This window comes from Notechis scutatus, chromosome 1 (genome assembly GCF_049901735.1).
Source record: "Notechis scutatus isolate UNSWTSFEM ecotype Mainland chromosome 1, rNotScu1.2, whole genome shotgun sequence".
In the NCBI taxonomy this organism is placed as follows: domain Eukaryota; kingdom Metazoa; phylum Chordata; class Lepidosauria; order Squamata; family Elapidae; genus Notechis; species Notechis scutatus.
In genome coordinates, this window is record NC_142009.1 from 46,608,240 (window position 1) to 46,680,328 (window position 72,089).

Here is a 72,089-nt window from a genome sequence, read left to right on the forward strand (position 1 = left end):
TACATGGAAATCCATATCTCCAGCCCAGCATATGAGTTCCTACTGCCTATGGCAGACAACTCTTTCACTCATCTGCTTAATGACCTGCACAGCTGCTTAATCACACCACAACTTGGAGAACTGGGGTTGCTGTTGTTAAGTAAAGCAGTTATGTGGTTGCTTAATGACCACTTTCCTCAAACAATTGAAATTCTAGTCCCAATTGTGGTTGTGCATTGAAGACTACCCATATAGGAGTAATGACAGTTGATGATGTTGGCAAGGCCTGAAGGTGTTGGAGATGCTCAATCATTTGTTTTTTGAGGAAGTAGCAGTGTTTGGTGGTGATAGATTTATTGATTTTTCCAAAAACACCAATAGTTTCATAAAAGTGCTACATGATATTCAGGCCTGCTCTAGGCAAACTTGATTTCTGACTGCATCCACACAATTATTTTGCTACACATAATGCATTATTTAGATATCTTAATGTGTTCAGGTAGTCCTTGATTTACAACCATAATTGAGCCTGGAATTATGGTCTTCAGAGTGTGGTTGTCATTAAGTGGGTGACTGCTTGAGCTTGGAACCTTTTTTGTAATGGTTGTTTCGTAGACGCTATGGTCATTAAGCAAATGCAGTGGCAAATGAGGTGGTTGGTAGGCAAACCCATTTTCCTCAGTGGGCATTTTTAGTCAAAAACCAGTGAAAAACACTAAAAATCACAGTCACAAGACTGAGATGCTGCAAACAGCCCTAAATGCAAGCCAGTTTAAACAGCCAAAATGCAATTATATGATTGGGGAGGGGGGACCGATGTAGCCGCTGGAGCTTTGAAATCTGGTCATAAGTCGCTCTGGAGAGGTCCACTGTAACTTTGAATGGTTGCTAAGCAACCAGTCATTAATCAAGGATTACCTGTACTTGTATCAATATTCGGGGTGAATTGGTTGACTCTAAAAGAATCCACCTACATTAATACTTGTTGCTGAAAATGCCCTTTCATAATGACAGGCTGAAAGAAATAGTGGTAAGATTTTCAAAACTCAGATACTCTATGGATAATCATCCAATTTTTTTCTTAAATTTTTTTTTTAATAATTTTCTCTATAACGTGCTGTTTGAGGAGACATTTATGAACATTTCTTCATGGATAAAGTATTTATTTGGCTACTAAAATTGAATGGATCCAAAATCTACCAAAAGAGTAACAATGAAGTATTCTTTCTCAAATGTTGACCATAGACATCTTCAGATTGCTTGAGAGACATTGGTGTTCTGAAGTACATAGCTTAACCATGTCTATCCTTTGTTATTATTTTAACTATTTCTGTAACAATTGTAAAATGAACACACAAGGTCATTTTAATTCTAGGATTTCACTGGGGGAAAATTCATTATTCAATATGGGTTTAATTTTTCCATTGACATGTTCAACCTAAAATTGGAATCTAGCTATGAGATCTTGTTTAAAAAACAATTAGGTGTATTAAAATTAAAATTAAACCACATAAGTATTTCTGCTCTGGAATAATGAATATGAAATACTGAAAACATATTGGTTCTTAAACGCAACTATTGTAAAAAGATTCACTAACAGTAACTTGCAGTTTGATAAGCAGTTTTAAAGTTAGTGCCTCTGCATCTGTGAATTACTGCAATTCTCATGGCTTGTGTTCGCCTGGTAGCTGTCCGCGGAGAATGAATCGGTGACAGCACGTAGCAAGCGAGCTGCAGATAAATGCGCGGAAATATCCCAAAAGCGAACGGTCCCAAAAGACTTGTGCTCCAGGTGAGGCTCGAACTCACAACCTCGGCATTGCTCTGCTGTGTACTGCTGTATAAGTACCGCGCGCTAACCGATTGCGCCACTGGAGCCCTGACATCAACTCTTCCCGAACGCTTTATCAAGGACTCAACCGCAGCGGACGCCATTTCAACGCGCTTTCTTTCTTTTTCGTTTCTGCCCGTTTCTCTCTTTACTCTAAATTTCCAGGCCACAAGAAATCCCGCACCAGAGGCGCAGAAGCAACGAGTTCCATTTCTTGCCAGCCGACTAGCCTTCTCTCTCCCCTTCCTCAACCGTCGCTTTGTTTTAGCGGAGACGACTGTTACTAGGCCCTGGCGCGGCCGTGACGCTGCGAGACTCCATTGCAACGGGGCGGGGGGGGGGGGGAATGGGGCCTGTAATTGACCACTATCTTCCCGGTAGGAGAAGAGCAGGACGCGAAGCAGACCCTAAAGACGTGCCGGCCGATGGGACGGGCACTGAAGAAAAGCCTGAGTAGAAGCTCAAGGGGACTTGTGTCTTTTGGGGGGAATGGGTGGAAGTCGTGGTCGAGAAGGGCAAGGGGGATAAAAAATTCCGCTGAGGAATGAGAAGAATTGGGGTTCTCCCCATCTGGCCGGCACGGAATACCTAGAGGGGCGCTGTCTTTTGCTCATGATCGGCATCGACTGCTCTCGATCCAGCATCTTTGGGTTGGTGCGTTAGGATCGTTCCCTGGTCTGAGTTTGAGCGGTCGTAGCCGCTCAAAGAAGCGGAGCAAAGGAAACGAGACTGAACTGTCTCTCAGATTAGAAATTTCTTTCAGTTGGAAAATAACAACGGAAACTTTTGTCCCTCAAGATGCCCAAGAAATTAAAAAGTGTATCTATGGTTCACCCCATGTGTATCTCCTTATATCTTTTAACAATATAAAACATAATATAGGCATATTTGGCAGAAAAGCGAGTATTGATAATTCAAACTGTTAATAGGGTATATCATCTTCTTCAGATCCATAATTCAGCTTTTAAAAGCACACAGCAAAAGGGGAGGCTTCCTTTGCTTACAGACATTCAAGCCCAAACAGTTGCCAAAAAAGTTTACCAAGGAAGTTTACCAAACCCTTTAATTTTGAGAGGGTTACTGAAGCACTTATGCTGATAATCTCTAGTGCAGTCAGCCTTATTACTGTGAAATGATGCCATTTACTACTAACTCAGAGCAAACTGCTCTATGAATTGCAGTTTTACACTCAAAATTTACTGTATAAACAAAAACACTAAATTCTTAAAGCTTGATCTAAAAGCAAAGTCAGCAAAGACCAGACACTGCTGCTATAAGAGCCAGGGAGCAAGTAATTGAAATCAGATATTGTCAATAATCAGTGGGGAAATAGAAAAAATCAAATTAATTCTATTTTAGAATCATCTTGGTCTTATTAGGTGGATGTGGGACCGACCACCTGGGAGAATCAGATAGACCAGAAAAGTAGGGGGGGGGGATCCTAGAAACAAAAGGAAATATGCTTCCATAATACTGCCAAATATTGCATTGATTTAGTCACTTGGAGTCAAGGTTGGTTTGAGAATAACTTTTATTTTGTTATATGTGTATTTATTGCTGAAGCATTAACACTTTGCTTTTTTACAACTCTCCAAGGTTTCCCAAGAGATATAGGCCAAAAATAAGTATGGGAGGAATTAGTAACTGTTTCATATGCATAATGTACCTGTCATCTTTTCATGGTGAAATGCCATCTTGGTCTCCTGTCTGCCTCTTCATAGAAAACAATCTATAATTTTTTTTCCTATGGATGATAGTTTATCTCTTCTATAAACTTGCTTTACCTGTCATATTTGAGTAAGCTTATAACAAAAAAGTGTAACTGCAGTATGTTCTGCAACTCAAACCCATCTATTTAACAATCACATCAGTCAAAACAATAACAAACAATAACTTTTGGATCTTTCTGCTATTTGGATTCATTAATTTAATTGTAAGGAGAAGGAATAAGGGAGTGAAGTAACCAGGAGTGACAGGAAAAGGATAGTAGATGCAATATGGGGAGACACTTGTCTATGCTGTACAACAGTGGTGTCAAACTCACGTCGTCACGGCAGCATCACATGACATATTGGGACTTTCCCCCCCTTTCCTAAATCGTGCAGGGACGGGACCAGCATGTGACACATCTAGCCCACGGGCCGCGAGTTTGGTGGGCCCTGCTCTACAAACTATTTCTTCTGCATTTGCAATCAAATGTGACTTTGCAGTGTCAACCAAAGTGACCATGAAACCTCAAAGCAAGAGGCTTGCTCGGTTGTAATGAAAACTTCTGGGTACATTCTAGGATGATAGAGGATCCATCATAACAAATCAAACTATAATGATAATCATTTTTAGTAGCTCCCAATAATTTTATTCTGTGTTACTTATTTAATTTTGTTTTAACAATCCAAGTTAGTGGCAATTACTGTAAATGTTTCCATAATCATGTTCTGTAAATGTTTCTATAATCATGTTCTGTAAAGTCACCTGTAATATTTTATAAAGCAAGATTTCTTTACTTACATAAAATCTAAATTTTATTGGTATGCTTTTTTTATCAGAAAATATATATTATACACACATGCACACAAGTTCTAGAAAGCTATATTTGATAGAAATAAAAATTGATTTTAAAAACATTTTATCTTGAAATGTCATGTTATACATAGGCCAGATATTAATAATGTAATTATGTGTGAGAGTGAATAGACAACATAAAAATAATTCACCCTACCAATGCATTCTCTTTATTAAAATTGAACAAATTTCTGTGCGGAAGATAGCTTAGACATACGGTACTTTTTCATGTGTGAGTTGATCATTGGCTAAACTGGAGAATGCCCTTCAGCTAAGTAATCTTTGGATCTTAAACTCATCAGCTGAGGGGAGTGCACTGTCATACACCCAATTCATTCCAATTATACAGAGACACTCATTTGCAATAGCATATAAAACAGTTGCCAGACCTAGTAAGTTCGTGTAAGTTGGAGCATATTGCTATCAAGTCATGGAGGACACACTTGTGAATGTAAAGAAATGGGTAGAAGAAAACAAAGATGCTTTTCTGCCGCCAGTATGCAATAAGCTTATGTAAGTGAAGGATACTATTATTACTACTACTACTACTAATCTTTCAAAGATTTGTACAAGTCAAGGATAAAGTTGTTTCTGACAAAGCTTTGGTCTCTTTTTCTAAGCTAGCCTAATGGTTGCTTTATATTTGGAATTTTATCAATAAATAAATGATAACTCTGGATTCTAATTTAAACAAAAATCCATAGCAACCATTCTAGATCTAGAAGTACTGTTTTAATCTAGAAGCTATTGGCATTTCTCATATCAAAATAGTCTATAGATTGTACAAGTTTATAAGTAAAGTATGCATGCATCTAGACTTACACATTTAGATATGATGATGCAAAAGTTATTCTTAATTGAGGTTCTAGAGCAAAATTGCCCTTACATAAAGAATCCTGACAATTCTTTAGCTCCAAATCTAAGTTTTCTGTAACTCTTTTCCAACTATTTGTTAGAAAAGTTATAATCTAGAATGGGGTATGAAGAAGATGATAAGGGGGTATTTGAAAGATAAAAAACAAATAGGACATATCTGGAAGCAAAAGCCTTGAGTTACAAGCTTCTCCTGCTAAAACTTACATTTTGTCTTCTTTTTTTCTATTCTTGCACAGCTTACGTATTTATTTTAAACAATAACAAAGAGAGTGTCCTGTATAAAAATCTAATTCATGTACTCATCAATCTGTTACATTTATTGTCATATTAACAGTTAAATCAGTTTATTTATTGGGAGAAAAAGTAGGAAATTAAATTAGTATATATTGTCTAAAGATCTAATCAAACAATAATACTTCCAGGACAAATTAATATGCAAAACAACTGTTTTTAAGGGAATCACTAAAGCAACCACACACACATACCTCTTATGTTGCAACTTTGTATTCTGATCATAAGCATGTATCATTTCCTAAAAAGATATATAATATAGGTTCCAACAAACAAAACAATATTTTTTGCTGAATTAAAGTTAATTAATTAATTAACTTATAGAGGTTGCCCTAAGCATTTGTGCACTACAGATCCTTACCCTTGAGTTGACAGTAACTGCTGTTTGGTTTGGACAACACAGTTAACTAGTTAATCAAAAACAGACACATAAGCTGCCCAAGTCCATACAATTATGCCAAAAAAGTTAGTGGCACAAAAAATGCATAAACCAGAAGAAGCATAGGAATGTTATAGCAAAAATATGGATATTTTGCATTCTAACTGAATGAGCTTCCAATGGGAATTCAATCTAGGTTGAATTTTGCTTGTAGAGTGCATGATTATCTCATTATCTTCACTTGCCTGCTTCTGTTCTCTCAATAAGGATAATACCCCATTAATGCTCAATAGACTAATACAAAAGGAACAAAATATGGTAGGTAAACTTGAAGATGTCTTTCTCCCCAAGAAACTTAAAAGCAAAGAATCACATATTGCAAGTATTGTTTTTTTCCAATTGTCCATGAAAAGAAACTTCAGGATGGAACTTACTTCTGATTTGAATGGAGCAATGCACCATTAGTAAAAAAAAACAAAAAAAAAAAAACCTCACATTCTTCACTTTTCTGCACAGTTTTTAAATACTTGAATCTTTTTATGCCTTAATTTTTCAGTGTTTTTATGTGATTGCTGCTGTCTATGGTTATTAACATTAAAGCAAAATACATTCACTGTTATGTGCCACTTTTTTCTTTGCTATGACAAAGAGACAGCAATGCGTATGAAATATTTAAAAAGTTGATGCTTAAAAAATACTGTTCTGCAGGCATCACCGACAGCTCAATATAATGTTTGTTGGTGGACCAAACCAACGGAAAGATTACCATATTGAAGAAGGAGAAGAGGTAATGAAGTGGTTTGGATTTATCTCTTGGTTGTGCATAATTTTTAAAGCTTAATGTTCTTCCCTATAAGATTAGAAAAAGCTTTTCTTTTTCATTAGAAAAATATAAATTAAAAAGTTCTACAGTATGAACTACACAGCTTGAATGTGGCTAAAATAATTCCAAATATTTCACATTAAAGAAACAGTAAGCAAATTATTTACTCTCAACTTCATAATGGAAATTTTATCTGGCTTGGTCTGAAAGATTTGAGAGACAAAGAAAATGAGAGTAGTAGATGACTATTAATCAATGAGGTTTTTTGTTACAAAAAAGTTCAAGATACCATATAGTATGCTTTCCTGTCTTATCAAAACCATTGTGAGATAGGTAGAATAAAATACTGTACTGCTTAATTCTAAGTAACTGGGGAATTTTAAAGATTTTATGTCCCTGATTTTAAGCATATTTTTTCCCATTACAGAAGCAGTAGCCTATACCGTTTTTGTTTTATATAAATTTGTTACAGTAGACATGTTAGTAGATCGTGGTAGTTTACAGAATCAAACAATAATGAACTCCTTTAAAGACTGGATTTTCTTGTTTTTTTCCCCTGAGGCAAGAGAAAATTCTGGAGAGCTTTCACTGGGAAATATATTCTTTCATCAATCTCTTCAATTTACTTGGGCGCCATGTTCAAAATGTTCAGTTCAGCAGAGCCATTCTTCAAATAATTCAGATTTTTTTTAAAAATCATTTGCAGTTTTGTGTTTTTGCTCTTTTGCATGTTATTCTTTTCATTGCTTTTGTAATCCTATTTCCCCATAATCCCACATGCTGCCAACAGCTTCACATTATTTATGATCTCTTGTAGCAGCTCAGTCAGACAGTTTATAGCTCAACAATTTTGGGGGATAAAGAAAAGAATGCAATCTCTCTCTAATTCTGACAAAGAAGTTCCTATTATCTCATGTACATGTCCTTTCTAAATATGTACTTAAAATGTTTACTTTATCATTAGTCATACAGTGTCTGACAGAAAGTGTATGAAATATAAAATGGGATTAAAATTAGTTAAATGATTAGTTAAAATGCATATCATATAAATACCCATAATATCCCATGATTTGCATAAAATAACATAATGGCAGCCATAATTTGCATTGTATTCATCAGGAGCTCTCAGCTGCTAAGATGTCTTAAAAGGCTTAGGCCTTCAGAACATGTTTGGCTTCAGGGACAGAAGCCACAAAGGGAAAGAGATAAAGAGACAAAGCTTAAAAAGTACATGTAGAACTCGAAGACTGTCTTTACACCCTTTCCCATCTTGAATCATGATGTAGAGTAACCAAGATTGATCCTTTGTCCCTCCAGGTTTCTTTTGATATTGTGATAAAAATTCGATTCTTACTATGTTACAGAGCACCTGATTATGACATCGAACATGTAAACAAGCTAAATACATTACTAACATGGGCTGCATCCTGCCCATACCCTTTTATCTTTCTTGGTGATTTCAATCTACCTCATATTGACTGGACCCTAAATGATTGTACAACTGAAATCATACACACAACCTTCTACAATGCTATTACAAATCTGGGACTGGAACAACTAGTAACCAACAACACTAGACTAAACAACTGCCTCGATCTCATCTTCTGCAATAGTTTGAATTTAATTTACGGAATACAAACTAAAGAACCCTTTTCCAGTAGTGACCACAATATGATTGACTTTTGTCTCAACATATGTCCACACAAAAATCACCACAATGATGTAATCCCCAATTGTAACTTCAAAAAGGCAACTATGATCTTATAGACAACGATCTCTCATCCCTGGATTGGCAATCTCTATTCACTGGATGCAATACTGTTGAAGACCATTACAACATATTTTTACTTGAAGTCAAAAGAGTCATCAAACTATATGTACCAACAACAACTCCCAAAACAAAACAAAAAAGCAGATTACCCATATCAATAAGGAAACTTCAATCCAAAAAGAGATCACTCTGGAGGAAAAACAAATCTGGTCACGTTGCCAATTTCAAAAACCGATACAAAAATTTATGCCACCAGATAAAGACCGAATGCATCACATTGAACAAGAGGAAAACCTTCTAAGCACCAATTCCACCGTGCTTTTTACAATTTTGTAAACAACAAACTAAAAGACTCAAGGTCCATCCCTCCTTGATAGGACCTGATGGTAAAGACTGCTGCTGACGACACCATTAAAGCCAACATCTTTAACACATTCTTCGGCTCAGTATTTGTAAACAGCAATGGATCATGCCCAGTATTTCCTAGCCGTACCACAGATAACAATAATGATCTAATACATATCGATTTCACAGAAGAGAATGTTGAAAAATCACTACGCAATCTAAAACCATCTCTATCTATTGGACCGGATGGAATATGTGCCTACTTCTTAAGAAAGCTATCCACTGCCATAGCCAAACCTCTAAGCATAATCTTTGAAAAATCTTTCAGGACCAGCTCCTTGCCTAACCTATGGTCACAAGCCACAGTCATCCCATCTTCAAAAAGGGAGACCCAAGCCTAGTTGAAAATTACAGGCCAATCTCCTTATGCTGCGTCACCTGTAAAGTCATGGAATCAATTATTAACCAATCCATCATCCTCCACTTAGAGACAAATAACCTACTCTCCAATAAACAATTTGGTTTCAGAAAAAAACTATCCTGTAATCTACAACTCTTACACTGCAAAAACATATGGACGACACAACTCGACCAGGGCAAAGCAATAGATGCAATCTACATAGACTTCTGTAAAGCCTTTGATTCAGTGGTACATGATAAACTACTCCTAAAAATTGAATCCTATGGTATCTCTGGACAACTGAATAACTGGATAGAAGCATTCCTGTCAAACAGACAACAAATGGTCAAAATCGGGAGCGTCCTATCAAATCCAGTACCTGTTAATAGTGGTGTCCCCAAGGCAGTGTTCTAGGACCAACTCTCTTCATACTCTACATAAGCGACCTCTGTGATCATATTAAGAGCAATTGCGTTCTCTTCGCTGATGATGTAAAGCTGTTCAATACCACAGACAATACTGCTACCCTACAAAAGATCTTGACTATGTATCAGAATGGTCAAACAAATGGCAACTTCAAATCTCAACAAATAAATGCTCTGTCTTACATATTGGCAAAAAAAATCAGAAAATAAAATACAAGCTGAATAGTCAAGAACTTGTTGATGACCCAAGCTCTGTAAAGGACCTTGGAATACTCACCTCTAATGATCTAAGTGCTAGAGCCCACTGCAACTACATAGCCAAAAAGGCATTAAGAGTTGTTAACCTAATCCTACGTAGCTTTTTCTCTGGTAATATCACACTACTAACCAGAGCATACAAAACATTTGCTAGACCAATACTCGAATACAGTTCATCAGTCTGGAACCCACATTACGTATCTGATATTAGCACAATTGAGAAAGTCCAGAAATATTTCACAAGAAGAGTTCTCCACTCCTCTACTCGTTGTAGAATACCTTATGCCACCAGACTTGAAATTCTAGAACTAGAAAACCTTGAATTACGCCGTCTTCGGTCTGATTTAAGCATGGTATATAAAATCATACATTGCAATATCCTACCTGTCAATGAATACTTCAGCTTCAACCATAACAACACAAGAGCACACAATAGATACAAACTCAAAGTTAACCGCACCAAACTTGATTGCAGGAAATACGACTTCAACAATAGAGTGGTCAATGTCTGGAATACTCTACCCGACTCTGTAGTTTCTTCCCCAAACCCCAAAAACTTTAACCTTAGACTGTCTACTATTGACCTCACCCTTTCCTAAGAGGTCTGTAGGGGCGTGCATAAAGCGCACCAACGTGCCTACCGTCCCTGTCCTATTGTTTCTCTTATTCTTTTATTTTTCTTATATGTACCCATTTCATGTATTCACAACTATGTATACACTTATACTTATTATCTTGTAAACAATTGGCAAATCAAATAATAAATAAATAAATAAATAAATCAGCATAATTGCTAGCTCAATCTTTTTCTTATGACTAATTCTAAAAATCTATATTGGAATTCTGTGTATGTATAAAGTTCAGTCATATCCTCCATTCAGTATGCTGTAATACAGTCTCCATTATGTTTGAAGTGCGGATATGAGGTCCATGTTTACTACTTCTAAATGAAGATGATGTGGGATGGCAAGTCTTGTTATTTTTTTTTTTATACTGATACTGGTAGTACTATAATGATTGATTCCAATTCGTGCTAGTTTTAAAAAGCTATTCTGATTAAATATGAAGTGTTGTCAAGGAACATCATTTAAAAGTAACCTTTTATTTACAGAATGCTGATATATGAGCTAGATGACAGAAAATTAGCTAAAATATTCTATAGATCTCCCTAGCAATTCTATTTCTATCAAAAGAAAGAAAGTCAGATGTCTGGCTTTAATTATTTAATTATTAATTATTTAATAATAATGTCAGTTTAATTATTCTACTGGTAATAATATAGATTTCAATGGCAGCTTAAAACATGAATGTGTTTCTGGAAGAAGCTTTGGGTATGTAGATTCCATTATTTGATGACTCTAGAAATGGTTGACACAGGTAGAATTCTTTAGCATGTTCAATATCTTGTTTCAGATTAAAGTCAAGAAGGGCACTTGGGCTATTGTCACAAATAAGCAAATAATGCTTTAGGAATTATTACTTTTCTGGTATTGCTTCATCAATGTAAATAATAAAACAGCATGAAGTTAGATGCTTGGAGGTAATGCATAGGTGCAAAATCATGACTAGTGACATGAGAGGCAAAGAACTATGAAACTTATTCTTAAAAGGAAGCAAATTGCTGCTTTTGGCCAGGAGAACTGTCCTGTTTGCATTTGTTCCTTCCTTCACCAATATTGTCGTCCCTCTTCAGTTGCTGGGCAGCAATTGATAACAGTATTCTCTTGCAGACTGCTTCATCTGATTTGCAGTCAAAAGTGATTCCTTAAATCAAATTGTCATTAGGCACAGAATAAAAGGAAGCAGCTCATCATACATTGTATGCAAAGTCTTTTCTGGCTGCTGTTTCTTAACCCATTGGCATCAATGAGTATCTATTTCATGTTAAAAAAAATAACAAAACAAATAGATAATAGGTAAAGCCACCAGTAATATTTAGATTTGCTTGTTTTAGAATAGAGAATTCAGAGAAAAGCAGAAATGAAAACTATTGCTTATATATCTTGCTCATATGCTTATTATGAAAATCTGAATCGCTATTATAGAATAAGTAGAGTTGGATTAGACCATCTTTCACATCTTTGGTGTGACTCAGTTACATTATATTCCATCTCACCAATTAGTGAGATGGGAATTATGAAATACTGTGTATAAACCAACACATCTGCAGGAGTCCAAATTGGGAAAAGTTTATATGTAGATAGTCCTCAACTTATAACTGTTAATTTAACAATGGTTCACAGTTATGATGGCCAGAAAAGTGACTTATGACCCATCCTTGAAGTTATGATTATTGCTCCAGTCCAGTGCACCACTTCCATAGTCATATGTTTGCAATTTGGGTATTTGGCAACCAGCTCACATTTACTACAGTTGCAGAAACTTAAGGTCACAATTCATTACCTTCTCAGGTGATTTCCATCAAGTAAAGTCAATTGGAGAAGGAAGATTCATTTAATCACCATAGTAAAAATTGTCTTAAAGTTGGGTCCAGGCACATGATTACTCAGCAACTGCATATCTTAGCAACCAAAATTTCAGTTCCAGTTGTGCTCATCAGTCAAGAACTACCTGTACAAAAGATAAACTGTACACAGATCCAGCAGGTGACTGATACATTCATCATATGCCTGTACATTAAGCACATATTTATCCAGAAATTTCCCGTCATTAAAGATTAAACTAAAATAATGTTATTTTTATTTGTGTCAGACAGATTATTACAGAGGTTGGATTGCCAAAAGTCTGTGGTAGCATTTCTTATTCATTATTGCACATTCTTAATAATTGAAGCTACTTATTTCAATAGCTGAAGCTCAGCAAAATGCTTGCCAAATCAGATTTAGTAACTCAATATGTTATCCTGGCTAGCCATATGGTTAGTTATTTTTTAAGCGATAAACAATAAACAGAAACAAGCATTTAGCATTTCTAAAACATGATTTGCCTGCAATTTTCTGTGTGTCCCATAGATGTCAGTATATTTCTTTCTATTCCTTGAATTCTTTAAAAATATAAATCAGTGCAATAATGAAATTTAAGACTAAAATTGAATGTTAAATTAAACATTTACAACAAAGACAGAACGTTACACAAGGATTTAAGAAGTATAAAGGACATAAACATCTAGGCTAATTAAATTTCATCACAAATAGGTCAATCCTCATGAAATCTTCATAAGCAGAAAAAAAATAGATTGGTTAAGTTCAAAGTATGTTTACTTTTTCTAAAGCGGATATGAGAAGCCAACTCTTACAATTACAGCACTTCTATATAACAAAATGACCAGAATTCTGATCTTGTACACAGCCATTTTATTTATTTATTTATTTATTCATTCACTATTTTTATTGCTTAGATTTTTATCTCACCTTTATTATTCTTTATAATTAGGTCACGATAGCAAACTTACCTAATATTACTCCCTCCTCCTATTTTCCCCACAACAATGACCCTATATATAGAGTGAGAGAGAGTGACTGGACCAAAGACATCCAGCTGGCTTTCATGCCTAAAGCAGAACTACAATTCAGTCTCCTGATTTCTAGGCCAACACTTTAACAGTAGTCTTCCCCCACCCCAGCTGATCTACCTTTTTAAGATTTCTATGTTTTCAAACTCCTCCATCTAATTCCCCGTTTTGAATGACTTACCAATCTATACAATTCATCTACATGTCTAATCTTTCACCATTTATCTATAACTTGCTCATTCACTCTGTTTTCTCTATCAAACTATCTTCAAATCATACAATCTATGTAACATTTGACATAGTTTAGGTTTTTTTATTTACAACACAGCATCCAAAAGTACAGGTGTATTGATTTCTCCAACTAATACACACCTCATGTCAAGCATTCCTGATTATCCGTAAATGCTCTCAACATCCAACCTAAGCAAGAAGAGATAACCATCCCCACATGGTTCCTTCTACTTTGATTTAGGAACTGATAGTCCAGATTTTAGCTTTTTTCAGTGGTTTTGGTTTAAAATGAGAGTCTGGAATATTACACTGACACATCTATAGTTTGACCCTTTTCAAATTTCTCCAGGAAATCTGGAACAAAAATTAGCAGCAGTTGGCATTCAATAATAGCTGTATTCACATATCCATTAATGTTGCATCTATTCATTTTTCCACTCATCCTAGAAGAAATCATAAATATATTCATAAAGAAGTATTTTTATTAAGTCCTCTATCTTATGATATAAGGCCAATATTCAATTATCAGTAAAATTAAAATATACAATAAAGTATAAAACAACAGAAAATCACCAACTACAGCAATAAAAAGTACCAAATAACACACCTCAACAAATTTAAGAGGAACCATTTTAAAATATTCATGCCAACAGGTTTATACTATATAATAACATTTTAAAACACTGCCACCAGACATACCCATTTTAGGTTGTTGTACAATTGGGTGACCATAAGAAAAAAAAATCCTCTTTCCTTGTAATCCATGTAATTCATTCTTCCTTTATGGACCAGTTTTCCTCCAGTTATCTCTGTGTTAATGTTACATTTTCCTCTAAATTTGTTGTTTAATTGTCTATTTTGATTAAATGAGTTTTTTTTACTATAATTAATTTGTAGTTTCAAACAAACATTCAAAAAAAATGTATTGACAATGATTGAAAGGTTAGCATTTTCCTGAATTTATGTACAGTATAATTGAATTTGAATTACAATTATTAATTCCTGTGGTCTTGTTGCAACAGAAATATAAAGAATATGACTAAAACACAGCAGTAAATTACACTGTGGAGTTCTATGACTTGAAAGGCAATCTTCTTGAAAGTAAAATATATGGACTTATAATGTGTACAGTATTATTTATAATAAAAATAAGACAAAACATTCACTACCAAACATAAAGGAAGATTGAGCATTGTTTCTTAAATGAAATGAATTTGCACTACAAATTTACCTAGAGTTTGACAATTTGACATAAAATGAAAGATATGCCAGGTCAGTTTTCAGTTTGGAAACATTTTAAACGTATTTTTTGGGGAGAGGAGGAAAATGTATTTACATTGCAAATTTGAAACTCGGTCCAAAAACCTCATCCTTAAGAATAAACAGGAATTTCAGTCTTACCATCTTCTTTTCCCAAATTAAACTGATTATTCGAAACAGTGATTCAGCTATACATAAAACAGATTAAAACACAAAAAAGCATTAGCATAGATATATTCTAGTTTATTATATTATAATCAGCTTTTCATTCATCATGGCATCTCCCTCCTGAAGATATAGAAGAACTATGAAACTTATTCTTAAAAGGAATTGTTTGAGTAGAACAATTTGGTTATTGGCCCTGCCTCCCTTTCTATGCATCAGTGAAGTTGTGTTCCTGGCTCCACTTCAGCTGGTTATAAATAAATACAATCTCAATAATTTACTCAGTGGACAAAGTAAACATGCATGCAAAGGTTATATTGGACTACTATAAATAATTTCATATATCAGCTTTGTTTGGGTATTTTCCCACGTCATTATAGTTGTGCTTTTAAAGTTGTAGCAACGTTTCGGCAGAATCCCATCTGCCATCATCAGGCTTCTGTGTAGTGTTCGTCTGTGAGTCAGACTTTCACAGCCGTTTCTGTTTTAAATTTGGTGCTAGCCTCCTGCTGTACCAGAATGTTTTTTTTCTTCATCCTGATTGGTTGGGAGTCTTGGTCTGTGTTTATTGGTCTTGGAGTTTGCTGTGTTCTGCTTGATTGGTGTTTCTAACATCTTCTGTCTGTTTTGTAGCTTTTTTTGTCTTGATTGGCTGGCAACATTGTGTTTCCTGTATTGGAGGCTTTTAGTGCGGCTTGGCTCCAAGTAAATAGACGGCTATCATTTATTAGGAAGCTAGGTTTCACCTGGGTGCCTGGTTGGGGTGTGTTTGAGCTGGAGGTATCGGGGGGGGGTTTCTGTTTGTGCCCAGGTGTTTGCCTGGCTTGTGGTGTGGATATTTTTTTGTTTGTGAGTGCAGGCTTCCAAATACTTGACTGGTGGAATCATCTCTTCTATTCATGCTTTCAGGTCTTTTTTCAATCTCTATGGCTTCTCTGATAATTCTGTGGCTGGGGTTTTCTATAGTGGCTAGGGTTTTGGTGCCATTGAAGTCGATGCTATGACCTGTGGCTTTCATGTGTTGGACTAGTGAGGAAGTGTGTTCCAGCTTTTTTACTGCATTTTTGTGTTCATCCAGGCGGGTACTCATTCTTCTATTGGTCTGTCCAATGTATGTGGCAGGGCATGATGCACAGGGAACTTCATATATGTCTTGGTTTTCCAGGTCAATTTTATCTTTGGGGTTTCTTAGGATGGCTGCTATTTTTCTGTCTGTTTTGAAGGCAGTCTTGATGTGATGCCTGTATAGTATCTTACTGATTTTGTCTGTAGTAACTCTTATGTAGGGCAGGACAGCTGTTCCATAGGTCTGTTCATCTTCTAGGTCTCCATTATGTCTCAGTGTGTTTTTGTGGATCAAGCCAGTGATTTTGCTTTTGTGGAAGCCATTGGCTGTCAATACTTTAGTCAGGGTGCATAGTTCAGTCTTTATGTGTGTCTTGTCTGCCAGGTGTTTGGTTCTGGCAATTAGTGTTTTGGCCACGGAGTTTTTTCTGTGCTGGGTGGTGGTGAGATTGGGCATTGAGGTAGTGGTTGGTGTGTGTTTAAAATACCTGTGAAAATTTAAGAATATATATATATATATATTTCTTAAGTTTTCGCGGGTACTTACATGTATGGCATTCAGCTTTGTTCGGGTATTTTCCCACGTCATAGCAGTTGTGCTTTTAAAGTTGTAGCGACGTTTCAGCAGAATCTCATCTGCCATCATCAGGCTTCTGTATAGTGTTCATCTGTGAGTCAGGCTTTTACAGTGGTTTCAGATTTGAATTTGGGGAAGCCTATTGTTGTGCCAGAATGGTTTTTTCTTCATCCTGATTGGTTGAGAGTCTTGGTCTGTGTTTATTGGTCTTGGAGTTGCTGTGTTCTGCTTGATTGGTGTTTCTAATATCTTCTGTCTGTTTTTTTTTGGCTCTTTTTGTATCTTGATTGGCTGGCAACATTGTGTTACTTTATTGGAGGCCTTTAGTGCAGCTTGGCTCCGGGTAAATGGACGGCTATCATTAGTTAGGAAGCTAGGTTTCATCTGGGTGCCTGGTTGGGGTGTGTTTGAGCTGGAGGTATGAGGGGGGATCTGTTTGTGCCCACGTGTTTGCCTGGCTTGTGGTGTGGAGATTTTTTTGTTTGTGAGTGCAGGCTTCCAAATGATTGACAGTCTGGTGGAATCATCTCTCAACCAATCAGGATGAAGAAAAAACCATTCTGGCACAACATTAGGCTGCCCCAAATTCAAATCTGAAACCACTGTAAAAGCCTGACTCACAGATGAACACTATACAGAAGTCTGATGATGGCAGATGAGATTCTGCTGAAACGTCGCTACAACTTTAAAAGCACAACTGCTATGACATGGGAAAATACCCGAACAAAGCTGAATGCCATACATACATACATATACATATACATATACATATACATATACATATACATATACATATACATATACATATACATATATATTCATTCATAGATTTTCACGGGTACAGGTATGTAGGTCTCAGTGTGTTTGGGTCTTTTCCTGTGTAAGATTAAAAATATCTTGACAACATTTCAGCGAGGTCCCACTCGCCATCCTCAGGCTGGTGTTTTCTGCTTTGTGCCAGTGCAAGCAGTGTGTGATTGGAGCTGCCGTCTCTCTATAAATACTGGGGGGGCTGGTGTGCTGAGCTGGTTGGCTGTGCTGCTGCCTCTTGATTGGTTGATGGAGTTGATGTTGGTATAATGGGCTGTGTGATGGCCTTGTGTGTTTTGTTGTGGAGATATCCTGGATCTTGTGCTGTAATCTCTTGGGTCGTTGGTTTTGTAGTGATCTTTTTTCCATTAGCCTCCTGTGTTTTAATGGCTTGGGTAATGGATTGTGTGATGGCCTTGCGAGTTCTTTTGTTGTGGTATCCTGGATCCTGCATTGTGATCTCCTGGGTCGTTTGTGTTTTGATCTCTTTTCCATTAGCCTCCTGTGTTGTAACAGCTTGGGTAATGGGTTGTATGAAGACCTTGTGAGTTTTATTGCTGTGGTATCCTTGGTCTTGTGCTGTGATTTCCTGGGTCGTTTGCTGTGTTGCAACTTCTTGAGTTCTTGTGGTGTAATTTCTTGAGTTTTCTGATGTGATATCCTGAGTGGGTGGCTGTGATGTAGCATTCTGGGTTTTGGTCTGGCTTCAAGTTTGGGGTCTGGGTCTGTGTTCTTGGTGTGTGTCAGCTTGTTTGGTTTTGGGTTCGGGGGGTGCGACAGCTGGCGAAGCAGCCGTGGTCTGGTTTCTGGACGGTGGTTGTCCTTCATTTATAGGTTGGGTTTGGGCCTGGGTCTGATGAGTGGGATTGGCGACCCAGGAGATCACAACGCATACATACATATACATATACATATACATATACATATACATATACATATACATATACACATACACATACACACACACATACACACATATATATTCATCGAACACAATACAAAAGCCTGATGATGGCAGATGAGATTCTGCTGAAACGTTGCTACAACTTTAAAAGCACTACTACTATGGCGTGGGAAAATACCCGGACAAAGCTGAAGGCCATACATGTAAGTACCGCGAAAACTTAAGAATACATATATATATATATATATATATATATATATATATATATATATATATATATATATATATATATATATATATATATATATATATATATATTACAAATCTTATATGTTTCATTTTGCATGAAGACAAAAATTTAAAAAATAAAAGTTTTTCCTGATTCCATATATTTATAGAATAACATGTACATTATGTGCTACTTTACTTATCTGATCCCATAACCCCCAGTTTCCCATTGGATCATCCTCATGTTGGAAAAAAAATAGAATTGAACTCTACATAGATATTCTGAGGGAAGACCCATCTTGCAATTGCTTCCAGAATCTCACTTAGACTATATAAACTTGGACTATATAAACTTGGACTATATAAAAGGCTGCACATTTTGCTAAAGAAGTTTGATAGAGCATGCACTGTTAAAAATGATTCCCATATCACTATGTCACAACAAACAACTTGAGAAAAGCTCGAAGTGGGCTTGCTGTGATATTATATAGAATACAATATAGAACAATAAGGTGAGCCAGTGTCATAGTATAAATGACATTTCCAGGAGCTATAAAATTTGCTCTAGCCAAAAGAACCCCAGAAATGTCTGTTCATGAACTTAGGCTACAATGTATTAAAACATTGACATGTTTTTAATCTAACTTTTTTTCTCTTTCCTATACAGTTGTTTTACCAGCTGCAGGGAGACATGTGCCTGAAGATAATAGAAAATGGAAAACACAAGGATATCCACATTAAAGAAGGAGAGGTAGATAGGTTTGTGCATAAACTAGCAAGCAAATATCAGGCTGTAATTCTAGTATATTTCTCTGTTTTGGTATATATTATTTTCATATAATAATTTATTTAATAATTACATGAGACAGTTCAGTAGATTTTCCACTTCCCATTTTGGTAGCACATCATGCAAAAAAAAATAATCAAAAACCTGAAAAATGTTAGTCTATATTATTACTGTTGTTATCATTATTGTGATATCATGATATACATCATGATATAATTTTAATTAGCTATTATAAGAATTATTTCACAAGTGCTATTACAAAGATAACAGAAGAGCTGAAAGTAGTAAAACTAAAATCAGTACTTAGACCATTCAGAATCATTATATAAACCCTGAGGAGATATTTTCAAGAAAAAAAATGTTTTCAATAAAAGATTGGACAAGTATTTGTTCAGGATGTTATATGGTCTCCTACCTTGGATAGCGGTTCTACCAGAAGGCTTCCATCTTCTAGCCCTATGATTCTTTAATTCTGACTCTGAAGGTGGGCAAAGTCTTTCATCTCAACATTGATAGAAGAAAAGAACTAAAATGTAAACCCCTGGTGAAAACATATATATGTCTAATGTATGTTCTTCAGTAGGCAGATCTCCTGTATAAACATATGTGTGAAATTTATCTAGCCATGTTATGTCTGTGAAACTTCTCCCATAAGAAAGTTCAGAACACAGGTTCAGTGTCTGGAGATCTGGCAGATTTGGGAGAGGCTGGGAGAAGAATGAAATGGAGAATAAACTTAAATAATCAAGAAATAGTAGGCAAGCCCATTGGCAACAAAACCCATAAAAAGCAATTTAGCATTTCAAATTATTCAGAGACTCTGTCCCATGAGCTCACTATAAAAGAGAGTGGGGAGTCCCTTTTATGGTTTCCAAGTTTCTGTATTTTACTTTTCCAGGTTTCTGTTTCTGTATTTACTCCAGGCAATCTTTAAAGAAATCTGTGTAGTTTTTCTTCTTTGATCTCATCCAACTGCTTGATGGGAGAGTTGAGATTTATTGCCATGTGAACTCTTTCATCAGGTATCCTTCATTCTGTACCTGTGGGTTTAATTGCTTTTTCCTATGTAAATAATTTAGACATGCTGTCTTCTGTCCATTATCACAGTTTTCCAGGTGCTTATAGATCTCATTATGATTTGATCTACAGCTTCCTAATTATTGATGTCATTCTAATATAATTCTAGGTCCCCAGATTCTCATCCCACTCTTCTTTGATTATATTTTCTGTCCTCCAATCCTCTGGACTTCATCAGTTGCAAATATAATATATAAGGTTCCTCCAGCCCATCAATTAATTCCCATAATATTCTTAGATACACTTCTTTTGAATATATCCATGGAAGCTCCCCCCCACCATTCTTAGTGTATTCTGACCTTTTGTTTTCCATATGCCTCCTCTACAATGCTGGGTTACCCTTTATGTATACTTTCATGGTGACCCAACTCTTTCTGTCCTACATTTTCCTTTTTTATTTTCACATCTTCACTAAACATTTAGAGTTTATTTGTTGGCTTAAATTTTCTTCCATTTTCTTTTTTTATTGGATTTTTTACAATAGTTTAACAAGCATTTCATTTGAATTAATGCTAGATGTTGGATAGTTTATTAGATTACTTTACAGGAGCATTTCTGCTTTTCTAAAGGTACAGGTCTTATCTGAGGTTGTTACTTCAGAGATTTAGTCTTCTGAAGGACTAAAATACTGAGTCTCCTCAGTATTAATTTTAAAGCCTTCTCAAGCAGTGGCATTTTACTAGTACTTATGAACTACAACTAATTTCATGCCAATAACCTGTCAATTACACAATTCAATATGGTCCCAGAAACCCACTATTATCATTTTCAAGGCCTGCAGTATTATCTTCTTTCCCTTCTTCTTCCATGTACAACAGGATGAATGTGAATAACGGTTGAGTAGCCATGGTGTTAATTTTTAATTCTTTGGCAATATCATTCACCCCACTTGGATTTGTAGGAAGGAATAAGTCTTCAAATTGTTCTGTCATGATTGTAAACCATATACCAGATACCTTTAAAAAGCTTATTGAATTTTTTTATAAAAAAAGAGCAACTTTTACCCAAAATCAGGCAAAGTGCACAGGCAGATTGAGTTGCTCACAGAATCACAGATTCATTCAGAGATCTGTGATTCTGCCATCGGCTACCTGAGTCTGTCACATAAAATTTGCTTGCAAGCAAACTCACAAAAATAACTCACAACACACCATGTATGTAAATATTGATTTTTTTATATATAAAAAAGAGCAACTTTTACCCCAAATAAGGCAAAACAGGCAGGAAGATTGAGTTGCTACAGAATCACAGATTCACTTAGAGATCTATGATTCTGCCATTGGCTACCTGCACTGAATAATAGAAGCTTCAGTCCTAAGGAAGTTTCGGCTCTGCTTAAAAGCAGAGCCGAAGATCTAAAGATTAGCTAGAAAGCAAGAAATCCAAGGTTTCCTGCTTTCTAGCTAATCTAAATTTCCAGGCACAGCAGAACAGCTGATGGTCGGAAAACAAAAAAAGGAAAAATAGCAACTTAGCAGGCAAGTTTGCCAGGTAAGGAGTGAGTGGGCAGGGAGGGTTCCCAGGGGCCATGTGGGCAGCACAGCCTTGTGTTCCCATGCAGCCTAGATTAATTGCTTTGGAGGGTGCTTTGGGGGTGCCATTTCTCTGCAGACCACCAAAAATTTCTCATGGACCACCAGTGGGCCGCGGCCCATTGATTGGCGACCACTGTGCTATGGTGATGCCACATGGTTATAATAGTCTGTTGTTGGTTTAAAAGATGATTTTTATGTATGGCAGTGTTATCCTTTTCATAGCTTGTGTCAGTTGAATTATGACTGGTTGAGTGGTCAGGCACTTAAAATTGTATGGATATCCATTTTGTTGGAACACATTATATAGATGCTTTGTTTCCATTTGTTCAGGGCTGCTGCAGTTTTTATGGCCCTCTAAATGGTGTTCTTACACAGCTTCTCTTGTGGGAGGTTGTGTTGTTACTTTGATAATGGAGCACTTGGTGGTATGGGTAATTTTTTGATGAACTTGTGTTTCTAATTTGCCATCACTGCCTCCACTGATGAGGATATCTAGGAAAGGGAGTGTATTATTGTTTTCTTCTTCCCTTGGGAGAAAATAGTTTCTCTACTTCCCCAGAAGCTCAAAGCCAATATTGTCTGCAATATAATTTCCTGAGTTCCCAGTTGGCAGAATATATTTTATGTCTTTTGTTCTTAATTATTACTCTTTGACAACTCTTTGATTATTTTTCTTATGTAGAGTTGGTTCTACTGTTAGCTTTTGCTGCAGTGTCTCTTTTGCTTGCCCTAATAAATTTTTTACTTTCTCATAAAGTACACCTTGACCATTCTCTCTTCCAATTCTCAGTTTTTTCTTCAAGCATTGCTACAAGTTTGTAGCTTTTGTAATATATGTCAGGTTATTGTCATGAACGAACACAAACATGTCAAAAGCACTGCAAGTCACAATTATAGAGCCATGTTCTGTTTATCATCACTTCTGTTTCTTAAGGCATTGTCATTAGAAAAGCATTTATTTCTTCTTGTTCCTTTCCTAGGCCCTCAGATTAAGCTAATGTCCATTTTCCTCTTAGAAGGAAACGTTGATAGACATTCAACTCTTGTGCTAAAAACCTAAAAACTTAGCTCACTTGCTAAGTGTTCTTTTTCATAACTACCTTATATTCTTCCTACATTCTATGTACAAGGTCTGCTTGCTCAGCAGGAAGCAGTCTTTCAGTCCCTACACAGTGGGCAATCAACAGCATCTGAACACACTTCTTTGAGCCAGCAATTATTCAAGAGGTGAACTGTTCATTCTGCACAGCTGAGCGTGTAAGTCTCACAGAAAGTATGTTTCTTCTGTCTCATCCTATTAAGCCTTTCAGGCTAGACCATAACTAGGAAACAAAAATCATGAATGCTAATACTGTTTTTATTATAATATTACAACTGATTTGAATGTATTTCCCCCTCCCTTTACCTTCACAAGAATTAGGGAGGAGGGTCTTGTCTGCTCTAGACTTGGATTTCTTTTATCTGACTGTTATCTTGGTAGGGGTTCTTCCTGCTGTTCCTTGAGGTTGTTCTTTCTTCACTTTACATTTCCTCCTATTGCTGAACTTCTATTCAATCACTCAAGGCATTCAAGGAAAAGTAGAATGGGAGAACAAAGACCAACTGAGATGACAGAGAAGATATAACCAAATCTCCTGCTGTTGCTACATGTTTCAACTTTAATTTTGTTCTTAGATGTTTCTTTTACCAGCCAGGATTCCACATTCTCCACAAAGGTATGCAAACTCTGTGGGACTGGTAATTGAAAGGAGAAGATTAGAAACAGAAACTGATGGACTGAGGTGAGATATCATTTTATTATAAATCTGATTTCATCATTATAAGCCACTCTGACAGGTGCTAGAGTTGAAAAATAATCTAAAATCTTTATTCCCACTAATAAATTATATGAGAATGCTCTTGCTTCTCTATAGAGTCTTGGGTCACTAGAACCAAACTTTATGTATTGCATATTTAATTCAACAGAAGAATTAAGCATAGAAACTCTGCTTGGTCACTTATGCCCTGCTGATCTTCTGTTTGGTCTTGGACTATTACAATATGCACTATATGGAGCTATCTTTGAAAAACATCTGGAAGCTTGTAGCTGCATGAGCAATCTTGGGTACCCAAAGAATGGCATATGTAATACCATTGCTGTGTGAGCAGCGTTGGGTGCCAGTTTGCTTCTGGGTCAAATTCAAGGTGTTGGTTATGATTTTTTTAAAAAACCTTACATGCCCTGGGACCCAGCTACCTATACTGTCTAATCCCACCCCCCATCACCTCAGCCTGTCTCTCCAGGTCAGGCAGGGAAGGTATGTTGCAGACCCTGTTAGTTGAAGAATTATGACTGGTGGGGTCCAGGAAAACATTTTTACTATTTAGGGGCAATCTACTGTTGCCCCTGCCTTTTGGGTATTCTCCCCAAATGTTCAAGGTAGCTGTCTAATGTCATGACATTTCAAAAATATCCCTGGCTCTGCCATCTTGCTTGTGGTTCCCAGAACAACATGCAGTTGTGGAGTTGGTTAGCCCTCTGAAAGCCCTTCCCTTTTAATTAGCCTTTAATGTCACATTTCTTTACCCTGCTTTAAATTTTCAGTTTAAATTTATAGTCAGTTGTTATGTTCTTAACATTTTAACATGCTTTTAACATTTTATTTATTCATCCCAGAATCCAAGGAGATAAGCAGTTTCTAAGTATGATGAATAAATTAAAATAAATAAAGAAGTTCTGTATGTAGTCAGAGCTCTGAAAACTATAATGTATTAGTGGATCTGGGTCCAGTGTTGTATGCAATTGAATGGAACATATTTGGATGTTTGGAGTTTATTCTCTTTCTCAAACTACAAGCATTTAGACTTTGATGGGCATTACAGGGCTTAAAATATCCAGAAATCCAGTACTGAAGAAAATGGCATAGTTCTCTCTGTGTGTAGTTTTTATCAATGCTGAGTTAAAGGAAGATATATGTGGTGGCACAAAATATCATCTAATCAAGTGCATTTGATTTTAATGCTGCTGGAGGGAGTAGGATTCATAATCCTCTCCCATCTGTCACTTCCTTGGAGGAAATTATAGCACTTCCTATCATGAGGAAAAACATTCATTCTTGAGATCATGGATTTGCTGCCATATAATTATAGTTATCTAATGAATTAAACTTAATCTAATTTAGGGCGCTGGAGACTAAAAAATTTGAAGAACAGTTGCAGGAATTGGGTATGGCTAGTCTAATAAAAAGAACAACTAGGGGTGTCGTGATACCATGTTTCTCCAATACGGCCTCCACCAATAGGAAGGCCCAGCATGATTTCTAGGCATGAGGTGAAATTAAGCCCCTCCCCCAAAATTTAGGCCTATTCAAACCATGCTTTTCCCTGCCATTTCTCACATCGTTTGTTAGAACTACATGAGGTGAAGAAAAATGGGCAGGGGAAGGGTGGGGGGGATGGGGAGAAAACTTGCCTTTAGGAGTGCCCTGCAGGTAGCCTAGGCTAGAATACCCTGATAGCCGATAGAAGCTCCCTGAAGGCAGAGTCCCCAGCCGCTTCAGGGTGTGGCGTGGCTACCCGTGTCCCCTCGCCTTTAGGGCAGTCTCTTTCAGGCAATGGAAGCTCCCCAAATGCAGTCACCAGCTACTTCAATCAGCTGGTAGAAGCGGCCTCGCAGCGAGGGAGTGTGTGTGTGCCACGCCTCGCCCGAAGCAGCTGGGGACTCTGCCTTCAAGGGAGCTTTGATCGGCTAGTAGAAGCGGCCTCGGGCGAGCGCACACACACACACTCCCTCGCCGCGAGGCCGCTTTATTGGCAGACGAAAGTTCCCTTGAAGGCAGAGTCCCCAGCCGCTTCAGGGCGAGGCGTGGCTGCCCATGTCCCCCGCCTTTAGGCAGTCTCTTTCGGGCAATGGAAACTCCCAAATGCAGTCACCAGGCACTTGATCGGCCAGTAGAAGCAGCCTCGGGGCCAGTGCACACACACACTCCCTTCGCCACGAGGCCACTTTTTTCGGCAGACGAAAGCTCCCTTGAAGGCAAAGTCACCAGCCGCTTCAGGGCGAGTGTGGCACACACACACTCCTCGCTGCAAGGCCGCTTCACCGCCAATTGAAGTAGCTGGTGACTGCATTTGGGGAGCTTCCATCACCTGAAAGAGACTGCCTAATGGCAAGGGGACACGGTCAGCCATGCCTTGCCCCGAAGTGGCTGGGGACTCTGCCTTCAAGGGAGCTTTCGTCTGCCGAAAGAAGCGGCCTCGTGGCGAGGGGAGTGTGTGTGTGTGCGCGCGCTCGCCCGAGGCCGCTTCTACTGGCCGATCAAAGTGGCTGGTGACTGCATTTGGGGAGCTTTCATTGCCCGAAAGAGACTGCCTAAAGACGAGGGGACACAGGCAGCCACACCATGCCCTGAAGCAGCTGGGGACTCTGCCTTCGGGGAGCTTTCGTCAGCTGATAGAAGCGGCCTCACGGCGAGGTACGTGCGTATGGGCCGCTCTAGGTGGGGGAGGAAATTAAGTCACCCCCGAAAAGATGGCCTACCCAGATTTTCAGGGGTCAAAAAAAAAAAAAAAGGCCCGGCCTTATTTTGTGAGAAACACGGTTGCAGTGTTCCAACATTTGAGGAGCCCCCACTAAGAAGGTGGGGGTCAAGCTCTTCTCCAAAGCACCTGAAGACAGGACAAGAACCAATGGATGGAAACTAACTAAGGAGAGGAGCAACCTAGAACTAAGGAGAAATTTCCTGACAGTAAGAACAATCAACCAGTGGAATGGCTTGCCTTCAGAAGTGGTAGATACTCCATCACTGCAAGTTTTCAAGAAGAGACTGGATAGCTATTTGTCAAAACTGATATAGAATCCCCTGCTTGAGTAGGGGATTGGACTAGAAGACTTCTAAGTCCATTCCAAGTCTGTTATTCTGTCACAAACTTCTGTTCTGTTAATTTCATTTGATATTATATAGCCAGTTTTTCCATCCTTTCAGGTTTGTCTGAATTAACTTCAAAGCATTATACACTTACGTTTTTCATGTTCATGACAAAATATATTATTTTTAAGAACAAATTGTCTCTTTTCTATATTAAAAATATTGTATATTTATTAAGAAATCTACATGATTTATATTCTTTTTTTCTCAGATATTATATTGGAGAATCAACAGATGTCCTTTTTGAAAGATGGTTTTACTGTGAGGATCTTGGTATACAACTGATTCCAATAATTCAAGAGTAAGTCTTCGGCAGGTTGAGCTTGATTCCTGGGACTTTCCGGGAAGATCTGTGTGGGTTTCTTGGCCACGACAAAAAGGGTTGGCCATTATTTTCTTCCTCCCAGGATGTTTCCTGAAATTTCTTTGAAATTTCTGGTGTTCAAATTCTAATCAGGTTCCTCCTTGTATAAACTTTTTGAGATCATTTCATTATACAGATTAACAATTGGGCTTGATTTACAGCATTGCTACAGTATGTACTGGAACTACTGTTATAAAAATACTGGCATTTGTTTTAAAGTAGTTTGTTGTTTCAGGTTTATTAGAAGGAGGGAGGTAAAGTTTTATTTCTCAATGATTTTGTCTAATTGTGCTCTGTATGGCCATAGTAATGTGTGTGAACCATTTATTTTGTTGCTAATTGTTCAATTAGGAATACATACAGTATATTCATACAGTTTGTTTTTCTGTGTGCCTCATTTTAAGTCCAAAGCCACATTAATAAAATACCTGATATAATATAATATAATAACAGTATCAATTCTTTGAGAAATGTTCCTTAGATGGTCTACATGGCACCAGAAATATTCTAGAAGGTGGTATCCATAATCTTGGAAGAATCCTACATTTTGTCAAAATGCAATAAACTTAATATAGAGCATCTTGGAAATGAGTATAACAAACATCCATAAAGCTTGTATATAAATAGCTATATCCTGTGGTAATTTTATCAATCAAAGGGATTCCACCGTTAGTTCAGGGGTTTCTCTCTATACAATCCTAAGTGAGAGAAGATGGATTTTACAACTGTTAACCTTTTTTATTTCAGATTTTTCAGTTCAATGGAGTATCAAACTGGAAAACCCAATCCAGGTGATATAAGATGACTTTGGAACTAAAATAATTTTTCATCCAGCAAACAATAATAATTTTAAAGCTTAACTAATTGTATTTTTCTTGCATTTTTATCATTTGCTTTCTTTTAATATTTCTCTAAATGGAATTAATATTGCATGGGGAAAGTAGCCTTTTTTCTCTATACAGTAATGAAATATGTGCCAGAGAAAGGGAGAATGATTATTTTCCAAGCTAAACTCAGCAGGCAGATTGAGATCTTCAGTTGTCCCAAGCCACAGTCATCATTATGTCTGAGTCCCAAACAGCAGGGGAATCCTTCATGCTCCATACAATTGCAAAAAAAAGTGATTATACCATTCCTGCAAAATTCTACTTTGATTTCTCTATCCATCACCAGAGAAAATGGGCTTTGTTTTTATCCTCTTTCTATACCTTCCCTTTTTAACCAATCTATTTAATGTCAGCTTAAAAGAATGGTGGTTTCTCTTCCCTTTAGGCCCTTAAAGATCTGTAAGGTCCTCTTTGGATAGCTATTTTTGGGAATGCTATAAAGATGGTTTTGTACATTGGGTATGAAGTAACTTGGCTCATTGGTGGGCAGAGGATAAGCTGGGAACTTCTGGTTGACTTCTGAGTGATTTGAAATAGGCTGGCAAAGATTTAATTCTAAAATCATTAATGAGGGGAAAATCAAGGGACATCCTCCTATTAAAGTAGGAAGGCTACTACTATAGCCATAACCATAACCTAGCATAGCCATAACCTGCATACTCTTCCACTGTTTCTCCATTGCCACTTGTGCCTGGTTCCTTCCAGATGTATTTGTACCTATTTAGCGACAGCAGTCTTCTCACACTTCTCACACTCAGCATTGCACTTTGTCCAAGGACCACCTTAGAGAGAGAGAGATTTGGCCTGAAGGTAAACAGATAGTGCAAGGTCTCCTGAGCTTATCAAGAATGTATCAATTGAAGTATAGCCTTAGAGTCACAATATTGTTCTACTCTCCTAGCATGTCTCCTTCATAACCTTATGAACACTTGGACAGGTGACTATATTATGAACTGGATAGGTGTCAGTGTGGTGCTAATGTATCCCCAGACACTTCTCTTTCTGTTGGAAGACTTTCTGCCCTACCTGACTATAAAAATTTCTATCTACTGCTTTGCTTGAAAGTGTTACTACTTCTGATTCCTCACAACCTCAACAAAGAACAAAGGTACAAATGTGTACTGTAATTTTAGCAGGCATCGTATTAACATGCTTCTCTTTTAGCCAGTTGCTATTGTGAGAACACTCACAGCATATTCTCAGTGTTTCATATGATTCTAGCAGCCTTGGCAGTTTAAGAAAATCTGGATTCATTTTGGGAACTGGAAAATTTTGGGAAGAGTTGTAGTGGAGAAGAGCATGCTTGGCTTCTGAAGATATCCAATTTTCCATAGCATCTTGAGCAAGTGTACTGCTGCCTTTTTGACAATTTATATAGTGAAAATATGAGTGCCGTTTAGCATTAAAAAATAGAAATCGCAGAAGTTATAGACAGAATAACAGAGCTGGAGGGGACCTTTGAAGTCTAATCAACCCCCTGCTTGATCAGGAGATCCTATACTATTCTGGGCAAATGGTTGTCCAATCTCTTCCTGAAAGTCTCTAGTGAAGCACCTACAATTTCTGGATGCAAGCTGTTCCGCGGATTAATTGTTCTCACTGTCAGGAAATTTCTCCTTAATTCTATGATGGATCTCTCTTTAATAATACTTTTTGTCCTGCTTTAAATGTTTTGGGTAATAGATTGAGCCTCTGTGACACCCCTCAAGTATTGGAAGACTGCTATTACATTACCCTTAGTCCTTCTCTTTGTTAGACTAGATATACCTAGTTCTTATAACCATTCATCATACAGTTGAGCCTCCAGACCCCTAATATCTCATATGAAAATATTTAGCATCCCAGATTAGAACTTCTACTTTTGTATTTTCACTGTAAATTATTTTAGATTGTGAATGTGTTGTGATTTCTTCCCCAGAATTAATCATTTTATTACAAAATGCAAATAATACATTGTAGAATACAAATAAAGCTGAGTACATAAAATGAATTTTGTAGGGTATAATACTCCTCCAAAGGCTTTTGCAGAGTTCCCACCAAGCCCACCACTGGAATAAATAAAAACTCAAAATAGTAAAATAATAAAAATGAGAGAGTATACCCAGCAACAGATTATTGATCTTTATGAGATATGCATTGTAATGTGAATCATAATTCTTTGTCCTAACTTCCAAATATAAACTTGTTTTTTATTTACTTCCATCAGTTTTCAGTCACCAACCTCCTTCATTTAAAATATTGTATAAGAAGTTATCATAGGAAAAATAAGTTGCAGCAATTAGGCAGTGTTATTACACTATAATAGCAGAAACTTCACAATAGGCTGAAAACAAATGCAATATCATTCCCCCGTCTCCACCCCACCCAGCCAATTATACTACTGAAATTAGAAGCGGATGTTGTTAATGAACATTTGGGATACCACTGAGATACTCAATATTTTTCTGCATCATGTCTGGGCCGTTATTGAAAAAGCATCCCAAGGACATATTATGAAAGCATTCCCATGGTTTTTGAGGAGTAAAAAGTGGGTGGGAATTGGGATTTTATCTATGCTCTAACAGAACGTTGCAATTAATTTCACTAGGCATCTGAAAATTTCAGAAGAGAATTTAAAGCACCCAATGATTTTTCAGACAGTTTTGAGTACAAACAGAAGGTATATTACATTTACAAGGGTGATAACCAATTCTGTTCCACATAGAGAAATGAGCCTCCAAAATGTTCTTGAGTAGTGTGTGGGAATTGGACTGTATTATGCAGCATGATAATTTAAAATATTTGAAAGGGGGAGTTCCACAACAAAGTAAATATTAGATTAATGGATGGGACATCTGTTATAAATATAAAAGACACAAGAGAGTGGACAGGTTTCTCTACTCATAAAACAGTTAAAAGCTAATACTCATTTACATTGGTTGGGGCTCAGCTCTGTTCTAAATTGGTACATAAATTTCCTGAAAATGTAAAATTGGCTTTCACAAGTTGTTATGAATCGGCTCCAACACACAATTGATAACAGCACTCCCCAAGTAACTATAAACAATAGAAATAATAGAAATAAGATTCACTATGTTTAACATTAACCATACATAACAAATCACACTGAATCATCTATTGTTGCTTTTTAAATGCACTTTAGCCATAAAAGAAAACCAGCTTGTGTACAGCAGTATTTAGAGCAACAAGTTTTGGAAAATAATATTTAATTTTTCAACTCATTCTGTTTCCCAGAGCTGTGCTATATAATAACAGAGTCACACACTTGGAAAATCATGGAATGTTAGAATTGGAAGGAAATGTGGAGATTGTCTAGACCAGCTCCCTGTCCCATGATGGAACCCACTATTACTGCATTCCCAAAAGAGCTCTGTTTAAATAGGCTGTTTATATAGGCTGAGAGAAGAAGGGACTACCAAAGACAATTTGCTACATTGCTGAACTGCTTTTATTAGGAAATTCTTTTTGCTGTCAAGTTGAAGTTGAAATCTGCTTTCCTGTAATGTATACATATTTCTTTCATTCTGGAAAAACACTACACAATTCTGTCAGATCTGTGTATCTGCCATTCTTCAATGGAAGAAGAGGAGGGGGTTGATACAAGTAATCCTTTTTTACGTATTGAATCTGTATAACTTGCACATGATATACAACTGGGGACTGGAGCCCAGATACCTGGAAACTTGTCACCTCTTGGAGAGATAGCAAGAGGAGAAGGGGCCATAAAAATTCCAGCTTCAAAAGAAACCCTGGGAAGCTCTTTTCAACTATGTTCCCAGAAAAAAAGGGGGTGGGGGAAATTAACATGTTACTTCTTTGTATTGATGAAATCCACACCGGACTAAGGGGAGGGTTCTAACTCCCTTTATCTAAGCCACATGCCAGGAGGCATATTAGACCCTACTTTGAATATCACCTGGATATCTTCCTTTTCAATAAAGAATTCCTTTTGAAATACCCAGTGTTCAAAAGTTCATTCTTATCATTTGAAAGGGAAAGAGTCTGGGTCTTACACAATTCTATTCTGTTGTGTATTCAACCCCCTGAGATAGATAGATAGATAGATAGATAGATAGATAGATAGATAGATAGATAGATAGATAGATAGATAGATCATATGTGTGTGTGTTTTGTATACACACACACACACACACACACACACAAAATGAAGGGGAACCCACCACCTCTCATTCTAGATACTTTAAAACTACTTTCAAGGAGGAGTCCTTGGTGCTCTCCGAGCTGGATTGTTTTCTTGCAACATTTCATTACCCAATGAATTTTTACCTAGTTTGGTTAATGAAACATCTCAGCTCAGAGAGCACCAAGGACCCTTCATTTCAACCCTGAGCTACAAATATTCTCCTTTATTTGTACTACTTTCAGTGTTACAATTTTCTCTTAATAGGTTTGAATCATAGAAAAAAAAAACTACAATATAGAACACTGTTTTTTCAATATCTTTGTTCTCTTCTCTCTTTGTTTTTTATTTGTTTGTAGGTGAAATCTTAAGAGCAATTCCTTTTCCACTAAATGATGTTACAGTCATGGATCCTTTTTCTTTGCAAGATTGGCTGAATGATTGCCAAGAAAATATAGCTCTGAAACAAACCTTGAGTCTTTTTGGAGACAACTTTGAAACAGAGGTTAAAAAACAATTTTTAATTCTGAACTAGAATGATCAAATAAGATTCTCTTATAACTGAAGAAAGTATATCCTGTTGAGAGATTTATTTTGACCAAGACATTTTGCTTCTCTTTCCCACCCTCCCTGCCCCCCGCTCCAAAATCTAGGTGCATAGTATCTACAATTAGTAAATATTACCTGTAGATTTTGGTTTCCAGAAGAATATTTTTTCCTCCCATCACACTTCACATTATGTCTCCTTATGCCTAATTAAAGTATAAATACTAATCCTTATCTGCAATCTAACCTCCAGGCTCACCTGCTGACCCTCCTCTTCCATTGGCTTATTAACAGGTAGACCAGACCAGGGATGAAATTCAAATTTTTTCCCTACCTGCTCTGCTGGCATGGCTTTGGGCGTGGCTGGTATAATAGTAATAGCAACCAGGGGCTATTTTTTTACCTATTCAAATGAGCTGGGGCAAGGTGGTTGAATTTCACCCCAGGACCAGACAGGAAATATGGCTCTATAAGATAATTCAACTTTATTGTAAAGCTACATTAACAGAACCTTGAAAGTCACCATCACCTTTACAGCCTGATAATTTAGGGAATGTCCCTCCAGGACCTTTTGCTCCACCCACTATGAAGTTGTGGCTATGCTGTAGTAGTGGGATTCAAAAAAAAATTATTACTGGTTCTGTGGGCGTGGCATGGCTTGGTGGATGTGGCTTGGTGGGCGTGGCAGGGGAAGGATACTGCAAAATCTCCATTCCCTTCCCACTCCTGGGGGAAGGTTATCACAGGTTCTCCGAATTACTCAAAATTTCTGCTACCGGTTCTCCAAAACTGGTTAGAACCTGCTGAATACCACCTCTGCTACACTGCCTCTTATCTGTGGGCAGCCTCTCTTTGCCTGGTTTTTCAAAGTCAATCTCACATACCATTACATCTATATAAAGATAGAAACAGGTAAATTTATCTACTGTTGATTTGTTAATTCCCTAATCCCAATAACAAAAAGACTCTCGAGAAAAATAGACTATTCTACTGCACTGAAAACAGTCAGAAATCACTGCTTTTTTCTTTTTCTTTTTACCTTGTATCTCTCTCCCCTTCTTGACTTTTCCCCTTTACTTTCTGACCTTTATTTCTATTGTATTTTTTATTACAATAAACTCTAACAAAAAATAAAACAAGAAAAATAAAGAAAAGGTCAAGTACACAGATTAGAATTTGAAATCTGAAACAGCTCAATCTTCAGCTTCTTATTGAGTGCAAGCAGGGGTGATGCCAGTCTGAACACTGCAAAGAGACCCCAGATGCTTCAGCCCCCTGACTTCTTTCCTACCTACAAGGAGTAGTTTTTACTAGGTAACCTGATAGGTTGGTGTAGTCTGGATAGGTTGGAGCAGGTAGATCTGTAGATGTACAGGTGTCAAGCCATAAGCCATAAAATATTTTGTAGATCATAACCAGCACTTTAAATTTTCCTCAGAAACTAATCAGTAACTAGTACATTGGCAATCTTATGATATATTGCAGTTTTCCCAGGAATTAGTGCCAATTTGCATACTGGCCACTGCATTTGAGCTCAGTGATGTTTCTGAGTGTTCTTTAAAGGTAGCCCAAGGAAAAGCACATTGTAGTAGTCTAAATGTGTTGTTGTATTGAGATGTGCTTGTATCTGGTAAAAAAAAAAAAACTATGTACTGCACTAACCAAAGCTGAGAAAGATCTCTCTAATCACAACTTATACCCATGCCAGCAGCAGCTATGTATTAAGAAGGATGCCCAGACTGTAAACTTGTTCCTTCAGAATAGTGTTTGCCAGCAATGACACTATTTCAATAGAAAGCTTGCTAGGGAGTAGTCTTCATCTGTTCTGCCTCATCCAGATCCTGAGAGCCTCAAGGCACTGGATAAAACATCAGTTTGATATTTTGGTCCTTCTATTAAATTGTGTCCAATTATCTGGGACTGCCTAGACAAGTCCCTTTAGTTTTCTTGGCAAGACTTTTCGGAAGTGGTTTGCCATTGCCTATTTCCTAGGGCTAAGATAAAGTGACTGCCATGATCATCCAACCAGCTTTGTGCCAATGTGGGATTAGAACTAATGGCCTTAACCTTTACACAAAGCTTGCTTGCTAGTCTGGATGATACTACATCACAAATATGTTTGTATTATTGTACTTGCTGTTAAAACTTAGCTAGGGGCTGAAAGGTCAATAAAATAAAATTTGATTTCAATATTTTTTAAAAACTAGGAGAAAGGAGTTTTACAGCCATTGGAGTAAAGTCAAAATAAAATATATAGATCTGTTATCTGGCCACAGTTTTGGTTTGAAAAAAAAATCTGAATGTAAAATAATTTTAGTTTGAAAGAATTGAAACATAGTTTCTCTTAGGGAAAGATATAATTTCAATGGAGTTGTTGCGTGATTTAGATCTCCAACTCCTAACACATCATTTAGTGCTGTATTTGGTACGTTTTCCTCTTAATTTCTGTTTGTACTAAAAACAGTACCAGATGTTACTTCAGATCCACCAAAGAGCAAGTTACAGTATGTTCTTTCTTAGTTCTCCAACGATGTTCCTGGAAATTTTCCATTGTGCCAGGGCCACCTGTGCTGAAAACCTCCTTGTTGCAGCGAGATGAATTAAGGAAATGAAACAATGGAAAATATCCAATGATTACAACAACCTCTTGAAGGGGGAGCAGTGTCTTTAAACAAATCTGAAGCCATATTTTGGGATTTCCAAACTTAAAACTGTCTAAATCAAGATCTCCTATTCTGAACAAACTCTCTCAGCTAATAAAGTTCTGAAGATCAGTTGGGGATATTTTGCATAATATCAGGTCTTGTGCCATGAACTGGGTGCTATTTTCATCCTCCATGCACAACAGGAGTGATAATACTCCTCACAGTAAGTGTGGTTACTGGGAAATGAAATAGTGTGAAAACCTTTATTGCAAAAACAAATGCTGCGAAAGCTAATCCTTTGAATCTTTGAAAGGAGGAAATTTTGGATATAATAGGTTCATAAACCAAGAATAGTCAAGAATAATTGTGTATTAGCTGAACTTAGAGAAGTGTGTCACAAGAGTATATGAACTATTTCTTTTTAATTTCTGCTATATGATAAGAGAGTTTCTTATTTCTAAGAATATTATATATATCAGCTGTATAATGAACAAGTGTAATGTTCATTCTCTCATATGTATAATGCTATTCCATTAAAATAAAGTAGATACATTAATAAAGTAGATACACTAACCGTAACCTTAAAATAAAAAGAACATATTTTCTTGGTTGTCTCTTAGGCTGTAATATTTGGACCAGGAACAACTGAAGAGAGAGGAAAGAATGCAGATATATGGATATGGCAGATGGTATATATTCTTTATTTCTTACTTGCTATGTATAGTATTGTATTAAAAAAAAACCAAACAAACCTCCAGAACCAACACATGCATTGTTCTTATTGATCTTTCCCTTATATTACAAAGTAATGGAGGATCACTACAAAACATAATAATGCATACCCCTTCCACATACCCTAATTTTGAATGAGGCCCTTAAACCCAGAAAAGTCACACTTATTTGCCTAAGGCAAAAAGTCTCTATAATAGTAAAAGTAATAATAACAATGGACGGATGGACGGATGGATGGAGGCAGTAGCTAAAAACTTGGCAAAAGAATGCAGATGGAGGAGTTTTCTAGAAAAGTTACTGCAAAAATTAAATCCATCCATGAATAATTGCATTTGACTCAAGATAGTAGCTTTCTAATCTAAAGTACTTGAGTTCCCCTGCTTGATGGTCACTTTGGAATCTGAACCAGAAACTTACAAATGGCTGAAAGACTCTTTGAGAAACCACAATGATGAAAAATAGGAAACCTGAAGGCTGACTGCATTGAATGTGCAATCAGTTTTCTCCTTTTGAAAGAACGCAATTACCTTGCAAAAAGTAGGAAAAAGAGAAAGTAGCCAGACACAAACTGTATCTCTCTGAATGCTTGGCTTGAGCATCTACTGCTAATGATCTTCCTTGCCTTCAGGTATAGTTGTCTTCAGGCCAGACTTCTTTTAGTTCTTGCAGAAGTGAATTAGCTTGACAGGACACCTCTGATGAAATAGAGATGGCCTTTTTCCACACTAATGGTTCCCTCTTAGTAATGTCTGCGCCTTAGTAATGTCTGCACCACCACCTGTGGGTTTAGAGAACTATTCTTTTAGTTCTGAAAAACTTTTCAAATATCAGATGAGAAATGTAGAAAAGGAAATGGGGGGGGGGTTAATCCCTTCTATTTTCAGGCAGACCAACCAGTTTGTGTACTGCAAATTTAGTTTATCAGTGAGTCACCTGGGTCGATTGTTTTTGCTCATTCTTCCTCCGTGCCAGTTAATAAACATATCTTTTTTGCTAACTTTATTATGGAGCTAGGAAGGTTGTACTTAATCCTTTGAAATTGTTTTTTTTTTTTTTCAAATTTAAAAATTATGAGAGCATCCTAAAGGGGAAGGGGGGTATTTAATGTTGTAGCTGACTGACAGAAATATACTAACAAATTTCCTAGCAATTTTTCCCAACTTTTTATCCACATTATTGTAAGCAGTAGACATTGGGAAAGAGTGAGAATGTGTCTATGTTGCCAAAGCAACCAGCTTAATTGTGTATCTACAATTAGCTTACATTGATGGAGTAGAGCAAAGATAAAAACGAGACAGGCAAGATTTATACAGATAAACTGGTGAATTTTAAATTTACATTTTAAATTAAATCTCCATTTCCATTTTAAATCCAGAAAGAATTAAAAGTCTCCCTCTTTTCCATTTTAGGAAGGTGCATCTTTTGTTACTATTGATAGAAAAATCCTGACTTTAAGGGCTGGCGACAGCCTTCTTGTCCCAATGCAAACTAAGTAAGTAAAATATTTTATCTATCTGTTGTTGCCCACATTTGACTAATGCATTTTTATACTCTCAGGTATGCCTGCATCATTGTACTTTCTATTTTCTATTAATGTAAGCTTAAAATAAACAGATCTTCAGGTGCAGCTTACATGTTTCTAATATATAAGGTTCTGCAGATTATGACTCTATCCAGTGTAGCAGCAGTTTTGGCAGGAACTTCAACAATCATCCTAGTTGAGACCTTCAGCCAGGGATGGGATTCAAATTTTTTAACAACTGGTTCTGTGGGTGTGGCTAGGTTGGCGTGGCCAGGTGGGCATAGCCAGGTGAGCATGGCCAAGTGACTGGCTGGGTGTGACTTCTTCTTTTTTTCAGCCCCTTGCCAGTTTTTTTGGCCTCCTGGGCCTCAGGGAAGCCTCCTAGGAGGCCAAAAAAATGGGCTCAGGAAGGCAAAAAATGGAGCGGGTGTGTGTGTGTGCAGCATCCCTCCATGCTCCATTTTTGGGCCTTCTAGGCCTCAGGGAAGCCTCCTGGGGGGCTGTTTTTTTTCTCCCAGAAGGCTTCCCTGGGGCCCAGGAAGGCAAAAAATGGAGCACAGGGGGAGCAGCTTCCCCCGCTATACCCCGGCTACTCTCCCCCAGTACCCCTTTTTGCTTTCTGGGCCTCAGGGAAGGCTCCTGTGTGAAGCAGTAAGACAGTGAGCACAGCTGATCATTGGAACAGCTGGTCATCAGGAGGGAAAAAAAGAAAAGAAATATCTTAAGAGTGACTGGGTGGGGGAGAACACAGTCAGCTATGTCGGACATGCACACATACATGATAAGGACTGACTGGGCAGGAAAGAGAGGGGTGGGCGGAGAGGGATGGGGCCAGTCAGGGGCATGATTTGCCAGTTCTCTGAACTGCACAGAATCATAACCGGTTCTATAGAACCGGTCCGAACTGGTAGAATTCCACCCCTGCCTTCAGCACAGTAATGTTCTCCAAGGCCATAATCCTCTGTCTCAGCATAAGCAAGGCTATTGTACCTCCATGCTAACTAAAGCATCCCCCTTACCTGAACAATGTGAAGTCAAAGACAATCTCTTTTGTTTCATCTGCTTTCCTTCCCTTAACTTGTCGTACCAGTTGCTCCCTAAATCCTGCTCTCACCAACAAGCATTAGTTTAACTACTCACAATACTTTGGTCTTGTAACAAAGCGTTACTATGGAACAATGCTCCAAAATATTCAGATAATTTAAATGCTATATTTGGCAGCACCACTCACCAATGTCCAATTCAACAATTTAGAAAGGGGTGGGGGGGAGATAACTCTAGTAATAAGCAAAAAGGACTTATAGGTCTTTGGCCCCCAGTACATGCCAAATCTCTAAATACTTGACTTGATCTGGTTTACATAATTTCTTTGCAGGTTTGCAAAATGTGTGGCTTTAAATTTGCGGCTTTCTGGACATAGATGATCTACAATTCACTGCCTAACCATTTAGCATGACCAAAGGCAAAAGTTGCCAGGAGTTAGTTTAGCAAAATCTATTGAAATAAATTGCTTATTTTTTTTCCTCTGAAGCTGACTAAGTATTTATTTATCAGAAATATCTATCATATTAAAATGACCTGTGAATCTTTTCTTTTCACCAGGTCAATGAAGCACTGATTTTAACAAGCTGTCTTTGGCAAATGTGCTATGAATCAAATCCAATATATATAATTCTTTTGGTGAATAATTTCCAGAAAACTAATTTGTGTTGGCTTTTTAATCTCCTGAAATACCTGGTCTGTGCTATTAATCTAAACTTTAATCTTAAACTATCCACTATTGACCTCACCCCATTCCTAAGAGGTCTGTAAGGGGCGTGCATAAATGCACAATCGTGCCTACCATCCCTATCCTATTGTCCCCATTTATTCATACCTATCTCCTGTATTCTTACTCATGTTTATACTTACACTCTTGAGATTACTCTGTAAGATCTAGCTATGTCTTGCTATAAATCAGCAAATCTGAGACCCTTTAACTAATGAAGGTCTATTTTCTGATATTGACATCTCCAAGGCCTGAATGGAGGAGGCATCTGGTACATGGTAGAAAGGGTGAGACTGAGCATTAAGATAGGGCTTGATAGCACATAATCTGATTCTTGACATTCCCCCTCCTGGTTCTATTCATTGTTTTAGACTCTTGAAACAAGCCCAAGATGCATACATATAGTCTACTGAATATGCTTTGATGTTGGTAGAGGCAATTGCAGGGATTGAAAATTAACACTGAGATCACAGTTAAGTTAAACTGAGTTAAATCCAGCTAAATATTTAATTCAGCCAAGCTTCCTGGTGGGATCTATTCTTCTTTGGTATGGCAATTTGCTCTAATTATTTCAATACGATGTTTCCATATCTTTTGGCAACTTTCTATGTAATTAAAGTAATGATATTTTCCCAGAGCACCCAAATTATTTGGTTTTATTGCTTCAATTACTTGTAATTAAATTTGGAGGAGGATGGAGAGAAGCACTTTGAAGCTACACTATAAAATTTGTAGCATACTCAAAATAATACTAAACTTTTTATTAACTGATAATAATTTTTGAAACTTTACTGAAAAAATATTTTTAATGGCTTAGCTCCCTGAGTATTTTAGAAGGTTTAGATTTTATACTTGTTGGATCAACCTTCCCAACCTTGTACATCCAGGTGTGATGTGTACATCTAGATTGTGATTCTCAGAATTCCTAACTAGGTTGGGAAAAGTACTATGTATAATTAAATTCTTATAATTAAAATTCTGACAGCTATGCATCATTCTTTACTTTTGCTTGGTGTTTTTCTTAAAGGTTTCACTGGAAGAGAGATGAAGGATCCATTGCTCTTTCTGTTGCTCAGAATCCAGAGAGGAAAAGACCCTATGTCTGATTTTGGTATCCATAGCCTGCTGTCAAGAATTATTAATACAATTCTCTTTAAATCCAGAAAGTGTCAATGTTCTGCTTGTTTTAGAACTTTGAAAATATAATGTAAATGTATTTCCTGGAACTGAGTGCAACTTGAGTTGTGTGTGTGCAGAAATGCTGCCTAACCTAAAAGGCAGTATGTTCATAAATATGTCAGGACATAACTATGAATAATTTGTAGTTATGAGGGTTATATATTATGCACAGGACCAGATGTTCATTACCAATATCAGCATCTTAGTATAAACAGAAGGGAGTACTAGTATGCTATCTCTCACTTCTGGTCTCCTCTCTGATGTCTGGTTGATTACTAGATGTAGTTTGTTCTGCTCTAGAAAAGTCTTTCTTAGATTCCTATCCTTTTAGAGCTGCTTGCGTCCAGAAAATTTGCGTTGCAGATCAGAGTTACAGACTTTTTAAAATGTGCCCAGTCCACAGTGAAATTCTTTGCCATTACAGGGACATAAAGAGAATAATGTCGCTATTGGTAGTATTTGCCTGATTTAAACCTTAGAAAGAAGTGGGAAATTCAGAATATTCTTTGAAAAACTGAGTGAATAATGAAAGGTGCTGTTCTAAGTCACATTCATGGCCACTTATTTGGGAAGCTATTAAATGGGGATTGGGTGGATTCCTAAAATGCTAGTTTATCCTGATGGTTGCATGTTATCTCCAATATTACATGGAGCAGGTTTGTTCTTTAATAAGATTCTGATGCACAGTAAATAGTCTTCTATCAGTGGACAGAATACTGAGATCTTTCTCGACAGTGCAAGAAATTTTGTATTCATAAAATCAGTTTGGTTGATTTCAAAAAGAGTGAGATGGAGTACAGTTACCTCAAGGAGTCTCCAAATAAGTCCCTTCTCGCTAGAGTTGCCTCTGCAAAATGAGCAGCATACAATATGAATGAATGAATGAATGAATGAATGAATGAATGAATGAATGAATGAATCACAGAGTTAAAACTCCATAACCAGCAGCAACTTCTTCCTCTAGGCCAGGGTCAAAGGGAGATATACTTGGGCATATACTTGGAAGAGCCATCCATCTATAAAGGCCTATCCTCAATTTTGTTGAAACCAGAGCCAGTTTTATGAAGAACATGTAAGAAATAACACAATTCAGGAGCCAAAATAGCATCTTTCCCTTGCTGTGGGCTATATTTCATACCAATTGTTCAAACTGAGCCCAGAGGAAAATGAAGCCAATCCATTGTTCCAAGATGTCTCTATCCCCATTTATTCCTAATAGCCTGCAGTCTCAGTATTATATTGTAACTCAGAGAGTTGCAGTAGAATTGGGAAATAAATAGATTTGGTAGAAAGTGGTTATGATTTGCAAAAGCTAGACAAAAAGGCTGGATGTTAAAACTAATAGCTTAGGGCCATGTAATTGGAAAGAATCAGAAGTGGAGGGAACAGAATAGAAATAAATAAATGTAAAGAATTCATGGGAAAAGCTACAGGGCTTTTTAGTAAATAACATTTAGCATGCAAGAAATTCAGACCTGGGTACTTCTGGAAAGGAGGAGACTTCTTTTTATGAAAAATTGAGAAAAAAGCTGGGTGTTGGAAAGGATACAAAAAGACTGTCCATGGAGAATGTATCCATGTTAAAAAAAAAGTCAAGATGGCAGTTGTAATCTTTGTTTGGGTGTCCCATATGTATGATGCACATTAAAAGGGATTGAGGTTATGATCAGATAGTTATAATTGCCATTTTGATTTTTTTTTTTACCCTTATATCAGGAACACTCCTGTTGTAGAGTTAAGGGTGTAAGGCACAGATGTCAAACTTGCTGAGTCATGTTGCCATCACGTGATGTTTCATGGTGTTTTCCCCATTCACAGAGCTGGGGTGGGTATGATCTGCGCGTGATACATCTGGCCCATGGGCCACCAGTTGGACATCCCTGGTGTAAGGCATTTTCTGAGAAATAAATAACTGTCTGGGGGGGGGGAAGCAGAAAAACAGAAGAAGGTTAACTTGGAAGTCATGGGTAAGAAAAGGAAGAGAGACATGATTTGCCTATAGTAAAGAAGCAGCTTAATGGGATAAAGAGATAGGAACGAGACAGAGAGAGAAAAATACTTGACAGAAAAGGACAAAGAGACTGTAATTACAAGTTAAGGGAGTTAGAAAGACTAATGTTGCTCACAGATTAGAGTTAAAAGGGACACAGGAGCAACAATTCAGTGGTTACAAAATGAGGAGATCTACTGATGGTATCATGGGATTTGGTTCAATTGTCACACTCATCCAATAGCAAGTTTCAACACCCAACTTGGTGTGTGTTGGTTGGGGATTGACTGTATTTACAGAGCTGAGAAGGAAAAGGAAGAAGAGACTGTATTTGGATGAGCCAACAAAGAGGAGGCTCAGAAGAAATCAAGTAGCCAAGAGTGAAACCACTCCATGGGACTGGCCATGTGTTTAAAATAAACTACCTCTCCACGGATGTGAGAAAGAGAGACTGCCATCACTGACCAAACTGCTCAAGAGCAAGGGATTCACTGCCATTGAGTTCAGTGGCTTAACAATATTAATGCTACCATTGTACCTGTGGGCTAATAGGATAAATGTGTCTGTGTATATCTATATGGTTACTAGTTATTTTACTGGAGTAAAAATTTCAAAGATTTGTGAATGGAGAAGGAAATTTTCCCTGCTGGTTGGAGAGAAGGCAGCAGGCATGTTATTCTGTGAAGTGAATAGGATAGGAATTTCAAGAATCCACACTAGTCTCACACAACTAGCAAGAAGTTTTTTCCATCCAATAATTCAAAATATGTCCTCAAGTTACATGCCTACTAATTAATGGGATAATTTAACAAGGAACAATTCTTCTAGTTTCGTCAAAAGTTGGAATTCTATCTATTAGTAGCCCCAATTTATGAGGTCTCCTATTTCCAGGACTTGAATTAGTTTCAAATAAATCCTAGTTAATTATAATTTATTTAATTCTAATTAGAATTTCTTTCCAGCCAGTTGTTTTATAGCCAATCACTTTTCACCAAAAAGACTAGGAGACTATAGAATCTCTTAACTGGGTAACCATAATACATTATGTTTTGTTATAATTTTAGTATATTTTTTTAATAAAACTATATTTTAAAAAAAGCTGTACATGCTACTACTCATACAATTAACATAGAGAACCAAGGAAAAAAGTTGAGTAAACTGGAAGTTTAGTAAAGCTTTTTTGTGATGTGACCCCCTGTTTAATATCAATATTTTTTTTTTCATGGCAGTTGGCAAAATTCCATTGTTCCAATATATTACTATAAATTGTAAGTAATTTGCACAACAGAGGGAAAAATGCTAAACAGTAATCCCCTATTCTGCTTCCACACACTTGTTTCCTTTGTATTCAAAGAGAACTGGGGATACATGTGACATTGGTACCAGATGTTCCACTTATGTTCTGTTGCCACTACTTTTCTGAAATAAAGCAAGAATCTTATTGTCCTCATGAAGTTATCTGTGATGATGCCAACTAACTATACTTATATATTATATAATATTAATTCCATTCATACTTGAGGGAAGGGGCAAATGTTCAGGTTTTCAATCTGGTTAGATTATAACAGCAATATCAGACTTCATATTATATAGATTGACAGATTTCAAAATTATTCAAAAGATTCAGTTCCGGAATTTGCATTGTCAAAAGAAAAAGAGCTCACAGACCTTCATGAGTTCTGCAAGAAAATAACAAAGACTGCATTCTATTTTTTTAAAAAAAGCCTAAATTAATACCTTGGGAAATAAATTGTGAATAAAAACAATGGAGTTGGTGAAAATGTTGAAAGCTGAGAGAGTGAGGGCAGATTGCATACAGTTGTGACATGAGGGCTGTCACTATTTGTCTGTCTTGGCAGAAAATGTACATGAGCAGATGTAATGTATTTGCTAGAAATGACACAGTCATCAGCCTATCGTGACTAGGCTTTTGACAGTAATCTAAAAAAAATCTAGCAAATTACAGAGGAATACTCATTTCAACATAACCAGTTCACAGGAGAACCATCATTTTTTTTTGACAGTGCACAGCTTGATTCAATAATATAGTGTCTTTGTGGGATTCTGGCCTGGCAATTTATAACATCATCCAATCTTCATGTTGGGTACCACTATAATAAAAACACCCTGCTTGCTTTGGTGATATAGTGCCATAACTATGGCCAACAGCACTATAAGCTACTACTGTGGAAATTCTCTGTTTTGTTTTTGCCCTTTGGCAAGGGACAGATTAAGGCATTAAATACATAGAATTAATATATTTTCAATGGTCAGGAAAATTAGATGGAAGCAGTGTCTTAGATGGAACAAGAACCAGAAGTAGATGTGATAAAACTATCACTTTATATAATGTTTTATTAATTCAGCTTTATTAATTCTTGACTCTTGACTTGACGAATGTATCTTTTCTTTTATGCACACTGAGAGCATTTGCACCAAGACAAATTCCTTGTGTGTCCAATCACAGTTGACCAATAAAGAATTCTATTCTATTCTATTCTATTCTATTCTATTCTATTCTATTCTATTTTAATGTTAATTAAAAGTAATAAGATGATCAGATCTAAATAATCTTAACCATAGCAGAAGATTCTTTCAAAGAGAGTCCAAGAAAGAGATTGCAAAGCACAATGCTGGATTACAGATTTAGGGGAAGCATCAGAATGAAGGGAGAAAAAACTGCAAGTACTAAATTTCAAGACATGTAGACAGTTTGGACTTTAAATCTCTTTTTCCTGTCTGGGCACCCTAACTGGTGAGAGTATGAAATTTTTAATGGGAAGACTCTTGGACTTTATCTTTGTAATGAATTAGTCTGCTTTGAAAAACTTCTGAATTTGACTAATCTATTCCTCACGCATTTTTCTTGTGTGTTAATTTTCCGTCTACACTGGAAAAATATTTCTACATTGGTGATATTGCCGGTTTATTCTTCTGTAAGAACAACAACATTATGGTCCTTTTTTAGGGCTTTTGGGTTCAGAAGGTGACTTATCCATGCAGGAAATATAAGAATATATTAAAATCCACATTACTTCCCCCTTACTTTCCAGCTTCAACACAAGTCATGTTTCAGATCCCTGTTCTAAAACTTTGTGAAGAATTTTGAAAAAACTTGTAGTGCTTAGTGTAAGAATTTTCTCTAATATGAGCTTGCTGTTAATTGAACCTTGTGAAAAATATTCCTCAAATGTTATTAAAGGCCTAGATATTCTACAAAAGAATGAACATTTTCATTTTTAATTTCTATTGATTTTTTAATTGAGTCAGTGTAGTGTGATGCAATTTCTAAATGTTTGAAAAAGTGCCATTATAATTTTCCTTGCTGTAGCATTGAAATTTGATATATTGGAATACAATCTTATCTATGTACAGTATATCCACATATCCATACATATACATATCATGCATGGGTCTGACTTAAAATTTGTCGTCATGTAACTGGCCTGTTTCTTACACAACTTTGAATATATTACATAAGCTTCACAACCACCAAAATATTTGCCTATTTTAAGACTTTGCCTATTTTAAGACTCCTCTTTACAGAGGGATTTTTCCCCAATTTTTTTTCCATGTGGCATAAATTAGCAAATGTTCCCCTTTAAAAGAATGGTGATTCCTGAACTGGAAAAACTATGTTTTGAAAGATGATATATTTAAAAATAAAATAAAATAAAGTACAATATCAGAATTCAATTCTAGATACTAATTGCTTAGCTCTGGTTGAATGAATTTTATACTTTCAATGCAAAGGCATCTGTGGCAGGGATGAAGGAGTGGAGTTAAAAAAAAGGCAAGTAGATGGTTGCATCCATAGAATTAAATCCTCTTCCCCCTGATGTCCCCAATTCAACTATCAAACTTGAGAGAAAGAATATAAGAGAGAAAACCAATTTCTTCCTAGGAGATCTTGTGGCTACTTTCCATGGACTATTGCAAAGTCCATATTACATAAATCACGATTATTGCAGCATTTAACCTCATAGCGGCTATCTTCTATAACATTATACAGGTTGAGGTCACACTTTGCTTCTGTCTTTAACTTGCAGGCTAAAATTCTGTCAACAGCTACATCTCCTAAAACAAAGAATGCAGAGGAGGAAAATAAAAATATTTTTAAATAAAATCCACAAAACACAAGTATTTCATATTTAGCTAAGCAATCTGTCTGTCAAGCTTCTCTATACAAAATTAGAACTGGAAGCAGGTTCAGGTAAGAAGATAAGAATGCAGGTATTTGATATATAGATTGGTAGGGGAGGGGATGAAGGAAGCCATTGTGAAAGATATCCAGCAACTAGTCTATATCAAATGCCAATCATATTCGTGCTGAATTCAAAATTCAATTTTTTGAACCCTTTATTATCCCATCCAAATGGTGCACTAGACTTGATGCAAATCTCTCTTGGTTCTACCTGTCCTTTTTATGATTATAGATAAATCAAGTTTCAGGCTGTTGGTTTTTTTATCATTCAGGACAAAATATCACATGTATGTTTCTTCTTAATCATTGAAAGATGAATTGAGTGTTCTTCCTTTTTTCTATAGTTTCTTACATGGCTGATATAAATTTAACTGTTTCTAGTGGGAGACTCTCTAAATTAGCCTGGGATGGAGCAAGTTACAGTGAAAAAAGTGAAAAGCATGGCTGACATGATATTGGATCTCTTTCTAAACAGACAAACCATTTTTCATTTACTCTGTATTGATTCTGTAACTTTATGCTTCAGTTTAACAAATGAGATGAGGAAGGGACAGTCTACTGAAATTTCTTTCAGTCTAAAGTGTTTTTATAGTTTCCTTCTGATGTCTTTGATTGTCCTGTTAAGGCAGATGATTGTGTTTCTTGCAAGAATGGCACTAGAAGGGAGTCTATGGAGATTCTCAGTCATCCAGGTCATGGTAGTTCCAAAAGTGCTTTTTTCAAGACACAATTGGACTTTCTGGTTTTTCTTTGAACTGAACTGAAAAAGCTTTTTGGATGAGAAGTGAAACATCCTCAAAGAAAAACCAGAGAGTCCAGTTGCCTCTTGAAAAATCACCTTTGGGACAATAAAAGGGAGGATAAATGGCCTCAATCAGCATCTTCTCTGCACCATAGAAACATGATGTTTCTTAAGTGTTGTATTTAAAACTTCAGCCTCTCTAGTTAGTACACTGTCTATGGAACCTATGACAAATGGCTACTTCAAACACATATGCACATTGTAATATACAATGAGGCTGAGAAATGATGAACAAATGGCATTATGTCCCCTTCCTTTAGGCCTTCCTTCTTGAATCTGATATCAGTGAGATTACAACTCCTAGGATTTATAATTGTGCATTCTGGAAGATATTGTCCCAATATCTTTGAAGGCTTCCACATTTCAGAGGTTGATTTAAGTGTATGGTTGGGCAATAAGTGATCTACCTACAGCTTGAACAAAAAAGTGCTCATCTAGGGCAGAAAAAAAACCTGATATTAGCTTTGGCATTGTACTGTAGAATGACACAAAAGTCTGACAAGACAGAAGATTGTGAAATTCTGCAGTATTCTGCCAATTTCATTGAATAAGCTTTTGTCATGGTGAACGTTGCTTCGATACTCTTCCAATGGTAGTCTGGAAGTTTGTCAGTGCCCACATCTCCAGTTAATTAACATCAGTCTTTTTGAGGTACTTTCCTTCATATCATTAAAACTAAATTGGAGAACCAAGCAAAAACCTAGTAATCAATCACCATTGTAAGAATGTGACAAGCAAAAATGAACAATTTTAGCAAATCTAAATATTATCTTTGAAATTAGCATTTTTGTACCTTTATAAATAATGGTGCCAGTACAGATTCCTTTACGGTTAATTCTGCAGGTCTTCATATCACAGACTTTGAACTTGTTAGGTAGGCATTGGGCACATACAAGGGCATCTGCTTTGAAAGAGAAATTATGAGTATTTTAATTATATCACATTAGATATAATTGTGTTCAGGTTTTACAGCTTGTAGGACATTGTATGTCCAGAATCAAAGAAATCCTCTACATCAGGAGTGGCATAGGTTTAATGTGCACAGTTCATCATTTATAACATGCTGAAGGTATTCAGACAACTGATTTGCCTGCTAACAGAATGAAGCATCTTTCTGGATACTGAGTGCTGAACAACCATATAGTACTGTTCTAGAGGTATGCAAGCTTTCATTCATTGTGTTCTGATCAAATCTGATCCAATCAAGTCCCCTTGATTCATTGTGCAGACATTCCTTTGGAATTGCCTAAAAGAGGTAAAATAAATTTAATAAACAAAAGGAAACAATATGACCATTTCTGTTGAACTTTAGAAGCAGCAAGAAGGTGCAGGCATGAAGGGGTAGTTTGCATGAAACTTTGAATTTTGCACAATAAACTGTTAAAACTGTTAAAAATAAACTACCTGGAATGAAAAAAATAGCACCTTGTGCAAACCATCAGGGTTGCAACTGCATTGGCGAAGTATGTGCTGTAAATATATCTACTGAACTTTCATACATAGCTCAGCTTTTATACAAAAAGTGCATTTATTTTGGTTTCAGACTAGTTGGCAATGGGATAAAGGAGAAGGATGTGGGTGTTTGTATAAAATTAGTCAGTGGGCTAAGAAATGAAATGAAGGACAAATCTCACATACTTTCTGATTTGCTAACAGGAAAGACTGTCACCGCTTTCCATTTCAATTACAAGTAGAAGGCCATACTGAAAATTTTAGTGCAGGTGAACTGGGAGAATGGAGAGTAGTACATGGAGGGACAAAGACTGGTCCTGTATTGTAAGCAGTCTTTTATAATATCAATCTTTCCCTTTAAATAGTATATGAAAAAAATGTTTATACCTCTAATAACTCTGTACCACTGGTATTCTGGGGCTTTTAATCAAGTATAGTTTTACATTATCTTTATTAACACTATACAGTTTTTGCCCTTTCAGAAACACAAAAAACTTACAACAAAATAACAATTTGCCACAAAATAGGAAGGAGGAAGAAAAGTGGCTGCATTCGAAGTCAACAATTTTTAACATGAAAAGGTCTGCACATTTCCAGTTTGGGATTCACCATCATGCTTACCAAATGATCTGCTACATCAACAGATTAATTCCATCTTGGCTAAAAATGTAGATCATTTCAAATAGTGTTAGATGGGTTCAGATTTTAAAACTTCTTTTGCCAAAAGCAAATACCAACAAAAAGAAAATCCCATATTAGGTTTAATTTCCCTTGCATAGTGCATGAATCTGCAAATGTCATTTGATTCTGTCTCAAATAATTATAATAAAAGTATTATTGTAGGCATTGCTTAAATACATTCTGAAATAAGACTCTGAACTGAGGTGAAATGTGCCAACCTAAAGGGTCAAGACAGAAACTTGTCCTATCTGTGCTCCCCAGGACTCACAACTAAAATTATATTACTGAAGCACCTAACATATCATAAAAGAACATCAGAGATAGATGAGAATAGCACTCATATTGCCTGTTTCATCTCCTTAGTAACATATATAGGACTTCACTGGAAAACTATCCTGTCAGTTATCACCAACCTAAACTTTCATCTGAATTGGTTAAAACTCACCAGCATCTGTGAGACAGGAGAAGACCAAGAAGGCAAGGATCAGGATCTGACTTATGGGGGACATCTTGCATTCAGAAGAATTTATAGCATAACTGACTTTTTGCTTCCTTAAGAGAATAATGTGTCAGTGGCCAGAAATGGATTCCTTTTAATTTCTTTAATAATACCCACATACAATCACACTTGGGAACATCTGGTTCTCATAAAATAGTTCATGACTGTGTAAACTGCCCACTCATACCTAGGATCATAATCAAGGTTGGAGTGAAACAGTGAATTGGCAGAGAAACAAATTCTTGAAGACATTCAAATCTAGAGCTTCAAAGGACTTCACAAATCTGAATTATGGATTTTCTAAGCCAAGAAAAGCAGCTGCAGTCAGTGTTTGATGTATATGGCAACTGCATGTAATATTTAAACAATGCTCAGATAACAATCCATACATTTCCTTAATCTTCTCACTATGTATCAAATACATAAACATTCTGCTGATTTTTTTCCCTCCTGTTTCTTGTTCTGCACTCTATAATTCGATGTCATTCCCCCTTGATCTCTTGTTGTAATGACGAGGCAGTCGAGGTGTTTGATCATGATCAACTGATTCATGATGGTCTTTATTGGAATCTAGTCTTGCATTTATACACATTTTTAGTTATCCTCTAACATTGGTTAACTTTGGTTTCTGCTTGACTTTCGTTATTGTTCAGCATAGTAACTAACACAATTAATGATCTCTAGTCAAAGTCCAACATATGTTTACTTCCTCTCTCTAATCCTCCTTTAGATGAGTAACTTTATTTGCCTGAGTTGTATCTGCTTGGAACCATTCTTTTCTCTTTGAGGTTTGCCATCAAAGATAAATACATTCCTGCAATTACAACTCTACAATCTCTCACATAGACAACATAGCAACTGAACATATAGAATCTTCATTAAAACTGTCTATTATGAAGGTCTATAAAATAAATCATAAACATTATCTGATGAATATTCTCTCTGTGTGTATGTATTCATGCCTATATGTATTCCACAGGCTGAAAGGAGTTGAAAGAGTAAAGTTGGCTTGCATAGCAAGTGTTTTTGGGCTGACTTTTATGTCTATGGAGATTCTCAATCGTCTAGGTGATAGATAGTTGTCTCAAAGGTGCTTTTTTTTCCTTCAAAAGGCAATTGGATTGTTTTTTCCTTGAGGGAGGAAGAAGAAGAAAACTTTTCACTTGTCCTCCAAGAAGCTTCATCAGTTCTGATGGAGGGGGGGGATGGAAGAATAGGTACTGACAACTGAGACTGGATGGTGGGGGAAATGGAAGGATAGGTTCTGATAAGATGGTGGAGGGGATGGAAAGATAGTATTTCTTTGCAATCATCTGGTCGTTAGCACTTTTTGAGAGCTGTTGAGACCATTGGGAGTTTATCTATGCGCTCAAGATCACCTGAATCAGGGTGCAATTGGTTGTGAAATCTTCTTGGAACTGCTGCAAGAATTACATTGTAAATTGACTTTTATGTTCTATGTTTGACTTTTACATTGTATGTTTGTTTATCTAAGCTTCTGAATGTTTAGAGAATATATCCAGTCTCCTGGCATTTCAGAAGAAAATGAATAAGAAGCCAACAACATTACAAGACTATTGACAAAACAGTCAATAGAGAGAATAATGGGTGTAATGCAGGTTGGGAAAAGGCATTGGAAGGAAGATGTAATAACAAAAATGCATTTTGTTCATGGTCTTACAATTTGAATAATACCCCAATTGTCTTATTGACTTGTGGCTGGATTTCATTTGAAGTTTCCACCAATGAGTTCCCACAGTGTTATAATGTATCATGGAAAGTATAAAAATTCAGTGCTTCTTGCCTGGAAATAATATTGACACTTGCTTGATGCCTGTCTCTAGGCTGCATCTGAAATACATATTAGAAAATAGAAATGTGTGAACCTTGTTTTGGAAGTATGTTTTTCTGCCAGAATTGGGGGGAAAAACCCATAGAATTCTTTATTGGCCAAGTGGGATTGGAGACACAAGGAATTTGTCTCTGGTGCATAAGCTCTCAATGTACACACAACAACAAAGTGAGAGGTTATGTATCATAGATCATAGTTACAATCATTAATCATAATGATTAATACAGAAACAAGTGATAAATCATAGATACCAATAGGAGAAAACAATAGGAAAGAGGATTAAAAAAGCATGGTAAGTGGAATAATGGTGGATAGATGGAGCATCCAGAGGGATAAAATAATGGCAGAGAGCATCCCAATTCATTAGCATTTGGAGAAAACCATACATTTTGACTAGCCATGCAGAATGCATATATTTGTATGCAGTTTGTATTCTAGGAAGCAAAGGGAAAGTTGCATGTGCTCTGTCCCAGATAACATGACTGGCCAGGAAGACAAAGAGAGCTTAGAGTAGCATTTGCCAACACTCCAAGTGCTTCCTATTGTGTTTCCCTTTGGGATCTACTTTCTCCATAGCCTGATCCACCCCATCTTCAAACTCAGCATTGCTTTTGCTAACTGCTACTCCCATTTCAACGTACATTGTAGAACTGGACAAACCCCATTCTTTATAGTAAATGGCATGGACTTTGTACCAATTCCTGAGTGGGAGCAAGGGGAACATAGGGCAAACTTGCAATACTTGGTTCATTGGAAAGGGTATCCCTTGTCGGAGGATACATGGGTTGTCTATTTGGAGGTGCACGCCCCTCCGCTATGCCAACAGTTCCATCTAAGGCATCCTGCCAAGGAAGGGGGCGGGGAGACAATGCATAGGGTTTCATCTGTTCATTCTCTTTTTCTAGGTGGATCTCTGATAGAGGGGGCAGCCTCTCGGGCTCCGTTAGGGATGACAGATGATCTGAGCCATCAGCTGCAGCGTTGGAGAATGATTACGTGTGAAGGGATCCTCAGTCATCAGTAACTTGAAGGGAAACTCCTATCTGTGTTTGATGGATTGTTGGACGTTAATTAGATGATTCTGCCAAAAGCCGAACTGAAAGAGATAACAGCCGGTGCAGCTGCTGAATCAACTGGGCTGAAGAAACGGGCGATGGGGGGGGGAGGTTAACTATTTAATTTACTCACAATGAGATAGGAAGCATGAGCGATGGATAGGTGATAGGGAAGGAAATAGTGGGCTTACTAGGTAAACTGGATGATGGGAATAAGGGGTGATTAAGGGAGTAATTAGGGACATGGATAGGAGATAGAAGCATTTAGGTGGGTGTGTTTATACCTTTAAATAACACTGTAAGGCAGAAGCTTCCAGTGCTAACCTAGACCAGCTGGGATACCATTCTTGTCAGATGTAAAATTTGTTGCTTGACAATAAAACCCTTGAAACCTGCTTTCTGCTCTGCATGGTGATTTGTGGTTTGGGAGCCAATCTGCAAGTTTTCAAAGACTGGCTGAGAATTTGGTCCTGTAATGTTGCTGGCCAGAGAGGGGAATGAAATTGATGTTGAATCTGACGCTATACTGGGGAATGATACAATATGATGCAAACGTCAGGGTCAGTCAGGAGATGGATAAACTTGCATTCTCTCATCACATTACACAAACATCATTGTAACAAAAACAAGTTTTAGCATAATTTTCTTACCTTTATAAATTAAGGTGGTGACACAAGTTCCTTCAGGACTAATAACATACTTTTCTCCAGGGATGTGCTGGGTATATTTGGTGGCTTTGAAAGATATGTTTTTATTATTTTTATTATATCATACCAGAATTTCTTGGGCTTCTTAAGAAAAAGGGGGGAAACCCTTTATGTTGGGAAATGCATATGTTTAATATGCACAATTCATCATTCCCAACATAGTGTTCAGCTTAATGGTACACATATTATTTGCTTCATGAAGAAATTAATCTTTTCTGGGTTTGTACAATGTACCAACTGATAACCAAATGACCAAATGGTTTCCAGAGATATGCAAGATGGATAACAGTTCTCTCAACAAGATTGCCTATGTCATGGTAGTCATAGGATTCATCCTTTGTCCATAACATCTTATCCAGATGTCCATTTATCTAGAACTGACTTGTATGGTCAGTGGAAGCCTCAGAACCAGGAAGAGAAATGGAGTTTCTTGATTCAACTGTTGTTTATTGTTAGTTTGTTTGCCCGGGTTGGTAGTTCTTTGATAGTTCCTTGGTAATTCAAGGAACTACCAATTCAAACAAAGAACACTTTCACCAACACTGACAGGAAAAGCCACTAGTATATAAACAGAGATCAAACACAGCTCCCTTTAAATATTTATGATATTACCTAGTTAAGTACTGAAATGTCTGCAAGAAAATAACCAGCTTGGGGAAGACTTCACAGTTCAGCCTTGGGCTGTAAATATTCTCTTTTATCTGTTTTCTCGGCGCTTACATTGGGCGATCCATCCTAACTGCAACTATTAAATTCATTATTTCTCCCATGTATAAAGCATAAAGAAATGCATGGAAGGCTCTGTTTTATCACTAAAAAAGAAGCCTGGTGGCTCATGAAGTTAGGATGCTGGGCTGATGATTTGAGAATTGCTTGCTGCCATGGGATGGGGTAAGCTCCTGTCACATCCTCCAGCTCCTGCCTACCTAGCAGCTCAAAAATGATTGCAAGTAGATAAATGGATACCACTTCAGTGGGCAACTTAATGGGGACATGAAAAGAGCCTCCAACTGGGCATTCCCTGGACAACAGTGATGTCATCATTCAATCCTTTCAATCCAGAAGCACTTTGGTGCTTCCAACATGACTGTAGTATCACTAAACAATATACTTCTTGCTAGCCTAAATCAAATGTATTTTGCTGCAGCACACCAAAGAGATGATATATGGTAAATATAATAAATATGTTTCACATTAAGACACCAACTTGCAATTGCAAGATCTCCAAAGCAGACTTTTTTTAGAACCTACAACTCTGCACAAGTTGATTTCTGCTATATGATTCAGAGGTGTGAAGACAAGTAGTTGAATAATGAGCATAACAGTATGGGGAATGAATATCCCATATGTCAAACTAGTTATTTGTACCAGAACCCCATCCTGAAATAAGTTAATGTATTAATTCAACAGTAGCATCGACAAAAACAATCTTCAAAGCAGCATTAATAGGACTTTTCAGACGTATCAAGAAATAAACTGTGATACAGCTGAATTCCAAAACTAGTAAGTATGGCAAACAAATACCCTGGATGGTGAGATTATTTTAGGATACTAAGAGATGATATCGTTAAATTTCTGATGGGGAAAATCTGGGATGCATATACTAAGTGCAATGGCGCTTAATATTCCAATACAGAATCCTAATAAATAAATTATAATAGCCTGGGCTGGGCATTGAAAAAGAAAATAAAAAATCTGATTCAGAGAAGAACTGCCTCCATTATTCTGATCTTCAAAATATCCTTTCAGACAATATCCCAATCCCCCTGAAGCCCCTCTTTTCTTAAAGCTAGACCAGGTAACAACAAAAGTGGGAGGAGAAATCAGAAAAAAATATATCTTCCTGTTCCAAAGAACCCTGAAGGGATTAAGCTCTTTGAGGGCTACTGCAACTGCAGCTATAACTTCTGAAAGTCAGTGGGATCTTCTAAGCATAATACTGTCTGCCAACAAGGTACCACCAAGTTCTATACACAATGTTTTTGGCCCAGTGAATGCTAAGAACATTTTTAATACAACCAATTGATCGATCAATCAATCATAAAGATGATGAAGAAGTGATTTCAGTGGAAATCAGCAGGCGCCTAGCATTTATTTTCCAACTTAAAAAACTGACTGAGATTACAGCCAGGAGTCTATTTGATAAAATATATACTTTTGTACTCTCAGCAGCAAGTTGTATGTCAGCAGCATTGAAAAAAAGCCCAATTAAGAGTGTGACTGCAATTCTCAGGTGCGCTATGATTTATTTGCAAAAATATCCAGCTCTGAGTTTTAACACATTTAAAAGGTCCAGGTTGGGGAAGTTTGCCCTACAACTTGTTCTGGAAGCAACATAATTAATCCAGCAAGGCTTGGAGGAAGAGAAACTTTTTCAGAGGATCTATATTTAAAAAGGTGACTTGAATTTTTCTTCAAATTGCCGTGGCAATAAGACTTTTATAAGGGACTGTCTGAAAAGTTTGTAGCCATATGCTTCAAATAAAGCCCCAGATCTTTACCACATATAATGCAATTGCAGACAGATTGTGTAAAACAAAGCACATTGTGGTTAATGTTTATATAGTTTGGTTATATATTTAAACTTTTTCAGATTTATTATGTTATTATTGTAGAAATCCAGCCTGCCATATTACAACCATACAATAATATGACTTCTGATGTAGGTGCTTCTATGGACCTACAGCTGATAGTGGGTTTATACAGAATACAGAATAACAAAGTTAGAAGGGGTCTTGGAGGCCTCCCATTAGTTAATTGTTCTCACTGTTAGGAAATTTCTCACTAGGTTTCCTATAGTAATAGTTCCTCTTCCTCTGTCTTTCTTCTTATAAACTATGCAAGTTTACAGTCTTCTGTAATGTATTTCTGCTTTAAAGTAGAAGATTTCCAGTCAGGTCCTTTGTTGATGCTTCCCAAAATTAATCACTCTTGAAGACAGCTGAATAAGAAAACCTAGAGAAATCCTAAATATGGAAATCCTCCTTGTTTAATGTCGTGGGTTCCTTCTGAATCACACTGGTGCTGATAGAAACAGTGCAATTATAATGCAAATAAATTGAACTGATATTTTAAACCAGTGGTTTGAACTAATCCTATTAGTCTGTATAAAGCAGCCATTCATGTAAAGGTAACCACTCAGTTACTTTGTTCTCAGGGAATTCTATACCTTGAATCAGACAGCATGACAGGACATGTCAGAGTACTGCTTGAATTAGTCATGTTTTGGGTTTGGGGGTGTTAAAATAAAATGGGAGAGATAAAAGGCTCAATCACCTTATGTAAAGCAGACTTTTTTCCCTTCCCTTTGCCATTTAATTAGGGCATAAATGATATTTAAAAAAATTGGAGGATTGTTAACCCAACTTGACTTGTAATGTATTTTTTGTCTCCCTTCCACACTACACTTAACAGTGCTCATAAAAAAATATTGTATTTTTGACAGGATGTCATTTTAAATATTCTTGGCTCTAGAAAAACAGGAGAAAACATGTGCATAAAGCTATGGTTCAAACTTGAATTTAGTACTAGTGTAATTATCTCCATCTTTAAGGAATGCATCTAATTATACTAGGCTTAGTTATTTTAAAAATGTGTAGAAAGTTGAGTTAGGAAATGGAAAGATTTGGAATAATCTTATACCGTATACCATATTGCACTATAACTTTTATTTAGTGAAGTTTTTTATTTTTTATTTATTTCTAATCCTCCTTTTGATTTTGCAAAGTGCCCAAGGTGGCTTACAAAAGAAAGAAGAAAAGAAGAAAAATCACCATAAATAGGTCACTATATTCCCAATCAGAAAAAATACAGCATTATAATAAATCAGGTCTTATTTGCAACAGTCTATAAATCTGACAGATTAAGGGAATATTCAGATGGTGATGAAAACACGTAGCTCTCAGACAGATTTCTCTGGGGAAAAAGCTTCCAACAACAGTTTCTGTCCCATGTACCCATCATCCTTGGCTCTTAGGACGCAGACAAACTCTAATTTTAGAAGGAGGGAGTTGTTTCAACACAAACCATAATCTATGCCTAAAAACTCCTGCTGATTTTAGCTATTCCCAGTGACCCTTTTAAGTCTTTTACATTTCTACGTGCAAGTCCCAATAAAACTAAAATTGACTTCCTTTCAGAAATGATGAAATACAGCCTTTTTGGTGGGTGGGGAATGCCTCTTCAAAATGCTCCCTTCTGGAAATTCTCCTGGATATCTTTCTCTTTCTATTGTGCTCCAAGCTTTAAAGATGCTGCTTTAAGGGTGAACATTTATGCTAAAATGGAACTCTTATACCCAAAGAGATATATGTTAATGGAAGATCCCCTAAGCATCCCTGGGTACTAATTATCTTGGCCCACATGAATGAGTTCCTTCTACAATCAAAACTATAAGGACATTGCACTTTTTATCATGTTATCATGTAAGAAAGATAGGAACTCTCAAGATTCTGAGTAACTGTTTTTGTTGTGTCCCAAAGGTGCTGTTCAAAAGGCAAATGGACTTTATTTGTTTTGGTTTTTTCCTTTAAAATGTTTTGTTTCTCATCCAAGAAGCTTCTTCAGATCTGGCCAAAATTGAAGAAGCTTTGTGGATGAGAAGATAATGTTTTCAAGGGAGGAAAAAATCAAGAACATCTAGTTCTCTTCTGAACAGCATCTTTGGCACAACCATGACCTGGATGATTGAAAATCTCCATAGACCTGTCCTGTTTGTGAATGTGTCTAACCACAACCTGAACTATAACTTGAAATAGGAAAACTGGGAGAGTACAAAGGAAACAGAATAAAACAAGCGGAAATGCATGCACATCTGTTGCTGGAGGGAGCATCTTCAGACATTTCAGCTCTCTATAAATTTTCATTGCAGTAGTCTTTATTTTCACAGCACTGATGTTCAAACCGAATGCCTTTCTCTGGGAATTCATCAAAACTGCCACATTTTGCCGCTGACCTGAGCTTGCAGGACAGGATTTTTTGTTGAAGCTCTCCATCTAAAATGAAGGTAGGGAGAAGGAAGAAACAAAATGAGTAATTGCGCTCCATTCTAGTAACAAGCCAAAGAGAGCAAAAGAAAAAGCAAATCTTTTATATGTGGAAATTACATTAAAAGCCCAGATTGATAAGAATTTCCATATACTAATCTCTGGCAGGTGACACCATCCCACTGCACTTCATTGAACTGAAAAGGCTAAGCAGGACTGGATTTATTTTATTTTATTTATTAAATTTATATGCCACTCATCTCACTGATAATGCAATTTATAAGAGATTTTAGGATTGAATGACACATCAACAGGAAATCCTTGGGTTGTTGATTATAATAGGAAGTACAAATAAATCTGAAAGAAGACAGGCTAAATTACTTACATATTTATAAAATCAGAAAATTCTGAAGTTGGAAGGAACTACAAGGATTATCTAATCTAGCCTTGAATTATTGCTAAGAAATTGGATTTGGGCAATATGAAAAAGGATGCTTCATGGAAATATGAAGTGAAAAATTAGCATTGAAAAGGCATTGAAAAATTGTTCCATTGATGACTGATACAAAAAAAATAAGGATGAGAAGAGAAGGATGTTGTATAATGCGCATGAAAAGAAATAGATCATTGTAATGAAAGACATAAAAATAGATTTAAATAGATAAAATGCAAAGAGATTTTGATGGAAATAAAAAAAATATTCTGGAAATAGGTAAAGAAGGCAAAAAAGAAACCCTCCGGTAGGGTGAATGGTATTAAAAATAAAAAATGTTGAAATTGTTGGGATGAAACTGAAATGAGGGAATGTATGAAAAAATGTTACAAATTTGTGTAGGAATGACAGTGACATGCTGGTGCACTGTGATTGAAGTAAATGTTATAAATTTTAGGGTCCAAAAATGATGAAAATTGAGTTACCAGTGCTATGATAATGTTGAAATTCTGCTTATGGAGTGGTAGTATGACTGGTTTAATATGTATGGGAAGACTGGATCTGTGCCTAACAATTAAAAGAAGTTGTTACTGTTCCTCTATACATGGGGAAAAGTGCAAAAGTGGTTAACAACAATACAGGATCATTAGTATGTTAGTGTCAGATGGTTTTGATAGAATTCTGATCAAAGGTTATGAGAGGTGACAATCAATAATATTTAGGAAGTTCAGTGCAAGTTTATGCAAGCAAGGGGAATTCTTAAAGAAAAGTGAGAAAGTGAGGAGGACATTTTATTGTACAGCTATTGACTGAGACAAAATATACTGAACAGTATAATAAAGTGGAGGCTTTAATTATTTGTACAAATATGGAGTAGAAGCGTGGTTGCTGAATTCAACTAGGATAGTGCATAATGAAGTAAGCCATGCATAAGAATTAATCTGTCATGCCCCTGTTAGAATCTGACTCTGAGGGAGAGGAGGAACAACCGACAGGGAGTGGGAGTGTGGCTCTGGAGGTTGTGGAGGAAACTGGGGAAAAGCACAGGCCAGCTGGGCATTCAGAGGAAGACCCAAGCCCATCTCCTCTTCATCCTAGGGCACGCAGAGAGGAGTGGATAAAGGAGAAATGTGAATGGCATGGTCTACGGGGAAGAAAGGGCCCTGATCCCCTTCATGGGCTACAGCTGTGGGGACTGTTTAAAAGGACAAACTGCACATGGTCCAGTGCTGGAAGCAAAGCATGAAATAATTCTAGTCTTTCAGTTCTTATCTGAGTTCTGGTGTCCTTCCCAGTGTGTGTATTTCGATATCTGTGGACGCCTTCAAGCCCTTATCTTGCCTTGTCTCATTAATTGCTTCAGTGTGGTTTGTGTTGTTTTTTTCTATTTATAGTTTATATGTATTCTGAGTTTGAATGGAAGTTCTTCCTTTTTGCAACTGTTTGTGGGGGAGTTTTTTTCTCCAGTTAATGATAATTGGACCTTTGAAGCCAAGTTGAAGGAATTAAAGGTACTTTACCTGTTTTTGTGACTTTGTTGCTCTTGTATCCCACCTGGGTCATCACATAATCCATCTCTCTCTCTCTCTCTCTCTCTCTCTATCTATCTATCTATCTATCTATCTATCTATCTATCTATCTATCTATCTATCTATCTATCTATCTATCTATCTATTAGTTTCTGGACTACCCATCTCCCTTAAGGAGAACATTAGCAGAAATTGTAATATTGATATATGAGGTTCAGGTGATTGGTTGGTTGGATGGTTAGTTGATTACATTTGTATCCCGTTACAATCAGCCAACTCTTAGCAGTTAATACAATACTGTATATCTTGGTATTTAACATTGGAATATATTGTGATTGTTTAAAGTATTTATAGATAGAAGCATAAATAATGGTTGTTGAGATATAAGTTTGTATTTTACTTGGAGACATAAATATATATGTACTTTGTATACAGTGATGCCATATTTTGGTCTGAGAATTCAAACAGTTTGTATCAAATAATTAGGTAAATTGCATGATGTGAAAGTGATACGGGCATGAAAATTAATTCATCAAATATCAGGGTAATGGTGTTTGAAAGGAAAATGAAGTAAGTGATTGCAAGGTATGCATAAATGATGAACAAGTAAACAAATTAGTGTTCCTTGGTGGTATGGCTTACTAACCACTGTATGCTTCTGTCTACTTTGTTATATGAAAGTGAGTGTTAGTTATTTCATGTGCAATGGGAATAAGATAATAGATGAGTGTGTGCATGGTAAAATACAAAGAAATAGGGTTAAAATGGAACAAATAAGAAATGAATGTAGATTGAATACAAAAGTGACCAGTACAAAAGCAGTGCATTGAAGTGGTTGATCATTTAGAGAGAAAAATGAGAACTGAATCACAAAACAAATGTGGATTGAGAGGAAGAGGAAGACTGAACAAGTCTTGGTGAGATGGGGGTTTATGAACTCCTGAAAACAATAAAGAACAAAAGGCAAGGTATGAGGTGATGGATGGAGGTGGTGGAGGCAAGAGAGGTTTGCAAGCATAGAAAAAGATGGTCAATTTTACTAATTGATGTTGCAGCAAACTCATTTTAACTGTATCGCCTGTTTGTTGTTTGTTTTGTTTTGTTTGCTTATATCTTTGATTTTGTCAGGTTCCTATGGGCTTTTTGGTTTTATTTCTTCACTTTGAATAAAATTGCTCATGCCAGTGTGTGAAAGGAATACACAAAGACATGTCCACATGTACACACCCACTGTACACACTGACTGTTTCCTAGTATGACTTGATTCCTTATTTGTACCCCATGACTATCATATTTGGTTTTCCCAAATTTTGTTCTATTGTACTTTACTAATTTATCTGATTCTTTTTGTTAGTTCTTATTGTTTTTATTTTTATTTTTTGTTTTAAATATGATTTTCCATTGTGTAAGCCGCCTCGAGTTTCCATGAGCAAATAGGCAGCAATATAAATCAAATAAATAAGTAAAAGTGTTGTACCTTATGATTCTTGATGAATGTATCTTTTCTTTTTATATGCACTGAGAGCATATGCACCAAGACAAATTCCTTGTGTGTCTAATCACACTTGGCCAATAAAGAATTTATTCATTCATTCAGTATTCATTCATCCATTCATTCATTCATTCACACATGCGTGAATTGAAAAATCAATAGATTGAAAAGTACAATGAAGGAAGCCTCTGTTAGGTAGGGCTGCCATTATATCATATCAAAACAGGTAACTGAAAAGTTTATGTAGATAATGATAGAGGAGAAACTAAATGCAGGGTGGAAGGCAGCCATGCTAATCAATAATGAACAAGTCTGAATCATATGAATGTGTTATCCTACTGTATAAACAGACCTAAAGAAAGGAACTTAGATTTCTTACTGAAATAGACGGTGAGAGAATGGCAGGTTTGTTGTTTTCCAGTAATTGGGCAGGAAATGTAAGGGAAGCAGAGGTCTCCTGGGCGAAGGATTGTGCACATTCGGCATTGCAGATTGGCTGTTTGGAAATTGAAGAAGACATTAATTATTTGGGTTTCAGTTTTCTATGGCCTTTGCACAACACACTTAAACCAGAATGGAAGGATCTTTGTATGAAGAGGTCCATAAGCTGAATGGTTATTGTTTTTGTTACTACTTTTATTCGTTAGATTCACTGTATGTCCTTGACTTCAAAATGACTTACTAAAAAATGCTTTGACCTTGGAAATAGAGCTAATGTTCTTCTATATCAGTGGTTTTCAGTATCAGCAACTTTAAGATGTGTGTCAACTCATAAAACATTTTTGGGAGTGTGGCTCGAGGTTCATGATTTAATTGAAGTAACTGCCAGAACCCTGACAATGTGTGGATTTCAACTCCCAGAATTCCCCAGTCAGCATGCTGCTGGGAGATGCCACTGACAGTATCAGAATGTAAAGATGGGTCTCAACCTTGGCAGCTTGAAGATATGTCAACTTCAACGTTCAACATTCCTCAGCCACCATGCTGGTTGGGAATTCTGGGGGTTGAAGTCCACACATCTTAGAGATGTTGAGGTTGAGAACCACTATTCTAAATCGTCATATCTTCAGAGCAAAGGCGTTACCTAAAACATAAGCATACAAACCAGTGGGGAAGAAGAAACATCATCTGGAGCTGTATTCTGGTATGGGACTACAAATCCACTTCACAAGCAGAAAAATAGTATAATGGAACTCCAAAGGAAAATGCTGATCCCTTCCCCAATCCCCCATCATAAACTAGTTCTTCTGTGCAAATCAACACCTCAAAAGTTCCCCTGCCTAAATCACAGGAATTTATGCCAGGTTAGTCCCTCCTCCAGCTCAGTATGCAAAAATTGAGATCCAGAAAATTATATTTTGTGAGCTGCAAAGGACTTCCCAAAAGGGCTTCTCTAGCCTAGGGAACATTACAGGAAGTCCTCGATTTGTGACCACAATTGGATCCAAAATGTCTGTTGATAAGAAAGACATTTGTTAAGTGAATTTTGCCCCGTTTTATGGCCTTTCTTGCCATAGTTGTTAAGTGAATCACTCACTGCAGTTGTTAAGTTAGTAAAACAGTTGTTAAGTGAATTTGGCTTCTCCATTAACTTTGTTTGTGAGAAGGTCACAAAAGGTGATCATATGACTTTGGGATACTGTAACCGTCATAAATATGAGTTAGTCGCCAAAGTGTCTGAGTTTTGATCACGTGACCATGGGGATGCTGCAATGGTCATGCATGTGAAAAATAGTCATGTCACTTTTTTTCAATGCTTGTTATAACTTTAAAAGGTCATTAAATGAACTGTTGTAAGTCAAGGACTACCTGTAATATGATTTTTAAGAGAAATCAGCAATCATTTGCCTTCTGTTTGGATCATCTGAAAGCCTCCTCCAAAGGAGTTCTCCCATTTTTGGAATGCAACCCTTAATACATAAGATGAAATGGGGTGTGGCCCTCAAACCAGCAGAAGCTATACATTACTGCAGGAGCAAATTGTAGCTCCTTGTAGTCATATAGATCACTTAGCATTAAATAGAAAACGTTGAGTAAGAAAACTTACTTGCAGTCTGATGGTTGGCTGCAGGGGTCTGTGGTGCTCCAAGTCCTGTTTAAATAAAGTTATGTGAAACTTGTTTACAAAGGATTGTAATTCGAACCAATTTTTAATTCTAGGTATTATTCAGAGAGCATAAATAACTTAGTTAAGCAGGTGGAAGATATTTATGGCAAGGGTTCCCTACTAATCCATTTAATATGATTCTAATTAATACTAGCTAATTTCTATTTAAAGGAAAACAAGGATATTATTTGTTACAGTTAGAACAATAAAGAAACCACCATTTCACATTAATTGGATATGAAACTAAAAATAATTCAAGATTGAACTCTTCAGATATCTATGGAGATTCTCAGTTATTCAGTTGTCCCAAAGGTGCTTTTTTCCCCCAAGAGGCAACTGGACTTTCTGGGTTGTTGTTTTTTGAAGACTTTTGCTTCTCATTCAAGAAGTTTCTTCAATTCTGACTGGATGATTCTTGGGGGGAAAAAGCACCTTTGGGACTACTCTTCAGATATTTGCCTTGGACTTGTAAACAAAGTTATCTAAACTGGGAAATATACATTTGGACATATTTTGAAGGCACATTTTCTATTACTAATTAATACATTAAGGGGTTATAAGAAACTAACAGCTTAACAGTTCAGTCCTCTGATATACAATAGATTGATCTTTTCTTATAAAATATTCCTGAAGTATTGTTAATAATTATCTATTCCAGGTCTTTGGGAAAGGCTCAATAGGTTGGTAAATACAGTATATCAAATCCATTCTAAACATCTGGCTGACTATGTAATGAACCATGAAATATGTATGCTACCCAACTCTAACTATTCTGTCAGCTCACAACAATCAAAGAAATTACAATAAAAGTATATGCAATATGCTATATAAAGTATGATAAAATATATAGTATTTAGCAGGGAATATTGGTCAAATGAATACACTTCCATAGACTGCAGTGACCAGAATGCATCAGGGTACACTTGGCTGATGATGCTATAGTAGTTGGAAGGGCAACACATATTTCTCATGTTTCTTTTTCATGCTTAAATATTGAACTAATAGGAAGTCCTTTGTCTTTTTTGAAGGAAGGTTATCTTTGAATATCTCAAGCTATTGTCAAACAACATTCATAAATCATACAATTGAACAGCTCCATTTAGATCATTGAACTCGACCAATGTTCGAGGCAGAAATCCAGGTTAAAGCATCCAGGCACATGTCTACCCTGTGCTTGGAGATATCTGGAATGAATCTGGACTCATCAGACTCAGAAGCTGCTGCCAGCCTCAGCAGTAAGCAGAATTCAGAGGTTCTCAGCACAAAATTAACTGAAGCAGCTGCAAGAGGGATCAAGTGATGAAGGGACAGACCCTGGCAGAGCTCCTAGTCCCAAAATGAATCATCAGCTTCAGAGATATATATGGTCTGCTCAAGATACCAAAGTGCCAAAGCCTATAACTGAGCCACACCTGCATCTAGCCAATTTTAAAGCAGTGGCCATCAGCCAGTCCATCTTTTGCATCTTCATCTCTGAGTCCTTGCTTCTTACTATGCTCCATGATCTTGGCTCTTTGATCCAGAGTAGCTGACTAACCTGTTTGATCTATGACTCTTGGACTGTATTGAGATCATATTTGCTATTCTGAACCTGTGCTCTGTTTAACTCAGACCAAACTCTTAAGCTATTTGGCTCTCAGATTAGAACTTGCATTCCTGTATTTGTCCAGGGCATGAATGCACCTGCACAGATGAGTCTCTGTCCCTTTGCTTTGGATTGCATTGCTACTTACCACTAAACCAATTCCAATTCAAACCAGCATGAATATGTTGAGTCTGAAGCAGAACAATATCCAGGAAGTGAAGTCTGCCATCTTAATGCCATCTTAACCGCACCAAACTTGATTGCAGGAAATACGACTTCAGCAATAGAGTGGTCAGTGTCTGGAATACTCTACCTGACTCTGTGATTTCTTCCCCAAACCCCAAAAACTTTAACCTTAGACTGTCTACTATTGACCTCACCCCTTTCCTAAGAGGTCTGTAGGGGGTGTGCATAAGTGCACCAACGTGCCTACTGTCCCTGTCCTATTGTTTCTTTTATTTTTCTTATATGTACCCATTTCATGCATTCATAACTATGTATATACTTATACCTGTTATCTTGTAAGCGATTGACAAATCAAAATAAATAAATAAATAAATGGTTCTGCTGATCAGATGGTCTTATTGCTAGGATTGTTCTGCACTTGACATTTTTGTTTAGATTCCTTTCTCCTAAACTTTTTTGGGGAGGAAAAAAAAAAGCTTACCTCCAGGTATGAAGTAGAAGAAGACACAGGTTGCAAAGAGTAAGATCTGATACATGGAGGGCATCCTGAAACTGGAAGATCTCAATACTTTACCCAGAATGCTAAGTCAGAAAGAAAGAAATTCTGATTGTTATTTACTTTTTAAATGACTAAGTAGTGGACAAGCGGCTTGTTTTTATCCCTTTGATGACGTGCACACATTGCCACCAACCAGAACATCCCGTCCTTGGGGCATTCCATACTTCTGCTATATCTTAATCATTATCCTGTGGGTGAGAAGGTCATAGAGGCAGTTGTGCCCTGAGATCATATTTGATATTCAAACCCACAGACAGGACCACAACTACAATTAAAACAAAAACATGGAATGGTAGGAGAACTGATTAAAAGGGATGCAGGAAATTAGCTGCAGGAATAATAATTCTCGGTTTTACCTAATATAATCCCATATTTCAAATGAAAGACTTTCTGCATTTGGACATCCTTTAAATTTAATCTGGAGGCTTCAGCATATGAAGCAGGTCTTCTCTCACCAAATACATATTCTGTAATTTGGGTAAACTCAAATTAGATTTCATTAATACATTGGGCAGTGACCTGAAAGCAAGTCAGAGCCTGTTCATTCATTAACTAATTAATTAGTATCATATCATGATCTTCTTTGATTTATACTTTTATCCATCTGGTTCATGTTTCTAATTGCATTTCTCTGGGTTCAAATACTTATTTCTGTTTTTATTTGTAAAAGTGAAATACTTTACAAAACTCAAAGACACATATATGTAGCAAAACAATAATGTGACCATTAAATATATTAATATACGAGGATTACATATTCATTATCCACTCTATCTCTAAATATATGCCATATTTACTTGTAGGCTTTTTATTATGTTCTATAATAATATAATAAGCAGGGTAGGTACCTATTGAGTGAGACAGAAATCAAACTTATTTAGAAATCTCATATCAACATTTTTTTCATTCTCAACAAAATGTTGGGGACTGTATAACAGCATTTGGGTTCCTAGAGATTCTGGAGAATATTATTTTTAGCATTTATATAATGATTGTGTAGTGAACAGAGCAACCATATGTTTATTCTTTTAAAAAAGACGAGTACGATTTAGAACACTTTTCTATATCCAAGTACAGGAAGAACATACAGTATTCTTTTTATTGCTTAAAAAGAAAACATCCTTCCTCATAGTAATGGGAAAGATAACATTAGGCCATGATAACACTGGGAGAAATGTTAAAAAGACAGAGAGTCTTCAATCTCAAAGAATCACATCCTCAACTAATCTACTTCTTGCCATGACCCTGTTTAGGGATCATGGAATCTCACTCATATAAACCAGCTTGTTTAGGAGGCCAATGAGGAAAGAGAGTGACTCTGGAGTTGAGTTATCTTCTGGAATCAGACATTAAAGCCATATGGACCCTGATAAATTTTTCTGGTGTGCCAGGTTGTATCATAAACATTTGCATTATAGATATAGATAAGCATCACTTAAAGTTAATGCTTCAACCATCCTTAACATACATTAACCTTGTATGTTAATGCTTCAACCATCCTTCAACCATCTTAGGACTTCATCTATTTGGTTACCTATTGGAATACTTTGAGCTTCAGGAAATAAGATGGATAGTAGGTGGAAATAACAGGTGGACTTAAACGGAAGTTATGCATGAATAATCAAACAACTCATTGTTCTTAATGCATTGATATTGCTGATGCTAACCACTTATCTTCATAAATCTGGACTGTTATTTTCACCTTTCCAACTATCACTTGCCCACATCCAGAACTAGGTAGGCAAAGGGAGGCAGGTGGGAAATGCAGCTGTGGTTAGGAGATTAAGGACTGACATTATGTGGAGAGAACTATGGGTTCCAGTTCTAATGGGAAAGAAATGTCTGTCTTGCTCTGTAACACACCATAAAATTCAACCCACATTTCCTGACAAGATGGTAGAAGAAAGTAGTAGATAATTTAATGGAGCAGAAAACAAGAGCAATGTTTTGTGATGATTTATTTGATTTGTGACATGTCATCAGAATGTGCAAGAGGTATTCTGAAGTAATAACATGGACTAAAGGATTTCAAACTCCATTTTTGAATGCTCTCCATGTAAAAATTCTGTGTGTGCAAAAGGGAGAGATTTTACTTTAGCAGCATATCTTTTATGTGTTGTACTTATAATGTTGGTGAGCTCAGATCAATGACCCCAAATCATTCCAAGTTTAGGCTATCATTCAAGGAGGTCACATATGGGAGTTCTCTGTGGAACTTTAATTGAGGAGAGGGAAAAGGAAGAAGAAAAAGAAAACAGTGGAAGAATTAAATGGAGATGGCTAACCAATAGGTGGCTGCTACAGGTAGTTCATGATTTACAACCATTCATTTAGTGACCATTTGAAGTTACAACAGCAATGAAAAAATGACCTAGAACTGTTTTTCACACCTACGGCATCATCTATGGTCATGTGATCAATTGCAGCATCTCTATGGTCATGTGGTCAAAATTCAGATACTTGGTATTTATGACGATTGCAGTGTCGGGGAGTGATGTGATCACCTTTTGCAACCTTCTGACAAGCAAAGTCAATGGGGAAGCCATAGCATGTTTCTAATTTAACAACTCCAGTGACTCACTTAACAACTGTGGCAAGAAAACTTCCTCACAAAAATTTCACTAAATTACACTAAATATTTTATCCCATTTTTGATTACATGTTGTTTCCAATTTTCTAACATTATTTCTAAATACAAATATAAGAATACAATCTACTGTACCTTTACAGAATCCCTTTTTCAATTAAATTTACCCATTGTCTCTAAAATAATTTTGTTTCTTTACATCTTGCTCCCCACCATTGAGGCTTCTCATCCCTTCCATTCTCCCTTGCTTATTCTTCTCCTTGCCCTTTTTACCCCCTTGTCTCTCCACCTCCTTTTCTTCTTCTGCTTTTCCCCTTTCTGTTGTTTTCTAACATTGTATCCACTTTTCACCTTATTTTTCTCTTTTTGGGTTGTTTTTTCAAGTCTTAAAGTCCCCTTTTTCTTTTCCTCTTTCTCCTTTCCTTCCCCAAATAGAGTCACTTGTTCATCAAAGATGGCTTCTTCTTTATCCCAATCATCCTGTTGCGCAGTTAGTTTTTCATAAGTACAAACCGCCATTTCTAAAAATTGAAAAAGAGTGCCAAGAGAATCTTTCCCTTCTTGTTCTTCTTTTTTGTATTTTTGGTATTCAATTTTCAATTCATCCAGAAGTAAATTGAAAGTGGTAATAAGATATGGAATGGTATATAAAATGAATATGAATTTGAATTTGTGTCTGTACGAAAAGTTGTAACCCGGGATCAAGCAGCTTTCAGAAAAGATGTTCTGTGTTTTTATGTTTTGTTTGTTTGTGTATTGTCTTTGAAAATCAATAAAACTGTGGCAAGAAAACTTGTAAAATGGGGCAAAACTCATTTAACAAATGTCTTGCTTAGCCATGGAAATTTTGGGCTCAGTTGTGGTCATAAATTGAGGACTACCTATACTGCTGCTAACTGTTTTCTGACTGTTGTTGATAGCCTATTCTACAACTCATTGTGGCTGATTGTCCTTTGTGTGTGATTGCAACAGTCTTTGCTAGCAGTCACCTCACTGAATGACTGAACAGGGAATGTAAACACTGGTTTGACAGAAGGAGCTTGTCAGAAATCCACAGCAACTGTCCAAGCAATATAGACAGCAAAGGAAACTTTGTGTGTGTGTGTAATGTCGCCTTCTTGTCTGAAGAGAGCAGGCATCAGAATTTCATTTTTTTAATGTGTGCCAGTGTGTTCACAGAAAAAAAGTGACAATAAAGGTTATCTTATCTATTGAGAAAGAAGTTAAAGGGAATAGAATAAAGAATTTTACATGGAAGATGAGAAGTTTGTGAGCAAGAAAAGTGCAGAAAAGGGAAATGAAAAATCAATATCAGATGTTTACTCTAGATATATATATAGAGAAGAGATATAGTATAAGAACAAGAAACAAAGAAGAAAGAGCAAGAGCATTGAGAACAATTAACCAGGGGACTGGCTTATCTTCATAAGTTGTGGGTGTTCCATCATTGGAGGTTTTTAAGAAGAAACAGACAGCTACTTGTCTGGAATGATACAGGGTCTTCTGTTTGAGCAGGGGGTTGGATTAGAAGATATCCAAGGTTCCTTCCAACTCTGTTGTTCTGTTATTAACAGGATTCCAGGAATAAACAAATTAGCTAAGAGAAGATGCCACTGAGAAGGTTTAGATAATTTGACCATGGACTTTTACATCAAAGATTCTTAGGCAAACATGGGTAACATCTTACACACACTAGGAAGGACATGTTTGCAAAATAAAATCAGAACAACGGGAAAATATAGAAAAGCCTAGGAGTAAAATGCTACCAAAGACATAGAATACAATAGGAAAAGCAGCAAGATAAAGCAGGACTAAAAGATTAATAGGAAATGAATGAAGTAAAGTCAATATAGGCAGTAGTGGTATTTTACCGGTTCGGCCTGGTTCTGCCGAGCTGGTAGCGCCAATGAGCAGCGGAGGCTGAACCGGTTGTCTCTGCCACTCTGCTGTTGGGCCCACCTGCCCGCCCGAGCTTGCATACTCACCTTTATTCCCTGCTTTTGAAGCGCAGCTGCTTTACGCGGCACAACAGAGTGCTGTGCGACAACTGCTGAAGCGACAGGGAGAGTGCAGGCTTGCAGGAGGTGAGTTGGAACGCCTTTGTGCCCATGCAAACGCCTCTATGCCTGTGCAAAGTATGTATTTGGCACACGCGCAAAGTATTGCATGCGCGCAAAGTGCGCTGACCAAGCCACACCCATCGAACCAGTGGTAAAAATCTTTGAATCCCACCACTGAAGATAGGACACAATTTCATGTTTCTACATCAGTACATAAAGTGTAGGAAACAAGTAGGAAGATCTTGAAATTCTAACACAGGAAGAAAAAAATGATGTCATAAGCATTGGTGACACCTGGCAGGATAATACACATGTCAAGAATGGAGCCCTAGAAAATTACAATGTATTTAAAAGAATGAATACAACAATTAATAAAAGCATGGGAAGTAAATATCCTGTTGTATTTTGCCTTGGTCAGATTTCACTTTGTGTAATCTAGCCAGTTTTGAGCACCACAGCCTGAAATGGACAGTAATTGATTGGACTGTGTTTCAGAGGAGAGCTACCAAGATGTTCAGCTGATGAGAAATCAACTCCATTTAAAGGAACTCTTGGTGTGCAGAAAGAAGACTAGTGAAATGT

General features: G+C 36.8%; 1 protein-coding gene and 1 non-coding gene across 2 annotated transcripts; one reads left to right on the top strand and one right to left on the bottom strand.

Annotated features, from left to right (window-relative positions):
• Positions 1–1,763: 1,763 nt before the first annotated feature.
• TRNAI-UAU (transfer RNA isoleucine (anticodon UAU)) lies at positions 1,764–1,857 on the bottom strand. Its single transcript has 2 exons — positions 1,820–1,857; positions 1,764–1,799 (listed from the first exon to the last, which is right to left on the bottom strand). It is a non-coding gene; the product is annotated as a tRNA-Ile (tRNA).
• A 2,820-nt stretch (positions 1,858–4,677) lies between these two features.
• On the top strand, positions 4,678–41,187 carry HAAO (3-hydroxyanthranilate 3,4-dioxygenase). The gene is made up of 10 exons (XM_026680440.2): positions 4,678–4,885; positions 6,627–6,705; positions 19,320–19,403; positions 23,726–23,832; positions 27,170–27,259; positions 28,070–28,113; positions 32,710–32,855; positions 36,162–36,230; positions 37,683–37,765; positions 40,591–41,187. Exons 1-10 carry the CDS (start codon positions 4,803–4,805, stop codon positions 40,667–40,669), a joined length of 864 nt encoding a protein of 287 aa, XP_026536225.1. The 5' UTR covers positions 4,678–4,802; the 3' UTR covers positions 40,670–41,187.
• The last annotated feature ends 30,902 nt before the right edge of the window (positions 41,188–72,089 follow it).

Coding starts and splice junctions, on each gene's coding strand:
- HAAO (XM_026680440.2), top strand. CDS start 4,803: ATGGAGGACACACTTGTGAATGTAAAGAAATGGGTAGAAGAAAACAAA. Junction 23,833..27,169: donor ACAGAAACTGATGGACTGAG/GTGAGATATCAT, acceptor TTTTTTTCTCAG/ATATTATATTGGAGAATCAA. Junction 37,766..40,590: donor CTTGTCCCAATGCAAACTAA/GTAAGTAAAATA, acceptor TTTTTCTTAAAG/GTTTCACTGGAAGAGAGATG.